At 39.7% G+C, this 67,189-nt stretch overlaps 3 protein-coding genes across 4 annotated transcripts in view; 1 reads left to right on the top strand and 2 right to left on the bottom strand.

Annotated features, from left to right (window-relative positions):
- Positions 1-7,529: 7,529 nt before the first annotated feature.
- LOC101848413 (eukaryotic translation initiation factor 3 subunit J) lies at positions 7,530-23,233 on the bottom strand. The gene is made up of 9 exons (XM_005091733.3): positions 23,029-23,233; positions 22,832-22,917; positions 20,617-20,683; positions 19,878-19,963; positions 18,954-19,056; positions 14,411-14,508; positions 13,692-13,749; positions 11,644-11,717; positions 7,530-8,502 (listed from the first exon to the last, which is right to left on the bottom strand). Exons 1-9 carry the CDS (start codon positions 23,039-23,041, stop codon positions 8,377-8,379), a joined length of 711 nt encoding a protein of 236 aa, XP_005091790.1. The 5' UTR covers positions 23,042-23,233; the 3' UTR covers positions 7,530-8,376.
- Positions 23,234-24,915: 1,682 nt separating this feature from the next.
- LOC101847860 (dnaJ homolog subfamily C member 28) lies at positions 24,916-44,564 on the top strand. Of its 2 annotated transcripts, none has more exons than XM_005091730.3 (7): positions 24,916-25,052; positions 32,133-32,449; positions 33,591-33,677; positions 37,523-37,630; positions 39,756-39,919; positions 40,801-41,001; positions 43,906-44,564. In XM_005091730.3, the coding sequence occupies exons 2-7, from the start codon at positions 32,213-32,215 to the stop codon at positions 44,279-44,281; spliced, it is 1,173 nt and encodes a 390-aa protein (XP_005091787.1). In that variant the 5' UTR covers positions 24,916-25,052; positions 32,133-32,212; the 3' UTR covers positions 44,282-44,564. The 2 variants fall into 2 exon arrangements, with proteins under 2 accessions (XP_005091787.1, XP_005091789.1); XM_005091732.3 differs by having other exon boundaries at positions 24,916-25,056.
- Positions 44,565-49,330: 4,766 nt separating this feature from the next.
- LOC101847636 (WD repeat-containing protein 75) overlaps positions 49,331-67,189 on the bottom strand; it is a 28,561-nt gene continuing 10,702 nt past the window's right edge. Inside the window, exons 6-18 of the mRNA XM_005091729.3 lie at positions 66,306-66,376; positions 64,396-64,511; positions 62,024-62,215; positions 61,356-61,555; positions 60,574-60,761; positions 58,579-58,733; positions 57,363-57,552; positions 56,796-56,887; positions 56,415-56,504; positions 55,058-55,272; positions 52,909-53,046; positions 51,328-51,395; positions 49,331-49,654 (exon numbers count right to left, since the gene is read on the bottom strand). Of these exons, the coding sequence (XP_005091786.2) occupies positions 49,429-49,654; positions 51,328-51,395; positions 52,909-53,046; positions 55,058-55,272; positions 56,415-56,504; positions 56,796-56,887; positions 57,363-57,552; positions 58,579-58,733; positions 60,574-60,761; positions 61,356-61,555; positions 62,024-62,215; positions 64,396-64,511; positions 66,306-66,376 (1,941 nt within the window). The 3' untranslated portion in view covers positions 49,331-49,428. The remainder of the gene's footprint in view (positions 49,655-51,327; positions 51,396-52,908; positions 53,047-55,057; positions 55,273-56,414; positions 56,505-56,795; positions 56,888-57,362; positions 57,553-58,578; positions 58,734-60,573; positions 60,762-61,355; positions 61,556-62,023; positions 62,216-64,395; positions 64,512-66,305; positions 66,377-67,189) is intronic.

Raw genomic sequence — 67,189 nt, 5'->3', positions numbered from 1 at the left:
CCCATCATTTTGAAAGCGTTAGTCGCAAGTCAAGACAGCAGGCGTAATCCACACCCAATGACGCCAAAGCCGTATTCCAGAGTTTGTGTACAATAGGGACAGCAACGAACATGCCGGACGAGTCACTACCGTCAGTTATTAATGCCATAACATTAGAACACCACATCTACAACTCCATGTGTGACATGTAGCACAAACAGGCGTCCTTGCCTCAGCCTCAGCCTACAATTAACGTTACCATTCAGGCTATCCCATCTGATGCCACAGCTCTGGACATACGCCGGATGCTTTGCAAAGCAACAAACGCCATCAAGTCCGCCGCCGCAGTGGCCGACACAGGTTGTTAATCATACTTGGCTGGAATCTCTATAGTGGCCCCCCTCGGCAAGACCAAGGACCATCATAATAATATACCAACCACGATGAAAATGAAAGCAGCAAATCAGAAGTCAATTGCAATACTTGGTGACTTGGTACTCCGCATCACTGGACTCACCCAGTCTGGCAGATCAGTCACAACACGACAAATTGTTTACCTCACTGACTCCATCGATAAACTGTTCCTGTCAAGAGAAGCTTGTGTAGCCCTTGGCCTCTTACGTGCCAGCTTCCCATTATTTGACTCAACATTTGCCCTTAACGATGGACCTCATCTCGAATGGAATGATGACAATGAATGTCATTGCCCATCACGCCAAGCACCACCACCGATTCCCACACCACTTCCATTTCCCGCCACTGAGGAGAATATAGAGAGCAAATGAAAAAAATGGCTTCCAGTACATTTAACGTTTGTCCTCATCAACCTCTGCCTATGATGTCGGGCCAACCTATGGGTCTCATGATCCCACCTGATGCGAAGCTAGTGGCACATCATACTCCTATCTCAGTCCCGGTGCACTGACAGGAACAAGTCAGAACATGCTTACACCAAGACGTTAGCCTGGGAGTCATAGAACTTGTCCACATAGGTACTACAGTTACCTGGTACCACCGTATGGTTGTATGTGCCAAGAATCAGGAAAGCAGCGGAGAACCATTGACTTTCAGGCACTCAATCAATCTGCAACCAGAGAAACCCATCACACACAGTCGCCTTCCATCAGGCTCGTTCTGTGCCACCCAACAAGTGGAAAACCACTTTTGATGCCTGGAATGGTTATCATGGCATTCCCCTGGATGAGAAAGATCAACACCTCACCACTTTCATCACACCATGGGGTCGATACATATATCGAGTCTGCCCTCAGGGGTATGTCGCCCCAGGAGATACATACACACACGCGGGATTTGATGAAATAGTCAACGATTTCAAAAACAAAAAAAGTCATAGACGACACCATTATGTGGTCAGACCCCATTGAAGAATGTTTCTTCAAGGCCGCAGAATGGCTTGACCTACGTGGACGGAACGGAATCATCCTCAACCCCAGCAAGTTCCAATTTGCGGAGAAACCGTTACATCTGTAGGTTTCGAGATCGGTCGAGATCTCATCAAACCGTGTGACACCATGCACACAAACTCTGGGGAGGCTATAGAGAAATTTCCCTCTTCACAAAACATTGCTGACATACGCAGTTGGTTCGGCCTTATTAACCAGGTTTCATACTCATTCGCATCTGAGGATGCAATCCTTCCCTTCTTTGTTGAAACCAAACTCACGCTTCACATGGACGCCTCGCCTGAATGATCTATTCTCCGAAACCAGATAGTTGATCGTCGATGAAATCAGAAAAGATGTTGAGATTTTTTATGGGAACCTGCCCACCTGCCTTGCTACTGACTTCAGCAAGGATGGCCTGGGTTACTGGCTATTTCAGGAGCACTGTCTTTGCGAGTCTCAGCGACCATTTTGTTGCAGGACTGGATGGCGAATAGCATTGGTTGGCAGCCGCTTCACCTCGTCGGCCGAATCCAGATACGCTCAATTGAGGGCGAAGCACTAGCAGTGGTAGACGTCCCCCCAGAAAATACGCCACGTTGTCCTTGGTTGCCCCAATCTCATAGTCGCACAAGACCACAAACCCCTTCTGAAGGTATTAGGAGACAGAAGCCTAGACGTCATACCGAACCTTCGCCTTCGAGACACCCCGTCGGCCTCCCAGCACACTTGCCACTATCCGACGATGCCATGCCTGTGCTAGACGAGGCACAACCGACGCCAACAATGCCACACGACTTCCTCATGGCCATTAGGACACATCAACAGTATGCTCTGGCGAGGATGCTTGCCTAGGCCTCAGTTCTCTGACATGGGACGACGTGCGCCTTGCTACGAACACCGACAGTTCTAAGAACAATCTACTCAATCTTGTCGAGAACGGATTCCCACAGATACAGAAGAAAAGTGACCTACCGGACGAACTCAGAGTTTATTACCAATATTGAGACAACCTGAACACTTTTGACGGTGTGGTCCTTTATAACCACTGCATTGGGATCCCCCCTAATCTTCGTGACAAAGTTCTGCGATCACTACACTCTACCCACCAGGGTGCGTCTCAAATGTGCTCCCGCGGGAATGCTTCATTCTTTCGGCCAGGCATGACTTCTGCCATTAACGAAATGCGTCTCCATTGTTCATCCTGCAACCGAATGCCCCACCAACTCCGCCAATACAGCTTCAGTATCCGTTTCAATGTATTTGTGCCGACTTCTTTTATCATGCAAGCCACAACTACCGGGTTATAGTCGACAGATATAGCAACTGGCCAATTGTAGAAAAGGTTGCTAATAGATCACAAGGACGCATATCCAACTTGCGTCGCACTTTTGCTACCTATGTTATCAGCGATGAACTTTCGTCTGATGGATGCCCTGAGTTCACTTCGCTGGCCACCAGAACCTTCCTCAGGGATTGGGGAGTAAACCACCGACTGTCATCAGTGGCGTTTCCACACAGCAACAGTCGGGCTGAAATCGGAGTAAAAACTGTGAAAAGGATGACTGTCGACAATACAGACCCTGATGGTAGCATCAACATCACCCTCTTCCAGCGTGCGATACTACAATACCGGAATACACCAGAGAGGGATCCCCGACTATCCCCTGTCATGTGCATATTATATTTTGGCCGACCCATTCGTGATTTCCTTCCCATTCATTCACCCTGGAAAGTAGGCTACTAAGTACCTTCCCCATCCGACGTGGCAAGAGACCCTATCCTCTAGAGAGGAAGCCCTCAGGAATCGTCACATGAGGGATGCCGAAAGACTCTGCACATGGGGTGCTACCTCCATTGGTAGTCGGTGATTGCGTCCCTTCCCCACTAAATGGGACAAAACAGGCATCGTGATAGAGTTTCGACAGTTTGACCAGTATGTCATTAGAGTGGATGGATCGGGCAGAGTGACAATACGAAACAGGAAATTCCTCCTCAAGTACCTGCCCGTAATAACCAGACCACCCCTTGCCATGATTCCAACGCCCCATGCTCACACCTTTGTGCATTTGTGCAGGCTAGGAACCAGACCAACGTGTCTCCTTATCCCCAAGACACGCCTTGTCAATCACCGACACCTGTGCAACCGCCCACACCTGCTGACACCAACGTTGAAGTTGAAGGGATGCCCATAACATAAACGGTGATAGTCCATCGCAACAAGCAGTTGTACCATGGCGAATGAGCCCCCGGCAGCTATAAAATATAACCACATGCATCGGCAGAACCAACATCAAAAAAGTTGCGGCAGAGCGTACTACTGCACCGACCACACCCATGTGGCGTGAACCACAAGCCCTGAGAGCCCTACGACCATTCAACAAACCTGGCTTAAAAGTATTAACAGAAGATACTTTATCTATCACGAAACGTGCAAACTAGATCAGAAACCCTATTATACAAGTGACATCATGATTCACGCAAGCCCATGGACATGAAGCAAGAATTGACTCTATGTTCAGTTGTCAGTCCATGACTACGTATACACGACTGGTGTTTCACCTTGTTGGTTCACCATACCCCGTTGATATGTCCGTCCCGATTATGTTAGCCTGTTTTTGTGCTCAGCACAGCCGTTGGTTTCATCTTGTTGACTTTTTTTTTAGTAGAGGGTTTTACGACGCTCGCAACTGCATATTAAGGTCATAAGAGCGCCAGAAGTAGAGGTGTTACAAGAGAGTAATGAACATAAAAAAGAAGAAGGGGAGATAAGGACGATAGATGTTTGATAGGAAAGAAGAAGCAAACCACAACTGAGCACCCGCCAACCACCCACTTGTTGACTTTTATTTGTTTGCTTGTCAACAAGTTACGTTACAGGTTCAAATTCTTCCACTTCATTTGTCAAACCTGACACCAGGAATTATTCTTTTGTTTACGACTGTCCAGTTTAACTTTCTTTCCCAGTCTTTGCCTCTCACACTTGTGGCCTGAAATCACATCTGTATCACAAAGACTTAGGAGGGGGGAGGGCATAGATGACCACATCGTGATGCTTGTTCGTGTATGTGTGAGTTTACCTATCGTTCATCTTATCCGTTTCAGAATTATGAACATTGCTGATCGATTAAATAAACTCTATCGTTGAAAGAAAATACCTCAGTTATTTAGTCCCCATCTTGCCTTTCATGACCAGGACCCGATACCATTCCATTCATAATCCTGCCATGACTTGATTACTTAATATACGGCGGTAAAATGTTGATGAACATTCACAAATATTGATCCATTTCGTTCTCTTCTTTCTTACATTTTGCTTTGTTCTTGGAAGCCATAAAATGAAGTGAACGGTCACAACCGTAATTTTGAGAACCTGGATGAAAACAAAGTACATACGCCCCCCCCCCCCCCCCACACACATTTAATATGTCTTAAACTTTAACATAATATATATGTATGTACAAGAGCTGCTAGAAACGAACAGGGTCACAGCTTTGGTCACAGTCAGTATGCTAGTAGTAGTAGTAGTAGTATGCACGATACACCCCGAGCGGTAGACATAAAAATTATAGAGGAAGTAGATTGCCCAAGTACATTTGTAACCCCCCCCCCCCCCTTTTTCACATCTTGATTTTCATTTCCATGACACGCTCTAAAGAAGGACGTAAGTCAATACCTTTGGAAGCAGGAAAAGTGAAAGGAGTAGGAGTGCGCCATACTAATTTAGAGGTGTGATTTGCGAATATGGATATTCTTATTGTAGGGAGTTTTTTTTTTAATTTGAATTTTAGGCAGGTGGCTGCCTACAGATACATTTTGTACTGTAGAAAGACATAGATACCCAATATCTTCCCGTTCTGTGACCTGACCTCACGTCATTTGTGTACGGAGGTCAAAACCCCAAGCATTAATAGGACTTCGGGGCAACAAACTGAAGCATGGTAATCATAGGACAACATTTGTCTTCAAATAATGAAATATGGACACCCCATGCCATGTGCATGCAGAACCTAGGCAGCATAATTAAAACTAACGGGGGCACGAAGGAGGACATCAAGAACAGACTCGGCAAGGCAAGATCTGTATGCAGAAGCATGATCAACATCTGGAAGTCAGGACAGTTCAGTACACAGACCAAGTTAAAGCTGTATAACAGCTGTGTACTATCCACACTCCTATATGGATCTGAACGTTGGAGGATGACTAATCATGATCGTGCTCTACACAGCAACACAACTTGTTCTGCAAATAGGTCACAGATGACATAGGCCTACATTTGAACGAATCAGCCCTTTTGCACAGTGTGTGCTTGGTAGAATTCATTTGACTTTCCAGCATGTCTTCCGTATGGCATCAAAGAAACGAAAATGCCTCATTTGGTACCAAACAACGCTTACTTTTGACTGAGGAAGTCGAAAAGAAGTAAAAAAGGATATTAACATGTTCCTATGCACAGTCGAATTGTAAATGAAAATGGGCTGATTTATCAATGTCATGCTCATACTGTGACGGAACAATATGGGGGAACTGCTGCTTTTTCTTTCCTCATCCTGACCTTACCATAGCTGCCACTCAGGAATTTCAAAAAAGGAGGAAATTCATGCGAAGGTGGATGCGCGCTCCCCGAAGGCTGGAGTAAAACCAGTGAGATCCAGAGGAAATATATACTGGAAAATCTAGTCTATGGTTTCGGAAGGGAAAACTGTCATATTTGTTAACCATAGGCAACTGAATTAAAATGTATTTGAAAAAAAAACAACAACAACATAACAAAAAAAACCCAACAAAGGCAGTAAGTTAAGTAGACTAACAAGCATTTGAGTCAATTTGACACAGTTTAGACTTGGTGACTAAAAATCCAATGTTTGTTGCAAGCTGGTGTCTTATAAAAAGATTTCTTTCAACTTAAAACTTGTACATCGATGTAGAATGCGCGCAGTATTGGATCAAGGAGGCAACACCTCTGCCGCTGTACTGAGCACTCCTGTACAACTGCAGTCCCGTTTGCACTTAACTTAGTAGTCCCTCTGTAGAGTGTAGATCTAACCTGAATTAAAATTATAGCCTAGGCTATCTAATCTAGATCTAGAATCTAGATATCTAAATATGTGTAAATCTAGATTATATCTAGAGATAGATTATCTAGATCTAGATTCAGTGTTCACTTCAGTGTTCCACAGCCACAATATAGATCTAGAATCTAGCCGTCATGTAAACAAACGGGACCGCAATTGTACAGGAGTGCCGCGGGCCGCGATTTCTTTATCGCACCAAACGCAAAGTGCAGCAAGCGGTTTGTTCAATTTTCTCATGAACTTTTCAAGTCGCACCGGCAGCTTCTTTCTCATTTAAGCTCCTTTTATTTTTGCATTCAGCATCAATTTCTCTCGAATTTCCGCCATTTTCATTGACAACTCGGTGCGCTAACGTCCTGATGCCCAATCGACACTTCGTTGCTCCACAATAAACAAAGTGAAACTAACGCTAGGCCTAGAAGAACGGAAGTAGAAAGCTACGGGCAGACATGCGTCATGCACAAGCTGCGTTTTCCTCTCTCTCCCGGTTCGGTGTTTTCCGCGTGTAAAAAAAGTATCGCAATTTGCGACCGAGAGCGGTCCATCGGAGGAAGGAGGAAAGTAGCGGGAAAAGCTAGATGAAGCGGAGTTTCCGCTATTTAGCGGGAAAGTGGCAGCTATGCCTTACTACAGTGGAACTCGGATTCAACGAGGTCGCCAGGCCTGACCTAAAATCTCGTTGAATCCGAGCGTTCTTTATAGCAAACACAAGGTTTTGTGTAGATAATAACAGGCACTGAGCAAGTAATGTGTATAAAGAGAAGTCACAAGTAATGCCTGAAATGCCTGCATATTAGGAGCTGTGCAAAAAAAAAAAGACCAATTCGTTCAAATGCACACGCCTGGGCCATCTCGATTGTTTACCAAAAAGTTGTGTTGCTGTGTAGAGCCTAGCATACGGCAACTTTTTATTCCATAGACCAGCGCACAATTCATTACGTAGCTTATCATTGCAATAATGATCAGTTGCGGATGGGGGGGGAAAAAGGACTTGTGTAATAACCACTCCCAAATCCAAAAAATTAATCCCATCACAAAAAAAACAATTGAAAAAAGATCCACAAGACAACAATAATTGATTATTCCACCTTTAATTACTTGCTCCAAGTAAAACAGTATTACGTGAAACGCATGCATAAGACACATCAGCTTGTGATGCACATTGCAATATTTAGTCATCAGATGCTGTACACATTGCTAGTGGGGCAGGGGGAGGCGAAAGAAGCCATTCACCAAGAGTTTAGAGAGGTGAACATGAACAGGAATACGAAAAACAATCGCACAAGACCACTGTCACCATGTACATCCCACCCATAATTTATAACATTACTTTCGCCCAGAGTTCAATTTACACATACAAAAAAATAAAATAAAATAAAAATAACCTAACCTTCATATCCTGAAGTCAGACAAACTAAGGAGAAAAATTAAATGCCTGCAAGTTTTTCTTCATCAGTTCCTCACGTAAAAGATGTAAAAATTTAAAAAAGACACAAGTTAATTTTGAAAAACAATCATACCAAGATTCCCCTTTAAAAAGTCCTACAAGAACAGTACGATCCTTCATAAGGTTTTCCCACAGAACAATTTCAGCACTTTTTACACACAGGAACGGCACCATCAGCTACCTCACCAGAGTGCATAGGTACAGTATTCAGTGGGGAATAATTCTTTTAAAAGCTTTAACCAAATTGTTTTTACAAGCCAACTTTTTAAAAACAAAACTCAGGTATGGAAAAATTTAGAAAATACCAAACCCAACAAAACTTGGAAGTATAGAGAGATGAGATAGAAGACCCAAGGGCGATAAATTAGGCACAGTGGAAAGACTTAGTAGGAACTGACAATAATTCATAAACCAATCTTAAAAATAAAAAAGAAAAGAAAAAAATATATAATTTCAAAACTAGTTATAAGTGCTATATGAAATCATCATCGTCATCAAAATAGCCACCACCTGACGTCGCATCAGCCAAGCCAAGGTCATCAGCTTTGTCCAGGCGGATAGAGGCCTTCTGCTTCTTCTTTTTGCTCTTTGCTTGCTCCTGGGGGGAGTAGGTAAAAAAAAGCGCATTTTAAAATTTCTATGCACATCCAGAACATCGGAGCAACAGAAAACCCTTTCAACCCACCCAATCGTCAGCAGTTTGGTTTGAGATAAGAGATTTGCTTTTTGTTGATGTTAATGCGAACATACATGTAAGACAAACCAAAACTATGGCTAACGCTGAGAAACAAACTGATGGCACAGTTAATCATCACCTAAGTGCATATGGTGAAAAAGCACTCCATTGAAAAGGAGGTGTTAGCATAATAGACTCTCAACTATAACTGGCCTGTGCAGCCACTCTCAATCACACACTTCAATTTGAAAAGGCCAAGACAGAGAGTACGGCAGGACAATGGGGAAAACTTTGCAATGATATTTTTACTTCTGCACTATCCCAAAAGGGGAAGTCACAACAGCCAGGTACTTGACAGCAAAGATCTGCATGAAGCAGTTTCCTTCACTGCCACATCTTTTGCAAACACAGATCCATTAAATTTCTTTATGCACCAGTAAATGTCAACCACCACAAATGACTCGACTTGAGTTCGCTTGTGCATAATGAGAACTACAGGGTGAAAAAAAAACAACAACTACAATTTTTTTCCTGAATATCTCGCACAAAAATTGTTCTAGAAGGACGTAATTTGGAACACACATGATTCATTCAAAAGAAATTTGTTTGATATAAAACCTGTAGAGAAGAAACTTATTTTGAAAACAGAAATGGCTTAAAGAAAAAAAGTAACCAAAAATGTGAAATTCACCAATTTAAAAAAAATCTTGTTAAGAAAGTCGTGAAAAGATTGGTTGACTTTTTTTCTTTATTTTCTCTTTGACATTTAATTTTCCATCCCAGTAACATTTAAACAATATTTAATTTCTTTTACAGGGTTAAAAAACAAACAAATTCATTCTAGAATTCCTAAAAGCAGTGCTCTACGTGCCCGTCTTCGGACTCGACACATTTTTAACGCGTCGTTTGAAATGTTCAATGGTGCCCAAACACAAGGACCTGCTAACCCTTGAGTGTTTAAAGCCACATACACTGATATTCTGAATTAAGTGGCTTCTAGAGACAATAGGGAGTGGGGTGCCCAATAGACAGCATTTCTGGAGTCAACGTTTCCTGCAGGTTGAAAAACAGGCTTTGCACTAAACAATGTCATCGAGGAAATGAAACCGCTTTTCAAGACCATTGAGGAATCATAAATACATTGCCATGATCTGATTCATGTCATCTCAGCCTAGCGAAGATGAACATGGTACAGTCGTAGAATACAGACTGTTGAGGTGTGGGGAAGTCCTAGCTGCAGATTGTCCACGAACAGACATCTCATGGGAATCGACTACAGAAATCTGCACCCTGGTGACATTTAAAGGGCTGCGTATGGTGCGTGTTCGATCTGAAGTGGTCATTTTTGGGGGAAATTTTTAGTTTTGATTAGCTATTTATTCAAACTGACGGAACTTCTCTACTCACGACACCCAAAGGTCTTGAGGGCACGTATGAAAAGTAAGGGATGGTGAGTTTGTGCAGAGGCAATGTTCAATACAAAAAGCTCTCTGCTCTTTACTTAACTTAACTCACTCACTGCCATGCCCTAACCCTGTCGGGTGATCCGCGTAGACGCTGCCTGCCAAACCCAAAACCCGCCGGGTGCGTTTTTACTACTATTTTTCAAACATTCCCCGACGCGTTTCGGGCTTGGCAGTCGGAAGTAGGCGACATAAGCCAGTTTAGTTTCGATTCCGCATTGTTGCAGTAGCTTCCCTTGAATAAGCTACTTAAAAATCGGACTTTTCGAACTCGCCCGAAACGAACTACCAACGTTCAGTTACGATAGCGACGGCGTCTCAACGAGGTCGGAACATTTGAATTGATGGACCCATTTGTCAATAAAGGGTCAGATGATAGTGATGATGAACCATCATACAGAGTTGATAATGAGTATAGGAAAGGAAATAGGAGAGGTGCGGACTCAAGTGAAGATGAAAATTGTGTTACATTTAGGCCTAGATCTAGAATCGGGTGTTCCCCATGCTCGCTCAGACCTATGATCCGATGCTTCTCGGTCCCGTCACGCAAACGTCAAAGATCACACAACGTAGCTTTAGACCCCAAATGATAGGAATACAGCTGACATAGACCCTCCTATGTCTACATAACAAACTTCAAATAGTGGCACCCCTCGCCCAGCGGCCATGCCCCGTCCTGCAACCACACACCCAGATGTGTTGATGCTCAGGATGGGTGGACTGATGACTTAAATGATACAAAATTTGTCAGATATCTTTTCAAAGTGACTCTTCAACATTTGTCGGTTGATACAACATCCATTTCTTGCAGAGATAAAGATATAAAGGCATGCATATCGACTGAATGTACCAAGCACCTAAATGTTATGTAAAAGTTTTTTTTCTCGATTTTGCCACATATTGACAAACTCATAAAATTTCACAGTAAAGGTATCACAAAATTTTTTTGGGATTTGTTGAGTATGTTTCAATGTCATTGTTTGTGGAAAAGTTCAATGCTGTACACAAAATAATAAGCTCACGGTGAGGTTTGGAAAATGGTCCCGAAAGCCTGGCATTCCTCAGTTATCCTGCCGAGACATGCCTGGCAGTGAGTGAGTTAACCATGATCTCAGCAGGCAAATGAAATTTGGAAAATTAATATCTGCAGACTTCTGTAGACTTGTTAAGACTGCTGAAGCTTGCAATGTGGCGTGATTGTTGCAACTTTTAGTGGTATGCTTTTAATGCGAACTGGTGCGTCAGGTTACGAAGATGGGGACAGGGTTGAAAATGGGTTGCTTTTTTAAAATGTGCCATACAGAGCAAAACCATTCCATGGATTTATCTGAAATGAATATCAGATAATTCCTTTTGGCTTCCAAATATTATGTTCAAAATTGAAACGCAAAACTGCAGTATGGAGGAAGATATCTACAAAACAAGTTGTACAGTTTTTTCTTGGATCGCCATGTATTTCTCATTAGACCACTAACAAAAAAACCAACAACCCCCCCCCCCCCCAAATTATAACAAAAATCCCTTATGTAGTGCCAAAAACTTTTAGAAAGGTCCACAACCAAAACAAATCAAAAAGATTAGACAAGATTTCTTCACTTACCTTCCTTTGCCTATCCTTCTCGTGGAATAAGGAATTCAATGCAATGCCAACTTTCTTGATGTTATCTGGGGGTACTGAAAATGTATGAAAAGATTTTTAACTTGTTGCCTCATTAAGTGGGTAATGTGCATAAATAACAACCAAATGATGTTCACTGCATTACTTGATATTCTGTTTTGCCAATTTGGTAGGTCGAGGCTTCAGTACGTTTGAGAAAGGAACCACAGAGTGACTCATTTACGTTAACGGACATTAAGTTTTCAACGTCGCTACTTTAAAATTCTAATTCAGTTTTGGGTCCATATCCAAAGTAACTCTTTGGCATTCAGTAAGCACTCACTCAAATCATCTAACAGAAAGGAAACCTGAAATCCAATCCAAACCTCCAAGGAACCAAAACAGCAATATGTGAAATGAAAACTGTCACCAGTGACTGTGAGCAGTTCAAGCACAAGATGTTTTTTTGTGTGCAAGAATAGGCCTTATTGCCTTACACTTACAAGTAATGCATTGCTCTAATCACCAGTGGTTTCTGCCAAAGATCACACTAAGAACACAGCCTGCCAAAGAGCCCGCTTTTAGCATGTTAAAGAATTTATATGCCTTAGACCCTTTAAAAAATCCACTAAAGAGCCCGGTTTTAGTCAACAATGGCAACACTCAACACACTTTTCAAGCAAGTCTCTTCATGCCCTAACCAGTGCATGAACTATGTGACAATATAAAGTAAAATGCAGTTGGGATGTGCGGAGGAGGGAAAAAGGGAATGGAGTGAATTCACAACACCCCACACTTGTTTGAAACGGCACTACTGACTTTCACACGCATTGTCTCCTTCATACAAATATTAAAAAAACAAAACAAACAAAAAACATGTAATGTAAATATGCAGCAATTTTCATGAAGAAGGAAATAAGTGTGGCATGGAGCTGCAGACAGCAAAATTTATAAACAGTATATGTATGTGTACACTTACTAAAGATAGGTTTTTAGTTAAGCATTTGAGGTGTGTGCAAGCAAGTCCATCAGTTGATGGTTTCTGATCGATTCAATCTTTTCATTTCTCATGTTGTCAAAAACCTAGACCACTGTATCTTGGAAAGAAGGTACATATATTCCACCATGTCCTGGTGAAATCTTTGCTACACTGAGCCCCATATCGAGAAGGTACTATTTGTGAGGCATCTTGGTGAAATCAGGCGCTCGTGATAATAATGAAATCGAAGAAAACAGCAGTTTTCTCCCCCGCTAAGCAATTTTTATTAAATTTTTGTTTTTTTGGCACAACACCTTATATGTCCATTTACAAACAAAGTCCTTAGAGAATTTCACTGAAAAATGTGTATTAAAGGCACAAAAATATAATTTTAGTTTCCATGGAATTTACCAAGCTTTGGCGGCCACTTTCTCGTAAATTTTACCTCTTAAACCAGGTGACCCTCACCTCCTTCAATCCGAAAGATCTCCACTTCTATTGATGATGGATGGGTGATTTTTTAATTGAAAGCAAGACAAATGAACAAGCTTTTTAAGATGATACCAATAACTCAATATGCTCAAAACTGATTCCACCACGCTGCCTCACATTTGTCTTTAGAATTGAAATTATGGTCACTCCACACTGCTTGCAATGTTGAGGAATTCATCACAACAAATCTCCCTTTTTAAGCTACTGAAGCATTATTTCAAGTCCGTGTAACACATCCATCTATGAATAGATTTTTAATATAGCAAAGACAACAATAGCATAGTGGCAAACATATATACGTCACCACACAAAAATATCTGAATAAGTACACCCAAACCATTGCTGCACAGGAAAACGACAACAGTATTGAATACAGCATAACAAGGATGTCCTGAACCCCACTCACACCAGACTTTAAAATTAAGTGACTGTGATGTAAAAACATGAAAACTCCATAACTTAAATAACAAAGACCAAAGAGCACTATGGTGCAGATGTTATGACTTTACTTCGGTTGAGTATTTACTGCACTGTTACTGTTTGCAGACACAAATAACATTAACAAAGAAAACATACTCACACGTCACGGAAATATCGTTTATGAGTTTTTCCAAAAACTCTCCATAAAGTTTACTGCTCTGTGGGTAAAAAAATAATCATACACAACATTACAAATAAAAACCAGGTGAAGCTAAACCAATAGAATTAAAACAAAAGTACAAAGAATTTTTTTTTAGCATATATATATATATATATATAATGTGTTCAACACAATAAGGCAACATTTTGATTCACAAAAACTGCCAGCCTTAAAGCTGGTGGCTGGGAGCTCCCAGACATAAACTTTGCAATTACGCAAAGTAAACATGTAAATTCAATGCCCATGGGGGACTATTTCCCCCCTTCCTATTGATTGTAATGACATAGGATTGAAATGAAAAAAAAAAAAAAGCATGTTAACACAATGCTTCGATGTTTAAAATCTCTCCAGACAGATAATATCTGACACACAGCAAGAGTCTTTTGCTTGTCCAACAGAAACTACTGCTGATTTTGGAACTGGCTGGAGAGACAAAAACTTGTGTACTGGGTACTTGATAAGTGATTTAGAAATCTGAAGTGCAACTTGAAACAGTCAAAATGTCATTAGCACCATGTTTTTATTACTGCAAAGCAAATTATATTGTCCCTAAAATAGTTACGAAGAACACGCCCCAAAATCTCAGCATCTATAAATTTCAGAATTTAAAGCTTTATTCATTAAATTCATTAATGATGTTGACAACATGGCTGTCTCACCTCGAAAAAAGTAATTTTCGTTTTCAAAGCTTCTGCAAACTCATCAAACTCTTCTTTGGTTTCCGGAAACATTGAATCAATTCCTTTAGACTGGACACCTGGTGAAAAGAAATTATAATATCATCAAAACAACTGAGGGGGTGGTATGATTCACCAAAAAAGGGTGCTTGTTTCACATGCATAACTCTAATCAGCCAGAAAGAATGCTATGGACTTTTCTGAACATCCAGAAATAAATCTGCTTTGTCATTTAAACATCCTATAAGCATTTGTACCACAATTATGGATCTAGATGTACCTCGCTCAAAATGAAAAAACAAACTTGCCCAACTGCCTGCAACATCAGGAGAGCTGATAAAGAGACCGAATGCAGAAAACACAACAGGTGTACTGTGAAAGAATTTGATAATAAATCTTGTTTCGGAAAGTGACATGGACTCTAGATCCAAAACTGTTGGTGATGCAACAAGCTGCCACTCCAAAAATATGCCTTCCAAGTGTCTAATTTAAAAAAAAAAAAGGGTAACATGTCTATTTCTAACTTCACCAATATTATACATTCAGATCTGGAAAACTGGCCGGTAGCATCTGCGTTTGTTGCCATTTTTTTGTCCAAAAGTTGCAACAAAAACGGCAAAAGTTGCCATTAATTTTCAAGCTTTCAACTAGCTGTGACGACGCAATACATTGATAGAAGTAACTTAATCTAAAGCACCAGAATTTCTTATGCTCTGTTTTAAGCATCCAGAATATAATTTGTAGACACATAGAGTGTAAAAACGTGAAAAATAAAGGTTTCGCAACAGAATGAAATTAAAATTAAAACAGCACACAAACAACCGCAAAAAGTAACAAATAAGGGCGTGTGTCCACCTATCCTAAACGTGCTTAATTCAAGAAAAAGTACAGGATATTACATGTAAATTATGGAATCACACACAAGGGGCCTGCCAGTGTCAGTATTTGGTTTTGGTGGAGACACGCTCTAATATAACACACACATATATATATATTATTTTTAAATATAAAAAAAAAAAAATATAGGAACATCAAATTAAATGACATTAGGCTATATAAAGACACACAAATAGAAGGAAAATTAACACAACAACAAAGAGGGAAAAATAAAAGACAAACAGCAATATAAGATTCGTAAATAGTATGTAATGTACTTATTATTCTTCGTGTGAAAATAACTTTACAGGGACACCTTAAAATGATCAAAATACACGTTTATGTAATGAAGCAGCCTTTTCTTTTTGAAAAATGCAAAAATCGTGGCAAAAAAAAAATGCCGAAAATCGCGGCCGCGACAAACGCAGATGCTAGATTAGGGGAGTGAAAATGACATGCTTTCTGTTATTCTGGCAAAAGGAAGTACATAGAAACGACACTGAGCGTGTTGATATGAGTTAAATATCTGAATCGATTTATAGTACTTGCAACCAGTCTGTTGACCGTATAAAAAAAAAGGCCAAAGCCATACTGATTTTTCTGAAAATATTTGGATGCAAAAAACAAAAACAAAAAAAATTACTGTCAGCAGGAACTTTGACATTTCCATGAAGAACAAGCAGGTGAAAACTATACGTTGAAACCTTACAGTTTCTTTACAGTATAACCTTTGAAAAAGAAATCTTCAAATTAATGGAACATTAAAACAGCGTACAATAAAAAGCAAACTGACCCAGACATTAGAGTAAGATCATAGAAGTGCATAAATTCAGTTTCACATTATACAAAGGAACAGATGCTCTCATGAGGAACCAATACAGTATATTCCACTTATATCGACATGGTCTGGGAAGGGGATTTGATGTCGATACATGAAATATAAAGCCAAAGAGGGAAAAAATAAGGAAAGGTCAGCGTAAAAAGACAACACTACTTTTTAACTCTTATCCTGCGTCTGTGCCCAGATGTGTATCTTATCAGCAACCGATTACGTCGGACGTGCCGGGCAGGCCGCCGGGGTAACTCAGTGTGTACTGTTGGTGAACAGTGCGCGCGCCGGGAAATGTGTGTTTTCGCCATTAATACCGCGGGAGTGTGTTAACCGATGATGAAAATAACGCTTTATCTTTCATAGCTTTCTATTTATTAAGTGTAACAAACACATGAATAACCCCCTCTCACAAGCTAATAAGACATTACGAGTAGTTACGCCCATTCGAATAACCTTTCTGGACGCTCTTTGTTGTTATGAATGACCTGAGGATCGAAAGGGGATAATTTAGGTCAATTTCCGAATGTTTTACATTCAAATTGTTCTTTGTACCTGCACAATGGTATTCAAAACTATCAAACAAGCTTATTTTTTATCAGGTAGTATCATTTCATACAAAAATCAAGCACATTTGAAATATTTTGTATAGAAAAATGGAAGTCTTGTTTCCTGACTATCCTTTCGCGCTCCTCATGTCTAAGTGGGTCAATTTCTTCTATAATTTCATTGGACGAACATCTAGAGCTACCAACTTGGCATGTTTTGAATGATACGTATGCCTCGATTATGAACCAACGCAGACTGTTCTAGAAGAAGGCCACAAACGCACACAAACTCAAGCAGACTGACGCACACACACTTGACCTGCGTGAATGGGGATCCGACTTGGGACCCGAATGACACGTAAGATGATGCGCGCTGCGCGTGCGCTGAGCAAGGGGCTACACTGATTCGGGACCAGAACGTAGGCGAGGTGCCGAAATAGGCTTATCGGGCGACATAAACCCGGCTCCCGCAGGATGAGGGTTAAAGCTGGTTGCTTCCCTTTATTCTTACACAACTACACAGTGAAACTAACAAGAGGCAGAGGGGAGGGTAGGTTGCAGTTACGGTACCAAAGACCGTCCAACGCGAGGCGCACACTACACACAAGCGCAAACTTTGTTGTAGCATCCTTGTATGGCCTGTTTACCGCCACGTGCTGGGGAAAATGGAAAGGTGAGGCACTGACTCATGTGGCATTTGCCAGCGACAAACTGAGAATGGGATGGGGAAGGGGGGTGAGCGATCGAGAATGGGGGTAGGGAGGTGATGCCACTCACGTGCGAGAGGCATTGTACTGTGTTGGACGTTGGAGACTACACTGTGTAGGCCCTACATGACCTACTGAAGCCTGGTGTGTCGGAATAGGCTACTTTTCGGGTATGCAGAATGTTAACTCACTTGCGACTGGGCCCTTTCACCAGTCACAAGCGTTGAAGACTGGCGTTTTTGGGGGTATTTCAATAAATCACCACAACTCTCAGAATTACCCTATTGTAATTATTTTTGACACAGTAAAGTAACATTCAAGCTTAATCTACTACAAAAAACCAAAGTTGTCTAAGTTTAATACTTTAATTTGTATGATTTTTTAAAAATTGGCATGAATTTGATTTTCCAAAAAATTTCCAGAGACGTGACAAGTGGAATGAAATTCACTACAACAACAAAAATAAAAGTTCAAAGTGTTCTGGTTTGATTTGTATACATGTGCGAGTGTTTGGTGAAAATATAAAAGCTGGTCTGTGCATTGATTCAGACCCATACACTGAAAATACATAGACAGATGTACGGCACGGCGTTGTGATTTCGTTGCGCGAAAAACAACACCGGTACTAGTGCTAGATCTAGCCCTAAAACTACGACTCGGGCCGTGTTCAGGTACATATCCAGGATCCTAACTATTAGACACATCATATTCTGAGACACTAAAACTAGTAAAACATACAGAAGTATAGAAAACGGCGAAATTATGTGATTCTGGTTCATGCGACTTCTTCGACCGTTACTACGACGCGACTGTCGGATTACTATCAGCTGTATAGAAAAAAACAAAGCGCGAGTTCCGGTCTGTTCAACCCCAGTTGGGGTCACTGTCCTTCACCTTCAATAACTTAAAAACTACCGGCCCCAGAGATACGAAACGAAGTCTAAGTAGCTCAGGCTTGGCCAAACAAGGGTACGAGGCGGGTCTCGCGATCCGTGCGTGATTTGTAGAGCGAAAAAAAAATTCCAAAGTGGGTCACGCAACTGTTGTGTGACCCGTCTGAAGTGAGTTAATGAAAAACTAATGTGTTGACCGTTAGTGTGGCTTTTTCTGCCATTTATGTTCGTGGGCATCACCAGTTACCCAGGACGCATGCCGATAAAGCAGAATGGGCAGAAAAAAGTCTATATAAGAGGAATTGTTTAGTGAAGATATTAAAGGAAAAATTTCGTAATTGGAAAATATGTTGATATGTCAAAATGTCGATACAAGTGGATTATACTTAGTAATTATTAGATCAATAGAGAACATGCATAAGATACTGGAAAGGAAACAATAACTTTACTTCCTCATCCAAGGACAACTGTATCATTTAATTTTCATTTTAAAGTGATAACATTAGGATAGTGTGATACTCTATAACAAAAGTGCCAGTCATAAGAAATGACAGTTCTTGCCTTGACAAGTTCACCATCGTAGCAGAAAAACTCAAGTGTCTTTAGACAGCTAGTACTAACAGCACCCACAGGAAACAGGAAAACATTGAGGAACATGGAAGTAAGATTTACCAAATAATCCTTTGGCGAGCTTCAAATCAGCCTCTTCTTGAATTTTCTGTAGGCGTATTTTTTCTGCAAGTTTTTCCTCCGCAGTCAACTCTTTCTTTTCAGCCTGAAAACACAAGAAAGGACAACCGTGACAATTTAAATCACAACATGGGATCTTTAAGAAAATGTTGGCAGCATGCCGTACAATCAAAAACTTTTTTCCCCGTTGGGGCACGAACACCTGAAGGTGAGATAAGCTCACCTCAGAATACCACCATTACAATGTTACAGGGGAACAGAGAGAAAAACAACCAGATGCACGTGCCCGCCATTGCCCTATTTCAAATGACCAATGAATGGGCTCCGAATAGTCATGCAGGGATTTGCAGGTCCCATATATTTGCCGAGGGAGTGCAGAGAAAATGGCCAGCCTCTGTGTTAAGCCGTTCTGGACAGGGGGGGGGTGGTAGCGGTACATTTATGATAAATTCTAAACACCTACTTGACATAGAACTTTCAAATTTGAGGAAAGATAGATCCTTTACCTTCTCCACATTGAAAATCAAGCTCCTTGTAGTTGAAGGAATACCTATACGAAAGTGTTTCCGCCACCAAAAATATAGGTTAATTTATGTGTGCAACCTTCAACGTCCATATAATCATTAATTTGCCCTAAATTCTGATTGGTTGCCAAGTTTCATTCACATTGATCTAGAAATAGAGTCAACTGATTTTGAGAAAGTTAGTCAACTACGTTCTCATCCGGTCCAAAAATACACCCGCAAACGGGGACAAAAATTTGTTTGCAACGATAGCCCGATAGGCATTGTTAACTTCCATTACTTTCCGAGTAACAAGCATAAAGTAGGTATGTTATTAGATAATTGAATCATAAAACACAAACAGCTTAAATACGAAAAATAACATGTTTGAGAAATAACTTACAGATACCAATTCTGCTGCCTCTTGTTTGGCACGATTTTTCTCTGCTATTCTCTCAGCCAGAGGTTTTTTCTTAGGCCGCTGGTAAGCTAAAAAGGAACAAAAAATGGCATCAAATTAGTTTCACAAAATAATTGATGAGCAATCCTGCGTTTAATTGTCTTATTAGAAAAATATTTGTAAAATTACAGTAATGTCCACAACAAACTTTACTATCAGTACCACCTAGGTACATAATCATGCTAAATCATTATATAAATCACACTGTCAACTGTAAAAGTCAATGATAAGACGGACCGAGACTAAATAATAACTCCCCCACACACACACATACTGACACTGCTGAAACTGGATACACAAAATCATTAATTATCCCTCTGTTAACAAAAATTCTAATTTCAGTTATAAAATTCATTCATAATTTTAGTCTTTCCATTTAACCATATCCATACGCCCTGGTGTCATTTTGTGCCCCCAGGGTTGTATTCTTCATATTTTAGAATACTTCTAGTACGAAGATCTCTTTGAAAATTTAAGTATTTCTCAAAAAATTATTTTGACAGACTGTTATGCAAAGCGCACAGATTGGATTAACGAACAATTTCCTCTTTGAAAAAAGTGGTGGCACAGAGTTCCCCATGTTGTATGGATACGATAGTAAAACACGATGTACGAATAGGATTAACAATGAGTACAATCACACAGGAAAAAATATTACAAAACAGAATGTAGAATATCATACCTGTTGACGTACTGTCTTCACTTGCATCGGCTGGCTTTTTCTCATCGTCGTCATCTTCCCAGCTCTCCTATACAACACAAATAGAAAATATTTTTACTACTTATCATCACTATAAAATTTTCAAATGACAGCATATAAAAGCATGAGTGAAAACAAATACCAAAAAATACATTGAAATTGTGGGGAAAGGCGGGATACAAATGCTCTTATTATTAATATTATTATACATCAATAACTCAAAAAGTAATGGTTTGCAGTGGAAACGAAGTTGATATTCATTTTCAGCTGACAAAACAAAACTAGAAAAGAGCTACTAAATCTAGTAATGCTTTGTAACTTGTGGACCCGTGTCGTGTATGCAGTTGCACTGTTCTGGGTGCTAATCTACCATTTCTTACTGTAGAACTCACATATATATATGGGAAGGCCACTAAAACTGTCGAAAATCAATATTTGTAAAAATATCAAATCTAATTGTAAAACATCAAATTATGGTGAAATTAAGGGGGAGGGGCGCACTCCCCCTGATACCCCCTAGCCCCATAATTTTTTTTTTTAAGTTTTAGTTTTAGGAAGGTTTTACGGCACTCGCAACTGCATAAGGTCATATATGAGCGCCAGAAGATTGGAGGTGTTACAAGAGAGTAACAAACATAAAAAAGAAGAAGGGGAGATAAGGACGATAGATGTTTCATAGGAAAGAAGGAGCAAACCACACCAGAGCACCGCCAACCACCCACATTTTTTAAAAAGTCAACCCTCCTCCCTCCTAAATACAGGGACAAGTCCACCATGAGTAAAATAATCGCTTTTAGTAGGCTACAGTTGTAATGGAACGTTTGTTCACAGCACAGAATTCTACAATTTTTCTGTTATCACAGTGTAGAATTCTGTGGTTTAGGGTGAACGCAAAATTTGTTGGCCTAGATCTAGGCTATAACAGTGAACGCGCACCAGGTGAGAATAGCCAAAAGACTAGCCTGCACTGTTCTCATCCCGGGTGAGAATAGAGGTAGCCTTCTTGGACTGCTTTTGCTAAGGGAAGTGGCTATTCTCATCCGGGGTGAGAATAGAAAAACGATCTACCTCTCACCCCGGGTGAGACTTGCCAGCGTAGGCTATTCACTATTCTCACCCGGTGCGAAACAAGACCTGCTTTTCCTCATTTTGGAATACTGTCTATCGGTGTGGATGATCAAATTGATAAAAGCCAAGAAAAAATTATGTTATAGCACAAAAGTAAGCTAATTTGATCGTCCTTTAAGATGCTATGGCCATTTCACTGTTCGAATCGAGCCAAACTACGCGGGTCGCCATTTTGTTTTGCCCGGAAGTTCTCGCAAGATCTACTCCTCCCCTTTCTCTCTCTCTCTCTGTCTCTTTCTGAATACTGTCTATCGGTGTGGACGATCAAATTGACCAAAACAAAGTTAAAAAATGATGTTAAAACACAAAAGTATATTTATTTGGTTGTCTACAAAGATGCTACAGCTATTTAACTTTTCGAATCGAGCCGAACTACGCGGGTCGCCATTTTGTTTTGACCGGAAGTTCTCGCGCTACTCCTCTCTCTGTCTCTTTCTCTCTCTCTCCACTGCCCACATACAAAATTGTACGCTTTTAGTAGGCTACAGTTGTAATGGAACGTTTGTTCATGGCACAGAATTCTACAATTTTTCTGTTATCACAGTGTAGAATTCTGTGGTTAAGGGTGAACGCAAAATTTGTTGGCCTAGATCTAGGCTATAACGGTGAACGCGCACCGGGTGAGAATAGCCAAAAGACTAGCCTGCACTATTCTCATCCCGGGTGAGAATAGAGGTGGCCTTTGCTAAGTTACAAGCCTTAGAAGAACAATTAAATCTACTACTAGATCTAGATCTAGTTTTACTTCCTTCTAGTCATGCCATGAATCATGAAATGATGACACATTGAATTGATAATTGATGAGTCACCATGTCCATGCCATGGATGTCTTGTACCATAACAATGGACTAAGAGAAGGTGAAACAGACAAATAAATGAGACAAACACCCAGGACATTTTGATTTAAGCTAACGAAATTTGCTAAAAGCAGGTCTTATGGGAGAGTTTTTAGAATTAAATCTAGATCTAGATAGATTCTAGATCTAGATCTAGAGATAGATTAGTAACATAACGTTCAACTCCAAACTTCTTTCTTAGCCGTAATCGAGGCCAATCGAAAATAGGTTACCTTCACATCCTCGTCTTCGTCTTCCCCTTCCCACTTGTCTGTGGCAGCATTTCCACCTGGAACAGCAGGCTCAAAATCTTCGTTTTCTGGAAAACAAATGAATTCAACATTGTGAAGCTAATAAGAACACTTTGAAAGGACAAACCAAGACAAAATATTCAATTTTTATGACCAATATGTCCCACATGTTCCCTTACCCCAATCATCCATCTTGGTGTGTATAAACTCTACGGTACGAAGAATGGCAGCCTTTGTCAATCATCCTCTCTTCATCCGCACTTTAGCCTATCGCCAGAATCGCCGGGTGTAGGTCTAGTATCGATAATGTTTTCCTGGGCGTCTTTCCGATTCCAATCTTGAAATTGGAAGTTAGGGCGTTATTAGGGCCTGCAACAATGAAATCACTATTTATCAGAATCACGAGCCAAAAGTAAGAATTGATAAGCGAATGAAACTGATATACGTTCGATTAAAGTCTTTCAGTACTCCTATTTTGACTTTATGTCAACTGTTTTTCCAACTGCTGAATTATTTTTTTTGACATTGCAAGTATCAAACAATGATAATACATAACAAGATGGGCCACTCAGCCAAAAAAGTGTCCGCAGGAAGTATGCTCTTTGCTTCAGATGGCGCTGCAGTCTGTTTTGAAGCTCTCTTTCGTTTTTCCAGAAGAAGAATAGGAATAGCACCTCCTTGCGTGCGCAGATCGACTGCTGTTCATCAGCAGTTCGGGTACGTTCAGTGCGGAGTTTTAGTTTTTTTTATATTTTAATGACCTCTCGCCTTTCATTCTAAAGTCAAATTAAACAAAGAAAACCATCACCCTTTCCTCCGGAAGAGATTTTTTGTCAGCGTAACCATTTTAAAAAAGCGTTCTTCCGAAATTTATCCAAAAAACTTGCTAGTTTCACTTTGATTTTGTAAAACTCAAGTAGGGTAACTCTGTTCGCAAAGAGTGCGCTTTTGTGAAGAGGGCGCCACCAAATTTGGAGGACACTTTTTTAATTGGCTCAAAGAGAGAAGTGGCCCATCTTGTTATGTACTATCATTGTATCAAAGCAAGTATTCAAAAAGGTATCGACTGGATTTTTCGGTTTCACCCATAGGCCTAGAGTTATCTCTTTTTATATCTTTGATATAGTGTACATCTATGGTTTCACCAGAGAGGGTTCATCAAAGATATAAACTCTCTGGTTTCACAATGCTTCAATCACATGAAGCAGTCAGACTTGTTCTCTCTGTTTGTCATGGTGTTATCAGGACTGTATACCTTTATCAACTTTCCCTCTCCCTGCCTTAAATTTCTCAAATGTTTCCCTCGTCATCAAGTTCGTCGTATGGGAAAAGGAAAAAAAAAAGGGGGGGGGGATGCACAGTTCAATGTACTCTGTTGGGGTGTTGTTGATGTTGTTGTTTTTTTTGGGGTTTTTTTAGGGGGGGGGGGGGGTACCTGAGGATACGTCCTTTCCTTTCCAACTACTTTCAAGAATTTGCATTATTTCAGAGTACTAGAGTCTATATTAAAATTTTTTCGAAAAACGTTACTTAGATAAGTTACCTTCTTATCAAGGCCCAGAATTCTGTGCCCATCACCTATCTAAAAGGAAACCTTTAGATCTATTCTATTTTTCAAGGTGTATAATTGACAGACAACGCGCTCTTCATATAAAAAGCCAGGCACATGTTTATAGTATATAAAAAAGCAAAAGAGTGAAAAAATAAAAGGTAGGCCTAGAAAACATACATGTACAATATGGTTCCCCCAAAGATTGTAAACATAACAAGATTGTTCACACGATCTTTGCCCATCTTTGCCCGCAGTCTTAGCCCAAGGAGGTATACAGCAGTCTAATGGAAAAGAGGTTCGAATACAAGCAAAAATTCATGAATGGTCTACAAGCCATATTCACGAGCCCCTTGTAGTGTGCATGGTCTAGGAATATGAAATATTGGAAATAACAGCAAGCAACGATCACAAATTACAACAACTCGCCGCTCATTTTCCTAAAAGAATCCATACACATTTCAATATAGGCTAGGATGCCCAGTATTTATTCATTGTGTACGGAGTCGATGCTACGTTATGAAACGAAACTCCAGGCTATGAAGATCGTATCCTTTTATCCAAATCAAAACAACAGACTTGAACAGAGACTGTGATCTGTTTAGGCCTAGGCTACTCTGAGAAACGGGAGGCGCAGCGTCTGCTTCAGCTTCGGTATGTAAGTTTGTATAATCGTGTTTGCTTTTGAATACTTCCTTAATCTTTTGGTGTTCAGTAATATACCTCTGCCTGTTCCTTTCAAAAAATCAAAAGATCTAGATCTAGATTCTAGATATAGATCTAGGACTAGAGTGATTGGACCCCATACGAACCATTACCCAATATGAACCACCCGTCGCTTGTTTCGTTTATGCGGTGAAAGGGAAGACCAATTTCGTGGTCTAACCTATTCGCGAAGGCGTGGCTTTCATCCTTCTTCAATTTTATGTCGGTTGGCTTGCTGTTTACGTCTTTGTTTGATCACAGTGCTTCATCAAAGTTGCGAACCGAGGTAAGTTATTGATTTTTCCCCGCCATCTAGATCTAGATCTAGATCTATCTAGATCTAGATATTCTAGATCTAGATTCTAGATCTATAGATCTATAGATCTATATCTACATCTAGATATAGATATAGATCTAGATAGATCTAGATGTCTAGATGTTACTACTGTTGTAATTTGTCAAAGTAAGAGAGAGTCTGTGGCGTCGGTTAGGCTACCGGACTCGTAATCGTGAGATTGTGAGTTCGGGGGTTCGAGCCTCAGCTCAGTCCGACGTTGTGTCCTTGGGAAAGGCACTTTACACGAACTTCCCACTTGGCTCGGTCCTATAAGAGACGGACGTTAAAACTAGGAGGTCCCGCCCCTTAAACCTAATAGTGTTGATAGGGGCGTTAAACCTACCATTTCACCATTTCACCAGAGAGAGTCTTAGTCTTAGTTAAGAGTAAGACAGCCACCCATTTCATCAGTATGATCTGTCATCTGGGAAGGAGTTCCGCAGAGGGCCAACCGACCAACAACGCACAAAAGAGGGATATAACTGGTAAATTTAAAGAAACAGTCCCGTCTCATAAAGTAGGGTATTATTTTGTAGCTTTATTAATTTCTTTACTTTATAGGGTAGGTTGGGGCAAACCCGACCATGGGCCTCCAATCATGGGGCAACTTCGACAGCCTCAACCTAGAGACTTGGCTTTTGAGAATCATTTGACCCCTGTGTCGTGGAATTATCAAAGCCCACTTTTATATTCGTATCGTTGCACATTTGATTCTATCTAAAAATAAAAATTGGGCTTCCTAGGCTTCCATATTGTGTGTTTCTTTTTTTAGTCAGAAAGCTCCAGAAAACACCCATCCAAGTCCTGCACTCCGTTGCCGCGTTCTTTTCGCTCTTGAAGAAAAAAAAATCGATGTTTCCCGTCATTTACTTAACACGCTTGTTTTCTTGCTTCAAAGTATTCATCAGTAATGTATTTAACCAAACTTTGGTATCCTTAGTTCATAAATCCAACAAGAAATGTTGATTTTATATGAATTTACATGATATAATATTTAAAATGATAGGGTGAGATTTTGATGGTTGGTGCAAATTCGACAGGGCGAAACAGGCCAACTGCGACATGGGGGTGGGCCAATTTCGACCTACCAGCTTCATAAGCAGATCACCTTTAACAAACTATCACTATCACATTTCATTAATCTTGTTTGTTTTTTTATCGTTTTCATCATGGGTCGAAATTCCTTGACCGGTCAAATACAAAACAGCAGAAATTTAGTTAGACTCTAGATCTAGACTGCTCAACTATCATTTTTCAGAGCCAAGTGTGTGTGTGGGGGGTGGGGGTTGGGAGGGTGTGAGGAGTGAGAAAGAGGGAGAAAGTGTGTGTGCGTGTGTGCACGTTGGCCTATGATGTGAGTGCGTGTCTTCGTGTGTGCGCGTGCTTGGAGAATGAGGGAGGGGGGGGGGAAGGACTGGGGGAGAGAGAGAGATATAGACAGAGAATTCAGCATTCTTGAGGAGTTGAGAGAGAGGGGGGCACAATAAGTTGAATAAGAACCCAGTGGCCTACTGTTGAAGATATCCACCCCCTGTCGAAGTTGCCCTCAGCCCCTGTCAGTCAGTATTCTTGCTCTTTCAGGCTATATCGAAGTTGCCCCATACGGTGGATCAAATTCAAATTTGCACCACCCCCTGTCGAAGGTGCCCCAAGCGAGGGTATGCCACAAAATCGTGATTGGTTGAAAATTCAGAATGCAAATAGAGTGAAGAACTATAATAATCGAGAAATAGAATGGCTGTTTGACACAACGATACCTAGATAGTCTGTGTTCTTTCATAAAGGTGGCTGCAATCGTTTACTTTTGCGGCACTACACAAACCTGTTGAAGTTGCCCCAACCTACCCTAGGCGCTTTTTCGGTAGTTCTCTCCCACTTATTTGGGCCTAGGTCTAAATCTAGTAGTAATATGTTTGATACGCGGCGAGCGAGAGATATCAAAGCTAACAACTGCTATTATATATCAAATTATTGTAACATTCAGGGGGGGCAAGCCCCCCTGAACCCCGCCCCACCTTATATTTATTAAGGGGGCCCTAATCCTGCTTAACACCTAACCTTTAAGCCTACTATCCCTAACCCAAACCCTAACTCAGACTTCTCAGTCAACTCAGTGGACCTTTTCTTAAAACGCTAAGTCTAGGTTTTGTCTGCAAGGTGACAGAATTTAACAGGGTTGACTTCTTGTAATTGGGTTTTTATTAAGAATAATTTCTAGCTTTCTAGTGACGCTCAATCAACACTCAGACCTTTACAGCTTTTATTTTCATTTCAATGAGCATTTGCAATAACTGACAATGTTCTGATTTTCATTTATAAGTGTCCGCACATAATTGCAACTCAAAAACTAAGAATGAATGTGTTATCTGTCTTTATTTTTATACCATACAAGAAGCTCTCTCTACCCATGTATTTACACAGTTTTGTGATTTTTAAAAATTGCATATCTTTTTCAGTTGTATGCAGGCTGCCACAGACACTGCATGATTCATGAACAAACACAGAGTAACTTTCTCTTGTACAATGGTAAAATAAAAGCTAATGCTGAGTGTCTTTTGCTAAAAAAGGCAGATTTGCATCTTTCTTCTCTTACATAGATTGACAATTTTACTAATTGTGCAGATTTTAGATTTCTTTCATGATAAAAGACATGATATTTGTAGTCAGTTTAATACATATTTTGGAGAGATCTTTTTTAAAATAAACAATCATTTAAGTATGTCACTGAAATAGGACAAATTGGGTACTCTACAAACACTTGTCTAAAACAAAAACTAAGGCACAGAAATTAACAGTTCTAACGCAGAATAATCTCAAGACATTGAGCTTTTTTATTCTTCAGTGTAATGGGTTGCTGCTGTGTGGGATGAGGAAGAAGTTGTATCGTTTCAAAAGTAGACAAAAATGCGAACTTCTTAAGCGACACCAGCAATTCACTTCAGGGCCCTCCATTAGCCCCATGACCCCGAGCCAGGGAGCTCCGGCGGGCTGCTGAGTCACACGAGCCAAAGTAACAGAATCGGGCTAAAAGTGACACCTTTTGTCGCACACAGCAAACGCTTGCTGCCAGCTCTCTGTGACGTCACGGCTGAGTAAATCGTAGCAGCTGATAGGACAATTACTTTATTTTTATCGACCGGAATATCAGGGGAAACACCGTACTCATGGACTAGGATGTAATGAAGGTTCCCTACAATTTGCCACCACAGGTAATTGGGTTTGATTTCAGTTTTAGTTTTTCTCAAGTTTGGTGCTGATATGGATGGACTTCAAGATACTGCATATTATATCTTTCGAGTATTTATAATGTTTTTTGCAGAATCAGAATGAAAACACTTAGAGATAGATTTCCATAGATTTATGCTTAGGCCTACATTGTAGATAGCTATGTAATTGAGCATTTGGTTAATTAGTTATGCGCATAAACAGTGTTAATTTATAGTATAATCAAACATTTAAAACCTTTTTTCCCCTTTGCAAACATAGATTTGTATACATCCACATGTTACTGTTATAACAGAATGGACATGTGTATACATATATTAACAAACCATGACCATGTTCATTTAAAAAGAATGAAATTTGCATAATTAATTTGCTATTTGCATATACAGTCAAACACGGCTAACTCATGTTCGTCGGGGATTGGAATGTGTTTGAGATTTCCGTAATTCGTCATGTCAGTGAAAGCCCCAGCCAAATATTTAGAAATAGAGAGAAAATCAAGAGAGGTAACAAGATCATTAAACCAATTAACATGGTTATCTTCTTTGATGAATGTGTTGACAGTGTGAAAGCAAGAAGATGCATGAAAGTAGAAAGCAGAAAATCTCATGTGTGCACAGCTGACTCCCACGTCATTCCTTTCCTCTCATTTCATTGGCTTACAAAAAGTTACGCCTCTTGCCATCCGCACCACGAGCGTCCCACAGCATGATTGCACGTGTAGCAAGCCAGCCATGCAGTGCAGTCAGCATCACTCCCCAACCCTTGTTCCCCACCCGCCTTTCCTCCAGCCTCTCGTGGTCAGACAAGGACCACGTTTTGGCTGTAACAATAACAAAGAAACACCTACCCGCGGCCTGAAAGGCTGTAAAGCTGGGTCTTTAGTTGAGAATGCGAAATGGATTTGTTTCAGATTTGAGGGTTGCGTGTTCCCAGTGTTCGGGAACCCTGTGAAGTCAAAAACGAAGAAAACATAGGGACTGAAATGGGACAGAGCATTATGTTCGAGATACCCGAGAATTCGTGACTTTTGTGTTTGAGATTCGTGGACTCTGTAGTTATGTGGGTACAAAGATTACATCTTTAATTCTTTTAATTTCAAATTAGTTGCCCCCAAAAATACAAAACCTTTAATTTTCAGCTCATTCCGTCCATAAATCTAGTAATATGTGAGGTAGCGTGGTGAAATCAGGCGCTCGTCAAAATAATGAAATCCGAGAAATCAGCATTTTTCGGCCAGGTTGCACATTTTTTCAGAATTTTTGTTTTTTGGCTCACATCGTATATGTCATTCAAGACACTTACATGTGTAGATTTTATGGAAAAACGTTGATAAAAGGCTCACAAAAAGTAAATTTGCAGTTTCCAAGGGCTCTCAAGCTATGGCAGTCCCCAAACTTTGGAGGCCATTTTCTCGCTAATTTTACTTTTGAAACCAGGCGACCCCATCCCTTCAATTGCAAATACAGTGGAATCCTGTTATAACGAGAGGGAGGGGACCGGAGCAAAATGTCCGTTATAGCAGGATTCTCGCTATAAGGGATCCAGTAATAAATTCAAGGGAAACTGTAAAGTAGGCTCAATCTATGAGTTTGGTGTTCTGTTTATTTCCTTTTGCTATATCCCCTGATGATGATTTTGTTTCAATGTGACCTCTAGGTCTTACTTGATCAAAAATAGAATCAGGTTTCTTTCTCTAGGGCTAGAACTAGCGATATGGACTGACAGCTCGGCATTGGCGATCAGAAAGAAAGGGCTCTGGGCTAACTCACCCGCTTTGTTTTCCCCCACCCCACCACACCCTGTGGTGCTTTCTGTCTGCTTGCGCACGTCACACATTGGCTCCATCCATCACATTGCTGTGACCTCTCCATCCCCGCATCGGAGAAGTGAGAGGCATGGTAGGCCTTGATAATCTAAACTAGGCTTAAGCTGGCCTATCACGCGATGCGTTTTGCTTGTCTGCGCATGCCACACCCTCCCCACTCATTCGCTACGGCCTTCATTGTTGACACACGTGGGCTCTCCTATTCTTTGTTTCGCAAGATCACCAACAAGTTTCTCAACTGGCGGGGTTTTGCGTTATGTATAATTGGCATATGCGCTGTGCACAGCAGCAGCAATATTCCGCTATAACCGACTCACATGTTTGTCTCATAGCGCTATAGCAGTATTTTATTTACAAAGGTAAAGAAGGGAAAAAAACGGGGTTTTAGAATTGTGTCTTAATAACAGACTTCTAGTTTTTTCCGGACTCGTTATAAGTGGACTCCACTGTGTTTCGACTTCCATTCAAGATAAATGGATATTTTTTCCCTCAAAAGCAAGGCAAATGAATACCCTTTAAGATGGTATCAATAACTCCATATGCCCAAAAATTGACAAGCGCCTGATTCCACCACGTCGTGACACATATGTTCACTAGCATTACACCATCACAATAACTACCCTTGAATGTTTTCAATATCTCTATGATTTTTCTTTTCATCGGTTTACTCTGATGTGTTTGAGTTACAGTCGAACCTGCCCTGACAGCCACCTCTATAAGACGGCCACCTGTACAAACGGCCACTTTCCATTTCCCCCATTGCGTTTTTTCTACATCATTTAACTCTGTAAAATGGGCACCTGTCCAACACGTCCGCGGCCACCATATTTTAACATACAACCCCTCTCACACTAAGCAATAACACCTGTCTTAGACGGCCACCTTAGTGACTCCATTACGTTTTGTCATAAAATTGTGCATTGGGACATGGCGTTGTGGGCGAGCCATCATAATCCAATCACCTGTCGTTATTGTTGGGTAGTCCCTCCAACTCCAACCGATCATGTTGCATAGGCCCTTCCCACTGTTAACCAATAGATAACAAATTTTCAGCTGCTGGTGAGGTAAGCATGTGATCCCTCATAACCCATAAGCCCCGCCCAGAACTCATTCACACATCGTAAGTGAGATGAACGGTCACCGTTTACCCACTTTGTAACAAGAAACAATGGACGTCAACATGAACTTGTGACAGAAGCGTTGCTCGTTCGCCGTGTGGTGGCGCCCCATGTTTTTGTTTTACCTTAGCACTCAGTCTCCTTGTCTGACACATTTCATTTTATTGTCACCCTTGCACAAAAGCAGCAACAAAAGGAAAGAAAACCCAGCGAAAACAACAACAACATCAACAATAACAACAAAAATAATAATAACAACAACAATTTGGCTACCTTCGGTAGGGACATCAGAAAGGAATGGTTTGTTTTCTTCATCTTGACCAGTCCTGCCTAAGACGGCCACCTATCTTATACGGTCACTTTTCTCCTTGACAATGGGTGGCCGTCTTACACAGGTTCGACTGTACTTGTGCCTGACTGTATATTGAGTTTAAATTTTCAATCAAAAATGAAAATTATTGCTTTTGTTGAGTTTTGCTAATTTGCCTAAAAAAGTAAAATGTTCCATTTCTACTTTTCAGTGTCAAGCATAGTATTTGACCGACAAGATCAAGAGGAGCTAAAACAAACGTGTTCTGTGTTTCTCATTCAATGAGAGAACATGAAGCCTTTCAGACTGTGTCTGTCTGTTCCACCTGTGCCTTACTGTGCTGAAAGAACATACACTTTTGTCAGACTTTGCCTTGCGAGAGCAAAATCGGGAAATCATTGTTTTTTTCGTTATGCTTCTCATCAAGCTGAACACAAGCACCAAATGCCCATCTCTCAGTGTTACAAATTGCTCGGGGTTCATGCTGACTGCACAGAAGAAGAGCTGCGTATTGCATACTTAGACAAGGTAAAATAAACTTTTTAAAATTGCTATCTGAGATCACATTCATTTTATGCCAGTCCCACATACTGCCATCATTTCACTTTGATGAAAAAGGAACATATTAATTCATTGCTTTTGTGCTATTATTTTTTGCATTACTTGGCGGAAGTGACGGATTACATCAATAGACATATATATATGAATGAAACAGTACACTAAATTGGTCAACAGCCTAGCATATAGTAAAAGAATGTCCAGCTGTACTTGACATGTTTAACTTTCAATTTGGTCCTTTCAAAAGAATTATTCAGTAAAAAGGGTTATGGTTGAATTTGTGACAGTAACATTGGTTCATCAGATTTGTCGTAGCAACTGCCAGCTCTAAGTGCTTCATGATGTTGAACTTGTAGTCACCATTGAGTTAAAAAGTGTTGTTGGTAGTTACTCTTCTTGACAGTAATCTTTTCCACCATCTCTTTGGATACCTCTTTATTTTTCCTTTGTAAACATGAATAGCCTTGTTACAGATCAAGACAGTCAGCTTAAACGATGTTTTGTTCTCTAAGGAAGCTTATACAATATTATATATATATATGTATACATATATGTAGGTCCTATTTGCCTGCATGCAATGACAATATTCTGTGCCAAAGTATGCCACTGAGAATTTTGATACTGGTGTAGGCATCATAATCAACTCTTAACTTTGTTAGGGTTGAAAAGTTGGCAGCCTAAGGAGGTGTTACTGTAATCTCGAGTGTTTGTTTTGTATGTGTTTGTCCACAAAGAATGATAAAGCTGATAAAGCAAGAATCTGAAGTGTTTATATTAATATTTGCAGGTGTAGGACTTTTGAAAAGAGTCACACAGAGACAAGGCCTTACATAAGTGAATGAAATGAGTAAAAAAACCATTCAGAATTGAAATAGATGATGGCAACATTTTAAAAATCTTAAGCCCGGTGACTGAATGTTTTCATATTCGCACAATTGTATTTTCCTACGATATTTTTAAATTAATTGTCCTTTCCAAGTGATCAAAATTCCAATATATTTTGTCTCTGTAATTATTTTCTGATCAGGATGGTTGTGTTGTTTAGGGACAAAGGTAAAGATTGTTGTGTCACCTTTATGATTGCAGTCCTCTTTTTTTCTGTATTTTCAAGGTAAAGCACTACCATCCAGATCAATCAACTCCGTCAGCTGATTCTGCTAAGTTCATACAAGTGCAGCAAGCATATAAAGCTGCTTTGGTAAGATTAATCAGGATATGTATTGCCAAGTGGCTGTTCTATATGTTGAATTTATATATTGGTGATTATGATTTTGGGTATAATACAGTGAAACTCGGATTTTTAAAAAGCCGTTGGGCCTGACCTTCGATTTTGTTGAATCCGAGTATTCGTTAAAGCAAGATTGATGATTTTGTGTAGATAATTGCAGGCACCAAGCAAGTAATGTATAATGTATTCAACTTCCTCAATCAAAAGTGGTTTGGTTTCAAATGAGAGGCATTTTCGTTTCTTTAATACCAGACCGAAGAAATGCTGGAAAATTCTAGGATTCATTGAAATGCACGCCTGTGTCATATGTAATCTATGACTATGATGTATTGTTTCCCGAACAATTTTTGTTGCTGTGTTAAGCCTAGCATTCCACAGACCAATGTGCAATTCATTTCATAAATCTATATCATTATAATATTAATCAGTAGCCAAGGAAAAAAAATGTCTGTGATGCGTTTGTATCTCTACTAATACTAATGTTCCATGCCTGGACGGTTGTGCCACCTATCCCTAAACACAGGCAAACACTGTCATATGTGTACTGGCCACCAGTTGGACTCTGACACACTCATATGTTGGTATGAAAGAAGGCAGCTGATTGGTCACATAAAATGCAAACATTTGGCTAAGCGAATAATGGTTCACGGTGCAGGTGCCATGAGTGGTTTCCAGGAATAGATATGGTTTGTTGTGGGAGAAAAATGAGTGAAGCCACATCAACAGGGGACGTTCACCCTGCAAACGACTTGGTTGAATCCGAGCTTACTCATTTGCGTGTTTGTTGAATCCGAGTTATTTCTATTGATTTTAGTTAATTTTTAAAAACCCTGATAAATCCATCTCCTTTTGTTACATTCAAGTTCTACTGTAGTTTGAATATGTTTTCGCTAATTTATTTAAAGGAAATAATGTGCTGATCATGTAATGCACAAAGTCACACCTATTGGAGATGAGATCTGCAGTTACTTTGTTTCTTGTACAGTATAATCCACTTATATCGACATACGATTTATCAACATTTTGACATATCGACATATTTTCCCAATTACAAAATTTTTCCTTCAATATCTTCACTAAACAATTTCTGTTAGATCGATTTTTTTTCGGCCAACTCTGCTTTATCGACATGCTTCCTTAGTACCTGGCGATGCTCACGAACTTAAATGGGGGGAAAAGTCAAGTTTACGGTCAACGCATTATAAGTTCTTCATAAAGTCCACATACCCACCAAGTAGCCAATATCCACACAATAGACTTTAGTAGGTCATGGCCTACACTGTGTAGTCTCCAACACAGTACAGAGCCGTACGGACATGAGCGTCTCGTGTGCTGGGCATCACCTCCGTTTCCCCACTCCCGATCGCTCGCTCCCCTTCCCCATCCCATTCTCAGTCTGTCGCTCCCTAGCAAGCGGCCATAAACAGGTCTTACAAGGATGCTACAACAAAGTTTGCGCTGGTGTGTAGTGTGGGCCTCGCGTTACTCAGTCTTTGGTACCATAACTCCACCCCCACCCCTCTGCCTTTTGTTAGTTTCAAGAATCAAGGGAAGCAACCAAAAAGTATTTTTGTTTTTTCCCACTGACTTCCCCTTGTTATTCCCTCTTTGGCTTTATATTTTCATTTATCAACATTTGTATATATTGACAACAAATCCACTTCCCAAATCAAAGCATGCCGATATAAGCCGATTGCACTGTACTGGCCTGCGTACCCTTTCATATGAACAGAAAAATAAAGTTTTCTAGACAAAAATTCATGTTGCGATGTAAAAAAAAATGTCAATACTGCAGTAATGTAAACAGTTATTTGATTAAAACAGGATGGTTCTATTATATACCTGAAATAAAAAAAAAAAAAAAAAATGAAACTCACCTAAGACTGATGTATATCGTCCAAAACCTCTACAAACAGATTAGAATATCACGATGCTCAACTAGTTCATTTGGCATAAGAATAGCAACTTCTTTACAGGATGGTGCCTTGTAACGTCTCTCATGCTCAGCGAGTGGTCTAGCATTTTCATGAATTGATATGCTGAAATTTTGTAGTCCATTTTGAGTTGCGTTATATTAGTATGCTGCCTTTATTTCTTTGGTGCATTTGTTGTGTGTTTGTAGACTGTCTTGTAACATATTGATTACATTGCGTTTAAGACTGCAGTCATGTGTCATTGTCATTATTGATTTTATTTGGTCCTCTGAGTCTAAAAAATACACCTGCAAAAACTGTTCATTTTCATTTTCTGTTGGAAATAATGAGGCAACCAAGTGATAAACCTGCCCTTGCACACGGAATTTGGGTTCCAGCCTTGCAAATTGATCTTTTGACATCCAAAAGATGTCATTTGAAATGAACAATTATACTTTCTGATGTTGCTAAAAAAAAAAATGCTTAAGAGTCTGGAGAATTACCCATGAACAGATCTACAATTTCTGGTTGTAGAGGTGGGTATGGATCCAGTTTATGTTTCCCATACCCATAGCAAATACTTTTTGTTTCTCCTTGAAACTTTGTAGCATTACAATGATTGCACACATCTGTCATTTGTCCAATAGAACAAGTATTGTCAAGACTTAGATCTGCATCATTGTATGTTAACGCTTGTGGATTTCTAGTGATTGTATCAGTACCAGGTTGATCTTCTACTTCCTCTTCATTTACTTCATGTTCCTCTTCTCCCCCTGTATTTTCAGTGCCCACACCTGATCTAGATCTACTCTGCCTTTGTCTCTTAGCCACAGGTGTCATTCGTCCGATGGCTTGCCGTTTGGGTGGCATAGTGATAGCGATTTTATTCTCATCTAGATCTTGATCTAGGTAGATCTGACTAACACACACGCACACCTGATATACTGTCTTCGCCGCAGCACGCACAGCCTCTATATATGAAAGTCTATCACAGACTTAACCACAGCACAGGTGCCAATCACAATCAGACCTGCCGTTTGGTGGCATTGTATCTCTAGATCTATCACAAAGATACATCTTCCAAGTATAACTACCACAGAAAAGTAACTCTAAGCGATCCGCAACATCTCAACTGTAGGCGCCCAAAGAAGATTTGTTTATTTTTCCGGCGGAAAAGCAATTTTTATATCATGGAAAACGAAATAAGTCTTGAAAACTGCATTGAAATGACAAACGGTAAAATTTTAAATGGCCGATAGTGTTTTTTATTTTTCAAAATTTTGTAGGCAAACGCAAGCACTTACTGAATAGATAGAAACTTAGCTTGGTCTTTGAACTACCTTCAGTAATTTTTTCATTGCTCTATGTTTTTTCAGCAATAGAACACAACCATCCACATATGTACACAATTATATAATATATAAAGATTAATCATCTTTACTCTTGGTGTTGAAATAGAAGCCTTGTTCCAGAATTTTAACAGTTACTGGGGTTACTGGGGCACTCCATTGGTCTACGCTTGTTTGTTTGGGGGTTGTTGTTTTTGTGGGGGGGGTTACATTTTCAAGCCCCACTGGAGACAAATAGATGGGAGGGGGGTGGGGGGGGGGGGGGGGGGTTGTTAAGCAAAAGAGGTTTTTAAAAAATTGAAGGGAAGAGGACAGTAAGTGTGGATAAACCAAAGTAAATGTCACACATTTACATCCAGACATTGATTTCATTCCAGAGTAAGAGATTTGTCTCCTACTAGTGTAAAGTGAATCTCTGTGGTACTGCCCAGCCCTCAAGATGTAGATTAGGGATGAGAATGGAGGACATGCCGGCACTGCTGGTTTTGTTGTTTAAAACTTCATTGGTAGTATGTGATTCATGCTTTTTTTTCTCACATCTTCCTTTGGGCAGGATCACAGGAGAGGAAGAGAAATTTTAGAGGAACAAGAAGACAACAAAGTGGACATCCATGACATTCGGCACACTGTTCCCCAACACCGACGTTACTTAACGTTTGATGTAAGTGACAGGTCATTTTGGGGAGCAGAGATTTGAGTTGTGTGCGTCAGTTGTTTGCTCATTACTGTTTTATTTATCACAAAGCAGTAGCAATGAACCTACCAGTTTATAATCTTTCTTACTACTACTACTTCTTTTCTTCTCATGCAATTAAATATATTTATGCACACACACACACTCACACGAACTATTTTCATTCAGACGTAGGCACAGAACAACTATAAAAAAATAACGCTAAAAGCTTATGAAGGATAGGCCTGTAGGAACAGAAAATGCTTAAGATATCTTTTGAAGCTATCAAGTGTTCTTGTTTTTTTCTTAGTTCCTTGGGTAATCTGTTCCACATAAATGGACCAAGATATGAAAAAGATCTCTTTCCATATGATTTGCATGATTTAACAAAAGCGTAGATCAGCACAGTGTACTTTGTACTGCGCTTGGCTCGAGAAGTGAGAAAGCCCAGTGGCATTGACATCCTGAAATACAGCTCATGCCATCATGTGCTCAAGTGTAGGACCTATCTGAAAAGACTTCTGTAAGATAACAGGCCATGACCAGCCAAAGGTCACACGAAAAACATACATTTTCTGCATTCTCATGTTACTAGGCCTCCTGTACATAATGAGTAGTCATTATGATGCGTGTGATAAACATAGGCGAACAGTACACTGACGCTGCCTTTCTCTGGCCAGCAATTGACACACGTTCATTCTTAATTCTTGTATCTCTTTTTTCTGTTTCATTATCTTAAAGTTAGTTAAAGTACATAAGACTTGGTGTTTTGTAACATCTGAAGGCTGCTTGTGAAGATTTAGACGACATTACCCTCAAATTTTTTTGGGTCAGAAATACAGTAGTCTCCACCTAAACGCACGCCATACAAAGGCACGATCTGTTCAAACACATGATGTCATCATATGACAGGTTTATTAGGATATTATAATTTAAATGTACCGGTACAAATTCACGGTCGCTCCTTCTAAATGCATGCTTCGATCCTTGAAACATGCTGACAGATAAAGCTAGACAACAGGAAGTTTTCACTACAACCTGCACAGCTTGCGTAACAAGTCTAGACAACTGGATATTTGGTGAGACTGTCCCTCCCGCAGAACAGAGAGATTGATGGAGAGCGTTTTCAAACCCAATTGTCCACGGACACATGTCTAGGACTGATTGAGTGATTTGTTTGGGGGAGGGGGAGGGGGACTGAAATGTCTTTTGACTGGTCACTTGAAATGCGTCTTTGAGAGAAAGTTTCTGACTGGTGTTTGGGTGACTGCATATAATGTTTAATTAGGCCCATGATGTGCACCATGATGCTGTAGAACACCAGATAGTGCTCTATAAGATTAAAGATTAGTCCAGTGATCAGCTGTGCTCAAAGTACTAAAGTACTTGTTCAATGAATCACGGGAGAAAAATCTTTTGGAATTTCTGATTCTGATGTCCTCAGTTAACCCAGTTGCAGTAGATGACAGACAGTCAGGAGTGGTCCTTGAAAGCCTCATGGCTGAGCATTTTTCCCTCTATGACTATCGCCAACAGTTTCCTCTTATCGCTTGGCGATATTTTATAGTTCAGTTTAGTGAGTTCTTCTGTCTGCTTTTCCCCCCACCCATTCAACGCCTTTGTATTTATAATTCATCTCTGCAGTTGGGGAACCCTTCATAATACAGTTACGTTTGGCCACATTGTCGGCCAAAGTGACCTTCAATCCTCCAAGGGAGGTCACTAAATTATCAAGGAAATGAGATGATTGCACATCTTCCTCCCATCGCACAGGTTCAAGTAAATGCATGCTCGATGTAAACGCAGGCTAAGGGGCCCTCCTGAACACCATGCGCTTAGATGGAGACTACTGTAGCAGCATCTCAGGTTATCAATAATTTAAATTCCTTACGAAGGCAAAGAAAAAAATCAGGGATTCTGTTTTCTTTTAGTTCACCACTGGTTTTTTTAGATCACATTCACATGCACTTTACTACATTGTAAATTTTTAATTTTCATGGAGTATTGAGGAAGGTATTCTCTTCTGGTTACTTCAAAATGTATAAATTTGTTTATGTTTGGTCTTCAGTTTCTTTCAAGTGGGAAATAAACAACCACCATTGTCTGTTTTCAGGGTATTGGCTTTGGTTCTCCCACAGACAGACAACGTCAGCATAAACAATTTCGTATTTCCCAAGCAACGGAATCAGTGTATGAACACCGCAAGATGCAGTTTGGCTCGGAAGAATCTGCTGTTGCTCTGAAAGATAAGGCAGAAGCTAGGAAAATAAAAATTAGGTAGGTGTGGATCTGAGATGCTCAGCCTGGTACATCAAGTGAGAAAGAATTAGGAATCTATTACATTTTAATACTAAACTTTATGCCATTATTTCGTTGACCTTTTCTCATGAATTGATAAACCTTTAAGGGTTCTAATAGGCTGTCCATTATTCATTCCTTTTTCAATAATGCAGGTGGTACTTTTTTTTCCCCAAGAGCCAAAAATTGAACAAGCATGGTAACCAATGTCAAAGAAAAACATTTTGAAAGGTCTGCAATTTAATTGAATTAATACAGTATAAAACGGACAGCTCGAATTCGTCGGAACCGGCTTAGGTAGTTTGAGGGATCCGTAGTTCAAGGGATATCTTACAAAAATAAAGAAGAAATATAAAACTAGGACCGCAGGCACAGTTCGATGGATGTATGATTTCGAGTCTTCTGTGTTCGACCTATCTGTGTTGTACTGTAATTAGTTTGTTACTTGCAAAAAAACCTTAAGTGAAATACAAACTGTACATTTCATTAAACTGAGTTTCTAATTATTCTTTCTGAAAGAGAGAGACACTTAATGGTAAATCATTGACCTTCTTGATCCCAGAGGAATCTATATTTTTAAAATTTCGAGCACACTAAATAGAATTCTTTAAGAGTACTGCAAATTATGAATACGTCTTATAACAAAACTTCAGTGTTCTGTTGTCTTTGCTCTGTAGTAGCCTTTAGTTTTACGGATTAGAGATGCTTAAAGTCTGCCACGTGGATTTATTCTAAGTTTCTAAGCATATTAGTATTAGAAAGATCACTTTGTTTTTCTTTCAGTTTGAGAATAGATGTTTTAAACAAATCTTTTTTTATTCCTATTAAATGATAAAACGTTTTCCTTGATCTATTCACAGCAATCTAATCGACCGTGTGGTTGATGACTTGATCCGAGAGTCCATGCAAAAAGGCGAGTTTGACAACTTATCTGGTCAGGGAAAACCACTGGACCACTCGGACCACAACCCTTTGGTAGACCCGACCACACACAACTTGAACAAGATCATGGTCAATAATGGGTTCAAACCAGAATGGATCATGCTGTCTAAGGAAATCAGGTAAACTGGTTGTTTTTGATCTTTTGTCTTGGATCATTTGATAGTTCACCACATTCGACATTCAGTAGGCTGGGCCGAGATTTAGAAACTGCATCTTTCTGATTAAGTTTAGTTTTTGTCTCTGACTGTGCTTAACATCAGTATACCAATACATAAATAATAAACTGCAATAAGTACTCTGAAAAACAGACCTAAGAACCCCTGAGAATTTCTGTTAATACTGATAGGACCTACATAATTCTAGATCTGTGTGATTCATTGGATCTGTTGAGACTTTCTGTTGAGGATTTTGTTCAATTCACTTTGCAGCATTTGGCATTCTGTAGATCTAAAATCTAGAGTCTGCTCAGCAACAGTGTCGCTGAGATGCTAAGATAAGGCAAACTACAGCTAAATAACAAACACAGAGTTGCCTTCTATAAGCTTTGCTATTTGCAGGTTCAGAGGGGAAGGATGTTTGCACTGTGCACCGGAAATGGAATTTTAGTTGCAGTGGGGAGTTCTCCTCCGAAGGCCTTATCACATCGGAGTCACGGGGGTCAGCTTCCTGTCGCTGCTCTATCAGGGCTGACTTGATTTTTTGTACCTTTCAACGTAAAGTTTAAGGTGTATCCCTGTATTTACGGTAATTATCATTTACGACTTACAGTGCCAGCCTATTCTGAGACATGTATATGATGGAAAAAAATTAATTAAAAAAAAAAGTATTTGAGGTAGGACTCTGAAACTTTAGGATGTTGGTGGATAGTGAATGGACTACATCAGGTTCTAAAACATTCCATTCCCACTCAGTATTATCTGTCTAGTTTGCACCTGTAGGACCACGCCCTCTTTTACGAGGTGGTTCTCGTCCGTCACCCGCACCCCTATCACCAACATCGTCACACCTTCTAGATCCAGGTCTACCGTTGTCGTCATTCGACTCAGAAAAATTCTCTGGTTCTCTTTCAGAATCACTGCTGTCATTATCTGATTGTGCGAAGTCAGAATCAGAGTCATTTTGGGTCGTAGCAATGTCTGGTTCTTCATCCATTCCGAACAATTTTGCAATGTTGTGAAGAAAAACAAAAAATTCACTTTCAAAGACGAAATCTCACTCAAAACAGCTTCGACTGGGCTGAAAATAGCAAGAAAGCTTCTTTCATTTCCCCTCGAGTTCCGATTGCTACTAAATTTTAACTTAACCGGCGTAAAGGCATCAAAAATGGTCCATGAAATTATGCCCCTATGTCGTCAACTCAGGTCGACCATGGCAGCGTAAGTGTTAATGCACCCAAAGCAGGCATTTCTGCTCTCAAGACTAAAAAAATAACGATTATTGTTACTTGTCCGGTTATTTCGTCAGACACGCTGAAGTCGGCAATGCTAAATTGGAAAAAAAATTTGGCCAAGTGTGAATGAAAAAAAATCAATAAAAAATAAACAGCACGACAAAAACTGTCGAACTTTTGGAACTTGAACTACATAACATTGGTGTTGATACTCCGAAAAGATGGTATCTGCGCATATATAATAGTTGCGAGCGCCGTAAAACCTTATACTATATATATATATATATATAGAAAGCTGTAATTTTGCAACTTTATCCATCTGGCACACAATTTGCTGTGAAGTAAATCCTCCAAATACAACTTTATGTGTCTAATATAATCGTGAATATTCGCATATTTTCTTGAAAGTTCATAAAAATTACCCTGAAGCCTCTCTATGAAAAAGTACAAAACATCTACAATGCAATACACGAACAGTATCTGTTACACTCCAGAAATTCCTTACTTTTCTTAAAACGCTAAGTTTAGATTTTGGAAGTTGACTGAATAACAGGGATGACTTCTCATAATTGGGTTATAAGAATAATTTCTACTTTCCAGTGACACTCAGTCAGCACCAGACTTTTCCAGCTTTTCTTTTCTTTTTTCTGACCGTTTGCAATACTTAATGTTCTGATTTTTTTACATTCATAAGTGTCCACACACATTTCGGACACAAAAAACTAAGAACCAATGTGTTAGCTGCCATTATTTTTATTCCATATAAGAAGTTTATCTCTACCCATGTATTTACACAGTTGTATGCTTTTTTAAAAGCACATAATATATCTTTCTTAGTTGTATGCAGGCTGCCACAGACACAGCATGATTCATGAACAAATGCAGAGTAACTTTCTCTTGTTTAATGGTAAAACAGGAGCTAACGCTGAATGTCTTTTGTATGCAGATGTGCATCTTTCTTCTCTAATATTACTATTACTACTTGCGCAGATTTAAGATTTCTCATTATAAAAGACCATAATATTCGTAGTCAGTTTAACACAGTTTTTGGAGAGATCTGTCGTGCCGTTTTAAAGTAAACTATCATTTATTCACAAGTTTGTGATTAAAATAGGACATATTGGGTACTCTACAAACACTAGTCTAGAACAAAAACTAAGGCTCAGAAATTAACCGTTCTAATGCAGGATAAATCTCAAAGCATTGAGCTTTTAGTACATCAGTGTAATGGATTGCTCTGTGGGATGGAGAAGAAGCTATATCGTTTCAAATGTAGGCAAAAACGTGAAGTTCTTAACCGACACCGACAAAGTCGCTTCAGGACCCATTAACCCCGTGATTCCAAGCCGGGGAGCTCCTGTGGGCTGGTGAGTCACACTTACTCAAAGTAACAGAATCGGGCGAAAAGTGACGCTGTGTTAGGTATGTAGGTGAGGGTAGCCCAAATAAGGTTACTCAGGGATGGTGACCGTATTTGGGCTACAAATAGCCAGAATAAGGGGGGTACTTATTTGGACCACAATATTCAAAAGATATTTTTACTTTATCATTATGAGACTAGATGAGATTGTTTTCAGAATTAGACAGGTAAAAACTACAACTTCATGGTCTTTTATTTTCTCTTTTTCTCTAGGGATGACATCTCACTGGCAAGAAAGAGAATAGCACTTACCAGAGAAAAGTTGGGCCCTCCTCCGTATACCGACCAGAATGAAATGAGGTGGAATCATCACACTCATAAATTCAAGGAAAGCCTCCAAGAGATAAACAGTAAAATCAACAAGTACAATATGATAGTGCCTTTCATGGATAAACAGATGGTTCATTATGACTATGAGAAAATTTTACAGAAAGTTCTGTACAATCATGATCAGTTTCTGCCAAGCGAAGATGAGAGGAGTGCAATGGACATATCATTTGAAGGGTCTTTATCTCATGTGAGTGCTGAAGACAAGATAAAATGGGATCACGTTTGGTCTAATATTAAGGATGTATTCAAGTCAAGATAATGTTCAAAATTATCCCTGTATACAGTCAGGCACAGATAACATGTACACTCTAAGCTTGAAGTCATAGACAGCTCCTATAATAATACGGTGGAACTCGGATTCAGCAAGCTCGGATTCAACAGGAGGAGATAGACTCCCCGTTTTTTTCTTCTTTAAAATCAATAAAAATAACCCGAATTCAACAAACACTTCAATCAGCAAGTTCGGATTCAATGAGGTCGCTTCCAGGATGAACATCCCTTGCAGACGTGGCTTCGCTCATTTTTCTCCCACAGCGAACTTTATCTATTCTCGAAAACCAACCATTGCACCTGCATCATGAATCAGTACAGTCCAAGCCGGCTTTAAGCACGGTCATCGGGAGAAAGCTTAAGCGTGCTTAAAGCCGAAGCGTGCTTAAGTGCGAAGTAGACATAATCCAGAGATTTTCATGTAGAAAATTCCCCGTGCTATTACCCTTTGTTTGTAAGTAGGCCTATAGCGGTCCCGCAAAAGTGTGCACTGTTATTTAGACACCCGCCATGGTAGTTTTTGTTCGCTTGTTTGTTTTTGTTTTGTGGTCGAATGGGAAAATAAAACTTAATTTAGACGGCCAGTCACGATACAGCACACTAGGCCTACTGTAACACACTGCCTGTGCGTACCACTGCCCGCTGTGCCACTCATACATGTACCACCGCCTTCATGCCACCTCGCGCGTGATACACAATCAGGATTAATGGATAGCGAGGGTCAAAGGTGAAATCGCAGCCAGCCTCCTTTCTCGTCTCCCCGACTCTCTTTGTATTTTTTGGGGGGTGGTGTGTAGCTTTGCTCTAGGCCTGGGCTAGATCCTATGTCCGCGTGCACGGCTGTGTGCTTCCCTCTGCTTCCTCTCCGCCCGTGTGAGTGTGTGTGTGCATCACTTGCGTTCTTTGTGTTTCTCTTGACACACTCCACTGCTGCGGTGTAAACTGTGTTCGAACTTCGATGGGTCATCATGAAAATATTGACTGTCTTGTAAATGAAGCGTGCTTGAAGCCGAAGTTACCGTGCTTATAGGCGTGTAATTTATATAGCAAAAATTTGGTAAGAGCCGTTTAGCGTGCTTGAGTCCGAAACGTGCTTACGGCCGGCGTGCTTAAAGCCGGCACGGACTGTATTCACTTAGCTGATTGCATGCGACCAATCAGTGGCCTTCTTTCATACAAATGTACCAACACATGCATTGTTGGCACACACACATGTCTACTCTAGCATGTCTCTGGGTCGGATGGGCGACCTGCACACGTGTGACTGTGTGCGTGTGTCGGGGGGGTGCATTTGAACGAATTTGTCTTTTTTTTTCTTTGCACAGCTCATAAAATGCAGGCATTTCAGGCACCACTTGTTACTTCTCTTTATACATTATTTGCTCAGTGCCTGTAATTATCTACACAAAAACCTCATGTTTGCTATAACTTAACGAACGCTCGGATTCAACGAGATTTTAGGTCAGGCCCGGCGACCTCATTGAATCTGAGTTCCACTGTATTATGTAATTCCCCCACTGAACTGCTATATATTCTTTGTATTGGCCACACAGTTTTTTTCAAAGACCGGTACACATTTATCGAATGACTTGTCTCGAAAAGTCTTTTAAAGATAAAGATTTTCCTTCCAACTGTCTGAAATCAAATATCCCTGCGTACAAGATGGAAAACAATACACCTCTATTGTCACTGAGATTATTGGGTATAAGAGCCCTCCGGGCTTACCCCCACTCAGTGAGATACACACACGCTGCTTGTATTGAGATGCATTATCACACATTATCTCCTGTAGTTTGCATAAAACACTAGAACTACCTTGGATCTTGTCATGTGAGGGTGGATACTGGATGGTTGGGTGTGGTCGAAGACAAGAGTTTCATGCTGCATTGGACTGTATGGGGTATGAATTATGTTTGTTTATGTGCATGTGCATGTTGTTTGAAGCTGAAAGTATGGAAGGGGAAGTGATTGCACTGATTATACAAGAGGGGTGGGTGGTGTGCTTTGACCAGTGTTGGTTACATCGTCCAGATTGTGATCAGATGTAAGAGCAATTATATTTTAGTCAAAAGGCTTATAAGCAACACTCTCATTTCTCTTGCTTCCACACCGAACAAGATGCATGCACTATCCGTCCTTCTATCGTATTGTTGACAATGGATACTTTTCATGATGGCAGAGAAGAGAAAACTTACTTGTCTGACAGTAGCAACCAAGTGACAGAGGTTAGAGCTGGTTGACCAAATGTCTTGCGCTTAGATGGAAATTTGTAAGAGATTTGGAATCCCCAAAACAAAGCTTCCCATCATGTTTAAAAAAAAAAATATATAAAATTAAAAAGCTGACATCTGATCATTTTTGTCAACTGGAGAGAAAGCAAGGGGACTTTGTCAAATTTCAAAACATCAAGCTGGCATTGTTTCAATTTCAATGGTTTTTGCGAGCATGTGCCATGTCTCTTGCTATATCAGGTCCCATTCTGATGATAAAAGTAAAACCTTTGTTTTATTTTTATTGGTTTCCAGAATTATGGATATGTCTAACACTTGTCAATACCCCGATGTCTTTGGGGTATCCGTGCCTGACTGTGTATATAGTATGTTAACAGTGGAGTCCACTTAAAACTGAACACCGTTAGTCCAAAAACAGCAAGAAACTGAAAGAAAAAGAAGCTCCCCTTTTCAAAATATTTTGTACAACCTGTCTCTTCCTAAATTTAAAAAAATCTGGCGGTCCCGTTGGGATTTTGGTTTAAGCGGACCCAACTGTAGCTGTTGGTCTTTCAATTTGAAAATTTGCTTCGATTCTTATAAACAGTTTTACTTATTTAAAGTGAACATTTTAATCAACCAGCGATCCAGATACTGAGGTGTCTGGTCTTGTGGCTTCTGATTAACCAAAGAATACAGAATGGTATATTTTTACAATTTTAATAAGAGGAGAAAGCTACTTGTTAGTTTGCTTGTGATATTAGTCATAACCAGTAGTATGAACTTGTAAAAGTACACAGTGCAAATTGTGTATCCAAATTAAATTTTGTCGATTAGCAGGTTGTGATTTTGAGGAATATAAAAATGCAGGCCTGTGTGTGTTTTTTTGCAGTTGTTGTTGGATGGGGAGGATGTCTGTCTGAAATTAATTTCAAATGCCCTTGAGAGGAAGAGCGGGGGAAGTTTTTGCTTGGTTCTCGTACAGAAGAATATGAGTGTAGAGAGAGAAAGCAAATGCACTATGCAATGAGCTCATGGAAATCCCAAATAAATTATCCAGATTCTTGAGTATAGATAAATGTGCCTATCCAGTATGGCATGTTACACATTAATTTTCATTTCGTTTGATCTGTTGTTAATTCTCAGATATAGTATGGGATATACAAAATGTTCAGTTGTAATTTCCGTCTTATGGTCATTCCGCCACTCCTCTCTCAAATATGGAAAGCAGAGGTTTGCTATTTCTTATCCGACTTTAAGTCAAATTAAAATGTTGAAAGTACTGTTTTCAGTTGTCTTTTGAGTTGTGAATTGCTTGAATGTTGACTTTTAATGATTACAACTATTGCTGTTGAAAACTGTTACAACAATCCAGCCACTCTGGCAGTGCCCGTGTGCTATGTACATGAATTTTAGTCTCTACTTTCTGGTAAAAGAATTTTTTTTGTAATGCAGTCAGCTGTTGCTAGGATGAAGTCGGGCTTAAAAGTCCATAATAATACATACAAAAGTAGAATTACCCATTTGCAGTTGTTACCCATGTGATATGTATAGAAATGTACTGAGATTTGCACGTTATGTCTGTACAGATGAATTATTAAACAAGATGAAAAAAAAAATGTATTATATTGATTGATATTCACAATACTGCCAAACCTTGTTGTTCTGCCAACCTTGGGACGACATGAAGTTGGCGGGGCTAGTGGTTAGAATGGGGTTCTAATTGTCCCTTTAAATGGCCTTGGCTGCCCAGCACCAAGGGACATGATTCTGTTGTGTAAACTGTGTTTGAAAGTGTAATTTTGTTGGTTAAATTAAAACTGACAGTCATTCGCTTTTCTCTCTTTCTCTGTGAATTGTGCATAAATTGAAAATAACATGAATTGCCTGTTCTGAGGCTACTTGTCAAGCATATGCTGCCAGAAATCTACAAGGTGGCGAGGTGGAATAGGTAGGGGGGGGAGCAAATCAGCGATGAGCTGGCTCGCAGTCATGAGAAGGGAGAAATGGAGATAACCGCTGCACACATAGCTACCAAGTGGGTGCTGTGCTCCCTGTGTACCTATCTCTAGCAGCCAATTTGCTGGCAGTGTTGCAGGGCAAATTTTGTTTGTTTGTTTGTTTTTGTAAAGTGTTTTACAGCGTTCGCAACTGCATAAGGTCATATGAGCACGCGGGACACACCTAATATTTTTCAGTTGGTAGGAAATTTTGAATTATGCCCGGGTGGCGTCCGAAGCCTACTCTTATCGATTTTAGACCACCAAGGGATCTTTAACGTGCGCAACTTGCACACGGGCCCTCCGAGATTTTTCGCCCTTGTTCGAGAAGGCTAGGTGTAGATCTTTCCTACCAGAAGATCAGGGGTGTGGCTGAAAGACAGCAGTAAGAAGAAGTGAAGGAGTAGCAGTAGAAAGGCTGCAGAAAGAATCAGGAGCCCAGAGGAAGGGGCAAAGGAGGTGAGGGGGTGGGGGCAGAAAGAGGAGACGAAAGCAGACGACAGAACATTGCGAGAGAGCAGGAAATGAGGTGAAAGGAGACAAGTTTAGAGAAGAAAATTTTTCGGTCGCTACCCGGATTCGAACCCAGGACTTTTTGAATGAGAAGCCAACACCTTAACCTCTAGGCCACGAGAGCCCCCAGGGCAAATTTACATTAGTAAAGATTTTACAACTCGGCTATTTACCGCTGGGGGTTTAAAGGGGCAAATAGTATGTTTATACTGGTGTTCATTTTCGTGTGTTGACAAAACCTAGAGGTAAGTGGGACTGACTGTACTGGTTTGGTAAACAATAAAAAAGCAAAAGCATCTCAAAACAACAAAGAAATTATCTGACTTAATCATTTATTTCATGTAGTCAAAACATTCCACCCACAACAAGTATCCAGGCAGTGACGACTATAAAAAGGAATAAAATACTTTACATCACTTAAGTTTTAACTTTGCACACCACTGTATCCAATCTAAAGACGGAGAAAGCAACTTGTTCATGTCCTCCTCTTCCTGAATCTGATCACCATCTGTAGTGTCCAAGGCAGGAAGAGCACTTCCTTTTTCATCGGTTTCCATCTCCGATTCAGAGGAATCGTCTCTGTCATCTTCATCAATGTCATCATCACCAGTATCTATAGTACTTGAAGACATCGCTGAGCTAAAAATAAGGAACAAAAAGGCGGAAAATGTAGACAAGTCTAAGCATTTTTCAAGACGGTGAGCGTTATTTTTTTATTCACACTATTCACAGCATTGGCTCCACTCACTGTCTTAACCAAAGGAGGTGTATCCAGAAGGTCACCTGAGTACATGAAGGGAGAGAGAGAAAAAAGTAGGATATGAAGAGGCATTTAGACATCATGTTCAAGGCCTATCACAAAAATGAGGCTGGACAAAAAAATGTCAGCATGTACATGGTATTTTTTCCATGGAGACCATAATTTTGCAATTTGTGCAAACTGAAGCTGATTCATTAAAGTAGAGTCTGGGATTTTGAGTTGTGCTGAGGATATGTATTAGGAATTAGGCCAGCGCAGAGGAGAAAGAATGTTATGAAACTGTGACCCAGCAATGGTAGCTGTAGCATGTGAGGCTGTGTGTTACAAAGACAACAGGAAAAAGAGACTACATTTTATCTATTCTTCATCCCTTTCTAGTATTAGCTTTGTTTCATTTTTATTTCTGTGCCAAGCACCTGCTAGTTTTTTAGGTACTCTCTAATCTTGTTAGTCCTTTTTCTAGAATCCTGAAGATTATTTGTTCTCCTCATAAGAAAATTCTCATGAACAATCAGACTCAAATCCACAATCTCTACGTCACATTTAGACTAAATTGCTCTGACAAGTTTCTTTATCCTATTCTTAGGGAGCAGTTGGGTTCTGAGGAGTACAACAGACAGGCCAACTAGTACCAAGGGGGGATTTTTTTTTTTTACCCCAAGTAGGAAGAAATAGGTAGCTATAAAAAAATAAATAATCATCTACATTTTAACCAATAAAAGGAAGAAACATGAGTGAAATCCTTATTTTAAATTAACACATTACACCCCAACTCGCCCGAGAATTTCCATACGCGCTCCCCCCTAACTCGCCTGCTCCAACTACACATCTTTAGCAATGTAGTCTCGCTTTGACAAGACTCTGGGGCTGAGATTTCGGTTTACATAGTTATTGAAAAACATTTCTTCTTCCGTTTGATACTGAAACTTTTCGGACCAGTAGTTTTAGTGTTAGAGCCGATCAAAGTGCGATCGCATTTCCAACACTTCGAAGGTGTCTCAACTTGTTTAAAAGCAACACAGTTGAGTTTGAAAAAGAAAATGATGGAATTGAGCAAGAACAAGGCAATGACACATCAGATGGGTCAGACAGTGATGAAAATGTTGTAGCAAGAGTTTGGGGGGGTTCCGTTTCATTAGATGTTATTTTTTCAGGATTTTTGCAATTTGTTTAGTACAAAGTATTTTTTAAATGCTTGTAATCACGGGAGGTGGGTTCCTTCCCCTTGCTTAGGATTTAAGAAAAGACCTCCCGTCCAAACCCTGAAGGTGTAATGTGTTAATAATGCTCTTCCTCAAAATGGCATCCTTTATTTTTATGAGGATATCTTTCTTGATTTTTAGGTACACTAAAAAGATACTTTCTACTTGAATTTTTAACAATACTTCTTGATACACAGAAACAAAACTGTCAGCTCTGTAAAAAAACACCCAACAACATGAGGGCCATCAGTCTTACAATCTATAAACAAATTGTAAAAGTAATAGTAGCTCTAAACTGTTTAACAAGCAGACATATTAAATATTAAAAAGAGTACTGAAAAATTACAAACCTTTTCACCAACAGATTTTTCAAATATTGGTCACAATGCAAAGACACCGGCTCATTTGAATGCAGCAGCTGAAATTTTGAAAAGAGGAAAAAAAATCAACAGTCCGGAGTTAACAAACCTAGAAGTAGAAAAGAAAGCCCAAAGATTAATAAAAAAGAGGAATTATTATTTCCTGAGACTTCACGTAAAATCACTCATAACTCTTAATTAGTTATAAAATTACGCACGCGTTTTCTCTCCTGTATATTATGGGCACATTTCAGTGCGGCACACACTACAACAGTTGGTGAAAAATTCCTTAACTTGTAAGGTCCACTGCTGAAATTGGGACAGTACAGTAGGGGGCATTTTGTATTAACTCAGGCTGATATGAAAGAGGGCAGGAGTGGACAATTTTTCCCCGAATGCCAGACAGCAGGTACCCAGAGTCAAACCAAGCCCACAGATATATTCAAAACTAAAAATTTCAGATTTTGTTCCATCTTTCAGATAAAAAAAGTTACTAACATAACATCATCTATTGCGGTTATAGTAAGAAGACTGACGCACACTAGGAAAAATTAAACTCGTCATCCAGTTGTGAGTATGCAATTTTTGCCCATTTGTCTCTCTTCACTGCAAAGTGACATCATACTTAGCATCCATGCAACGGCGAGTGGAAATTTTCATAGTATGTCCATGAACACACTATTTCGGCTTCCCCGTGTGAGCGAGTCGTAGATCCTTGTACGTGTATCATTGAACATAAATGTGACTTGTATCGATACATTATACCCACTCAAATTTTCCCTCATAGATCAATAAAGTTTATCTCATTTTATCTCATCCATAAAAAGAATGCTTGTTAAATTTTACAGGTAATTAATTTGATAATAAAGAATTCTCTAAAAGCAGGACGTAGCAGTACTGTATCATTTATCCTTTATTATCAAATTGGAGCAGGAGCAAGAAATACTTTTTTTCATACAAAAGACTTAAAACATTAGGTTAATTATAAAATATTAAAAAAGTAAAAAAAAATCCTTAAAACCTGGACAGCTAAATTTTCATGAAAATAATATTGAACATACAGGCTACTCATTTGCAAGCTCTCCCCAATAATAATAATAATAAAATAATAAATGAATTTATAACGCGCCAGAATCCACAAAAAGTGCTCGGTGGCACTTACAAAACAAACACACACACCCACAAAAGCTCTAAAGCCCAGTACCACTACGACATGCATTTAAAAAAAAACAAAAAAACTGACAGATATTTCAGATATACAGTTCCAGCATTATAAATATACTTTCCTGAAAAAGACTGTCCTCAACTTTGATTTAAATTAAATTGATCAATTGAAAGACATTTTTATATCTAAATCCAAACTGTTCCAAAGTTTTAGGGCACAGATGGAAAAGGCCCTTTCACCTAACCTTGTTCTGGACCTAGGCATGCAGAGCTCACGGTCATTTGAAGATCTTAAATTACGAGATGGTGCGTACATTTCCATAAGTACTGACAGGTAATCTGGTGAGCACTGATGTAAAGATCTATAATAATACATTACGATTTTAGAAACCCAGGCTGATCACTCACCACTGATATGAAAGAATCATCCACTTGGTTGCGACTGCTGAGTGGAATCTTGTCCCGACTGTCGCCTGTTTCTCTCACCATCTTCTCCGCCAGGAAGGCACTCACAGCAGACTGAGGCAGATTCTGAGAGATTTTCACCTGCAACAGAGTATCACCGAAAAAACAATGTAGCCTACAAAATGACTTGACATACACAGTGCTATATATATGCCTCTTGACCCATAAATATCTCCTGCAGGGAGAGGAGAAACGTTTTTGTGACGGATGAAATACAGATTTTACCATTACACACAAACATACTGATAGAATTTCCAGACTTTCGAGAGACCCGAAGGAAATATTTTAAATGTACTAATTTCAAAGATTTGTTCTCTGTCCTTGAACCCACCAAATTTCTTGATTTTTATAAAGGCCAATAATTATGAATATTGTTATGTTAATCAAACGTAGCCGAAATAATTGTTTTTTAAATCAGAATTATAATAGAATTTCTAACTTGACATTGAATAAAATCAAGGCATGCCGTAAATTGTCATGAATGCAACCAACTAGTATTTAGCGAGCTCATATGTCCTTATGTAGTAGTCATCTTGCTAAACTAAACTAAGTTTAGTTTTAGTAGAGGTTTTACGGCGCATGCAGCTGCATAAAGTCATATGAGCGCCAGAAGATTAGAGTTGTTACAAGAGAGTAACAAACATAAAAAAGAAAAAGGGGAGATAAGGACGATAGATGTTTGATAGAAGCAAACCACACCAGAGCACCCGCCAACCACTAGGTCCACGCTGCACATGATGATAATTTCAGAATAGATGGGACATGCCTTATCATTCTACCAAGGGACAGCGGATAGAAAACATCTAAAATAAAAGAATCAGCTCATGTTGCAAGAAGAACCAGGGAGAGTAAGCGTCAGTAGAGAACCACTGAATGTTTTGGCCATGTCCATGCTTCTACAGTTACACTAGGTCACCATATAATATGCAAAAATGTGTCCCTCAACTCATCTAATCCAATCTAATCAATTCCAAGCATAACAATTCACACAGAGAAAGTTAAAGCACATGATCAGCTTTGCAACCCAAGAGACCATAGGACTCATACAATGATGGGTATTTATGCTTAGACTGCCACATTCAGCATCAGCATACAAGTTTGTAGTTCTCTATTCAACTCAACAAATTGAATGTATCATAAACTTCACTTCAACCTTATGCAAACCTTTAAATTTCATTTTTTGATAAATCAATAATCTCCCCCCCCCATTTTCGTAATCCTATACTTCCCAACGCTTAGACTTTGAATGAATTTTGGTGACCCCAACAATCGCCGGTACTCACACGATGCTGTATCTTTTTCAACAAGTGACAGCACAGTGACCAATTCGAGTATTGATTAAATTTCATTTGCACATCGATACAGCGTTTATACTGCACAACCAGCATGTAACAAATGTTGCGTATCATACTATCGCCAGCAAATTTCTGGGTGGTAGACTTAACGAAAGCAGATCTTCATTTTCTCGATCGAGCCTTGATGCCACATAAACTTCTGCCTGTCGCCATAGCCGCCTGTTCACATCAAACGTACTCTGAGATCAGGAAAAGCTAAACAAATATCACATTCGTGACTGGCGAAAATGAACTTACTGACCTTATCGGATTTGCTTTTCAAATATTCTAGAACTTTCCGGGTCAATTTACAGATTTCCTCAAATTCCCTTGGCATTCCTGGGTCTAAGTGATACGCAGGTTTAATTTACGACAGTTTACTTCCACCACATCACATTTACTACCATGGCACTGAATTTTCGACTTTTTAAAATGACTTTACAACCTTGCTTTGCTGGACACCCTGTATACATCTGCGCCTGACTGACGTAGACTGTGTAGGGGTAGCCTAAATTTTTAAAAACCGGACTCGGGGGTATTTATCGTATGTTCATAAAATTGAATTAAAATCGTGACAATTCCGACAAATTCGTAATGACGGGCAGCCCTGTTATAATGACACTGTCCAAGACGTTCACCCGTCTAAGAGGACCATTTTTCTCCTAGCCATCTTGGACAATTTTGACTCTATCTAAAATTCAAAGTACAAGAACACAGACGTAGCATCTCAAACAGCCAACAACATTACAAACACATGCCTGTGTTTCGCTGCTCTTCTGCTGCTTTGGGTAATCAAGAGTGAGTAGTTCCTCATCTGCATTGAAAATGTAGATCTGAGAAGTCCCAGGCCAACCGACGCCTGCAATCCCTCTGTGACGTCCATCAGGGATGAATAGAGCATCAAGAACACAACTTCTGCTCACATTCTCATGTTGGTAAATCATTGTAGAGTTGCGGGGGCTGAAAACGTTCACTGAAAATATTCCAAACAAACAAGGAAATTAAGCTTTTCCAAGCTCCATATCTTTAAAAATGCCAGTCTAAAATCATTTGGAATCAAGTATGCTACGGTACTACTACTATCGCCAGCTAAAGAGTAGAAGCCATTTCATCTCATTATCCAGAAGGGTGAATCAGATCATGTATCAGTTGCATCACTATTTCAGCCTTAGTATTTATCCAGCAAATGCTATTCTTAACTCTTGTGGAGTCAGGAACGAAACACAATACTAACACAAAAAACAAGACTTCCAGTGTGTCTAATTTCCTTCAAACATGGGAGCACTATTAATAAAACATAAACCTTTGAAAGAGTCACCAACATCAAAGATGATTGAGGGAAACAATCCATCTCATTTATTAACCTTCTTAGCACCATGAATAGGTCAGCAGGTCAGCGCAACAGAACCAAATGGCGATCAGCGGATGGCTTCCCAAAACCGAAGTACTACAGTGTTTTTCAGAGGTTCAGGGGGTGTAGCAAAGAAATTGCTTAAATAGATTATGATATCAGCGACATATTTCAATGAAATTCCACATATAAAGACCTAGGACGTCAGCATTTCAATTGAGAGTGGAATGTTCTTAATATTAAATCTACACTGAAGGCGGGTGTGTCAGGCCGGGAAAAGCCAGTATGGCTCTACAGCGGGTAAACCCATATATGGCAACACGACATGAAGACCGGTTCAGGCTAGTATTGGCTTAAAAAGGGTTAATCAAAAGTTGGAGAAACAGGAACATCAGAGCGGTCCCCGATGAACACCTCAGTCAAAAATTATAAGACACTCAGCCAAAAACTATTAGACAGAAAGAAACAGTTGAATATGTTTTCATGCTCAACATTCAAGGCCATTCAAGAGACAGGCCCTCTGATTTAATATCAAACTCTAATTGGACTGAGCAAAGGCAATGCCATGAAAAATCCAGAAAGAACCCAAATCTTAGAATGCACAAATAAGAAGGCAAAGCACTACAGTCTAGCATGACACATAATATACTAAACCAACAGTGCCCTAATGCAAAAGAGAATGCACACTTCCATTTCCTCAAGGAAAAAGAAAAAAACAAAAAACAAATGATCAACCAGTTATGAGAAGCACCATCAATACTCACATGATGCACCGGCTGAAACAAATGCCATCAGATCAGATGCTGGGTCGCGGAAAAGCGAAGTGATGTTAGCAGATGGCAGTTTCCATTGCACTGAAATGAATCAGTTTGTAAAAAATTTTTCAAACAACCATCAAGTATCTTTTAACAAACATGTGACAACATTTTTTGTTTCAAATATGTTAAAGGCCAACACTCTTATTTTATGAGAAGAAGAATTTCACTCACTCTTCAGGAATCCCCTCAACACATCTGAAGTGTCAAATACTCCAAGCCAATAGAAAATGTTCTTAAACAATCTTTTTCTTATAAAGTAAGTTCAATCAAAATAAAAAACCATGTTTTAGGATTCAGACATTATGAAAATGAAAACAAACATCTTACCAGTAAGAGTCAGCAGATCCCAGACAAGTAAAGTTTTTGTCGTAGCAACAACCAGGAGATGGGAACATTGCTTGTTACCAAACAGAATGTGACTAAAAAAGAAAAGACATGAAGAAAACAAATAATGATGACTTTGCCATTACATGACAGAAGATTTTAAAACAGTAGGTTTAAATCTTTGAATAGAACGGCAAGGTGCCATAAGTTATATCTGCAGTCAGTCAAGAATCCTAAGTGTCTTATAATGGAAATTAAATTGAATAAAAATGCTTGCTATACTCAGCAACAGATATTGAAAAGAGCAAAAGCCTACACCATTCATTCTTGGGCTATTATACCAACACACTAGGTGAAGTGACGATTAAAAAAATCTGAGCCACTAGACATTGCACATTACTAATGTCAAAAACAAGTTCAACAAAGGACAATGTTGTGCACATGAGGTAATCTTTTTTCCCCCCCCCCCCACAATTAATTCTAGGATTCTCTTCCAACCATACTGGTATCCTATCAATTGTTTGATAATGATTATTTTCAATAAAATTCAACCACACAAACTTGTGCTACCTGATTGGTTCTCTCTCTGGAAGAGAGTTTGAGACGGTTGCCTGCACGATGTTGTTGTCGGGATCCCACAGGGTGACCAGGTGTTCAAACCCCACAGCAAGTGCAGTGGCATCCTGAGAGAAATCTGCACAAGACACTTCCATGCCACGGTAAAAACCGACAGACTCACAGTCCCACCTCACATTGCTTCCTGGGAAAGGATACATCAGAATTTTATGAACATAAACTCAATAGTCAGCACATATTCATAGCCACACTCAAACATTTCAAAACATCCTAGTACACAACCAAGTTATACCTAAATGAGGTTGGGAACAATATGGAGCAACAACCTGAAAAATGCTTAACTTATGTCATGGAATGAAATTATTTAGAAGGTTATTTGAGGGCAATATTGTATTTTTAAAGAGGCTTTCAACAAAGTACAAAACTAGTAAAGCTCACCTTTTAACCAAGTACACTTATTATCAGAAAGTATTAACATCTACTGCTGTAGAGAAAACAAGCTTCTAAACTTGACGAAACATATTGTGTCCACTTCTTTCCATTTAATACATGGAAACTAACATTCAATAATTTCTTTTGATACAAAGACGTATTTCATTTGTAAGGAAAGTCAAAGGGTACCTAACAACTTTAAAAAGCACCTGATCCCTAGAAGGCTCTAAGCACTGTACGCTGCAGAATTATCATCAACTTAACTGACAAAGCTAAAGACAGAAAGTGAACATTATAAGACCATTATTTTAACCACACATCCAAACTACTGCGGTTCACACATTATCATTATAATTTTTTTTTTTTTTATCAAAGAAATGAAAACAATAGAATTTGAAAACGACAAGAAACCAATATTCTATGATTTGCTGCAGGCTGTTTTTCCGCTAACAGCCATGCGCTTTCCACCTGACTTCCCAGGCCATCACAAAATAAGATCATTCTAAAAGCACTTTGCGCGCCTCACACACATAATAATGTCTTGAATCACACCAACAAAGCAAGACAAAATCTTTGCCCAAATATGTATAATTGGAGCTTCAATTCTTATTTCAAGATTTATACTGTAAAATATTCCAAACCCGATACTATACTTTCACAGTGGATAGTTTATTGGCCGCATCACCTTCTTTACAAATCTGTATCAGGGCCCACACAGATCCACTAAAGGAACGCCAAAATATAGCAAGAAGTGGACACAATTGTGGAGCTCACTCACTGTAAATATCTGTGTCATCCACCAATGTCCATAGTTTGAAGCAGCAGTCCGAGCCAATTGTGACTAGAGACAGGTTGAGCTCAGACTGAGGGCGGAAAATCATCCTCTTCACTTTGCCATCATGAGGACCCTCCACTGTAGTGTTCAGAGAGTACCTGAAATTCAAAGAAAATGCAAACTGAAAAGTACAAAAGTCACTAAAAAATAATAATATTCAAGCATGAACTAATTTTTGCAATTTTGGGATCATTTTTGAGCTCTTAACCTTGCCCAATTTTGAAACTTAACGTAACTTTTATTTGTTCAAGTTTTTTAAAAGTAGTACAGTAGTCTCCGCCTAAGATCCCACCGCTTACGGTCCCGGTTCGCTTAAGATCCCGCTGTTTTAAGAAAACAAAATTTTTACTATACAAAAGTCACCCCTAAGATCCCGCTCTGATTCACTCTGAAGGTCTACATTCGGCTAAGATCCCGCATTTCAGATCATAATTTGCGGAACAAAAACCCGGGCGGGACAGCCGATCAACCAAGAGTGAAAAGTTGAGATCAATAAACTGTCCGTTGCGTCAAAGATCAGCCACTATCGTGAATGTGATCACATACACGTTGTAAAACTCGATGAAGCGATACAATGTTTGCCCCAGACCGGATCACACCGGGGTGTGAACTGACCGACACTGTTTTCCCCACGCATCGCACTCACACCTGAGCTCTCCCCCTAAACTTACATCACTCGCTGGGTGGGCATGGCCTACACGTTCGCTCCAGGCGGGATCACATTGAACTGTAAACTCTTCCCTGACCATTGCAGAAGTTGTCTCTACTCCCGAATTTGCGAGACAGACTGAATTTTAATTGGTGTGTTCATAACGTAATGGTGTGTAACGACAAAGGCGGTTGGGGGGGGGGGGGGGGATCTTGAGACTCATGATAGGATAAAAAGTGAAAATGGCACGCCTCATCCCACTATGCACTGTGATAGTTCACCAAGGTTAACCACTCTTTGCTCGTCATACGTCATAAACCCACCAAGCGGTCAAGTCAGTTCATGTTAGAATGGAGGGAGACTATTGTACCTATTGTGAGCCTTAGCATGGGTCACCATAGATTCTTCCCTGCGTTCATCGGTTAAGATCCCGGTTCGCCTAAGATCCCGCATTTCCTTGCTCCCGAGCACCGGGATCTTAGGCGGAGACTACTGTACAAATTTTCCAATAGAATTTTTTTCTCTTAAAGAGTTGAGGCTCTGTTTTTTTAAAGGGCAAAGTGGCACTAAGCGACTACAAGGGCTTTGTACACAGATGGTGTTAAAGTTGGACGACTACACATGACAGAGTGACAGACCGTCAAGGTCTGATTGTTTTTCTTCCTTATACACTGAGCAGGTAAGGATGGGTTGGTGAGGCCAAGTGGCCACTAAATTTATAAAAAATCAGAATCAAGGTGTAACAATCGTATTTTCATAAAATTGAAAAAACCCCAAAAAACCATGGGCAACAATTCTGCCAAATTTGTACTGATGGACAGCCCTTTGATTCCCCTGCTTTCTTCCATTCAGTTCCCTTTTCATCCATTTTTCATGGTGTTTTCTCAACAGGGAAATCTAAAAATGTAATTCACAGCTTTTCTTCAACATATGGCTGGTCACTTTTGAGTGGAAACCCTGTTTTAAGCCGGGGCATCAATGACAGAGAAAGGATGAGAAGGCTACACGTCCAAACTGCCAAACTCACTCCTCATATCCTAATCCGTTCTCTGAACATGCCGTAACAATTTTTGATTTAACAGTCTTCCCCTGCCTTGAAGAGAACATTCACATTTGTTAACTATGTAGTGGGGCATTGAGAAAATAATACTTCTCTCTCAGATCAAACTAAGGTTTTATGTGTGCTTTTATTTTGAACAGGTTCTTTGGAAGAATATTACAGAAACCAGGAAAGATTAACTGCGAAAGTCAGCATAATCTGAGAGGTTTATAAACTTCCAAACACTTACGTCTGTGCCTCTGTGCTCCAAGACCAGAACTTGAGTCTCAGCTCCGGGGTGAAAAGTCCATCGTCCCATGACTCAAAAGTGGCCAGCCATTCACCGGACCCACTGACAGCCGCTGCTATCACTTCTGTGACCACCTTGGGTCTCTCAATATTCTCAGGAGATATGTAATTCTGACCCACAATGTCCAGCTGAAAAAAAACCAAAATGGAAATTCTTACAGAAATGAAAGTTTCTACATTGCTTTGGTTTATATTGCATAAGGAACCCAACAGATTTCTGGTTTTACTTGTTTTAGTTTTAATGGCACTTGCAACACAATAAGGCCATATTAGTGCCGAAGATTAGAGGTGTTACAAGAGAGTAACAAACATAAAAAAGAAGGAAGAGAGATAAAGATGATACTTGTTTGAAAGGAAAGAAGGAACAAACCACACCAGTGCACCCGCCAACCACCCATCTGGTTATACTCAAATGAAAAAAGACTTGCAAAAAGATTTTTATTCAATCCGCAAAAGATGATTACTTTGAAGGCTGGAGACTTATTTGAAGCAATATAATATAAAAAAATCACTTCTGAGGAACATGAAATGAACATATAACTGCAAAAATCTGACACCGTACAAGAAACAGAATTTCATAACACACTGGCACACCAAACCTCAACTCAATTTCTCAACATAAAAGATCCCACAAGTGTTTACATAAGAAAAAAAAAAAAAGAAAAAAAATTCATATATAGAAGAGTCCAGCACTGAGAGGGAACAAACATTCAACAAACTTACATTGAAAAGCTGCCTGTTGAGAGCCAGAGAGTAAAACTGCAGGTGACCTGGAAGACCATTAGTGACCAATGCTTGGGACCTATGGTCAAACTTCAGTCCACAAGGAATTGGGTTTTTGTCCGAGGAGAGACCCATGTTCCCCCGTGTCAGGCCGCGGTACACTTGGAGAACCTTCATGCTGATGTTCGACAGTTGTACCGCTGAGAAATACCAAAATATCAATACGTATAAGAGCAAACCAAAAGAGTGAGCTCAATTCATCCAACAGGATGAGAACAAGTTTTCAAAGGACCACCAGTCAGAAACTTTAAAAAAAAGAGAAAAAAAAGGAGAACGCAAAAATAAGACAATTATCGTATTGAGCATTGTAACCTGGCATTCACAACCAATCTGATCCATTTCTCTTAGTCTTACTCAGCCATTATACTTCTTAGTCCCCTTCCACCATCCTCCAATTTCCACAAGATCATTGTTTCTCCAATCGGACCATACATCACAATAAATCAAATATTTCCCATGCACCAGTCCATGATGACACTAGTTTGACTGAGCAGCAAGCTGGCCTCTTTCCCTTGTTCAATTGTCAAATACTATGAATTTACCTCTTTATCAATTCTGCAAGTCCAATCCCAAACTGAATGCATTTTAAAAAAGCACTGAAAACTTACCATTATCAGAGTGTTCTGTGGCATAGAATGTTCCGTCTGGAGAACAAAGTATTTTGGTGAGGGGTGCTCCCATCCGAGGCTTGAAGTCCTTCAGATTTGTGTTTGACATTTGCCACTTGACCAACACACACTCGTGGCCTCCGCTTAGAAGATTTGAACCTACAATGCCAGAGAAAAAGTAGTAAGGAGTTTAACTAACACAGTGAGCCCAACTTATAAGTCTCAGTTATAATAGAATTTCGGCCATAGCAGGCTCATAAATCCCAAGTCCAATTTGTCATAATGTATGGTTAAAAAAAAGTACTTTTATAGCAGGTATTTGGAGAGGCATGCTCGGCTTGAACAGCGGTCCATTGACAAAAATCCTTAACCAAATTAACAAAAATAATTTATTTTTAAGTGAAGTGAAACAACATCCAGCAGGCCAATAGCACCTGTGTGACCCACTGTATGGCATGAGCTGATTGTGTATCTACAAGTTTAATGATTTGTCATACTGTGTACCCAGGGGAGGAGGGGGAAAACTGGCTGTACGTTGGTGTCCATACAAATAATAGTGTCACTGATTTGACATGATCTTGATATGGCGCCACATCGTCCTATTGACTCCCAGTGGGGTGGCAAGACTTGTGACAGGAATAAATCAAAGACTGAATGAAAAGCAGGCACTGGGCTCTAGATCTACTCCAGATCTATGTGTGTTCCTTTTCCAAACTGTGGTAACTATTCAATTAAGAATAGTTGTAAAGTGCAGATAATATATTACTGTACCTGTGCAGTTCAAATGATTCCTATTTAACATCCATGAGATTAAGACTCTAAGGTATATTAGAAAAAGAAAGATAAAGAGAACAAAATATAAGTGGAAAAGAAAGGAGCAATAACAGATAAATTCCTATTGAACATCAATGAGATTAAAACTCTAACGTATATTAGAAAAAGAAAGATAAAGAGAACAAAATATAAGTGGAAAAGAAAGGAGCAATAACAGATAAATTGAAGTGAGTAATTTATGTAATGAAAAAGATCCCATTAGTTAATCATTAGTTACAGTATTAGTTAACCTGATCCCTGTCTAATACTAGGATTAAGCTATAAAAGGGAAATCACTGCAGTCTCTGCAGTCCTGTTATAGCCTGGACCCATTGTGCCATTATTCATTAGGCCACAAATAAATTACTCAATCATAAACACAAATCTCTGCTCATCAGTTCTCAGAAATCTCAAGGCACTGAGGGGAGATACGCAAAATCAACTCCCCCACCTGGGCAGATCCAGTTGCTTTCCACAAGCAATCTAGTCTTGGTCTGCCCACAGGGAAAATTGACATTTCAGCTGCCCTTACAAAACCACTTTCATATGAAGAACTTTAGTTTATTTTTATCTTTTTTAAAGACCCAATGACCCAATATGAGGGGGGGGGGGGGGGGGGGGAATCCTCCAAAATGATCATGAAACAAGAAATGTGAAATCTCCAAGGTTCGTCTAAATTGTATTTTTATAACCTATTCTCTACCAAGTTGGAGGAATCGTATTAATGTATTGATTACCCCCCAACCATTCTCTTATTCCACTCAAACAAGACCAATTGAAGATCAAGAATAAACCAAAGTTCAAGCACCTCTGCTATTTCTGCAGCTTTTCTACTGCTACTCCTTGGCTCCTTCTCACTTCAGTCTTTCAGCCACACCCTTGATCTTCTAGTAGGAAAGATCTACACCTAGCCGTCCCAGATAAGGGCGAAAAATCTAGATGGTCCCCTGTGCAAGATGCGTACGTTAAAGATGCCTTGGTAGTCTAAAATCGATAAGAGTAGCCTTCGGTCACCACAAATGCAAAATTCAAAATTTCCTACCAACTGAAAATGTTTAATGTGTCCTGCCCCCCCAAAAACCCAACCATATGACCCGAACACAATCTTAAATCTCATCACTTGTAACCATTGGCTGTTATGGGCTTTGCAGGGTATGAATAGCATTTTGGCACATAGTTTAGTTTTTCATATGTTGCTTTTTTAAATTAAGAGTTCTACAGCACTTACAACGCAATAAAGTCATTTAAGTGCCAAAGATTAACGGTATTACAAGAGAGCAATAAAAACACACAAAAAAAAGAGAAATAAGGACAACAGACGTTTGATAGAAAAAGAAGGAGCAAACCACACTAGAACACCTGCCAAATACCCACTAAGACTTTACTTGCAAAAAATATAGTTCATATGTGTGCTGAAAACTAGAAAGTATTATACAAAGAAAATAGCGCATAGAAATAAGAATGATGTTTGATGGGGAAAAAAGGAGCACATTTTGTACTCTGCTGTCATATAGTACCCCCCAAAAAAGTGATATCAAAAGGATAAGACAAAGCAGAACTTATCGGTGACTTTTCTTTCTCCAGTGCTTCCACCAGCTGAAGCTGAAAGGTAAGGAAAACCCTGATGGGGGTCTGGGGCCCAGCAGGGTCCGGGGACAGCGTCCCGTTGGGGGTTCTAGGGGCGAAGCCCCCGAAGAAATTGAAATTTAGTGCTTTTAAAGGGTTGAAAATGGCATTTGGGAGCCTGTTTGAAGAGATTGCCTGCAAACCATAACATTTATTTTTTTCACCAACATTTTGTCTTGTTTGATTTCCTCACCAACATATCTTTTCATTGCTGGCAATGTTTAAAAGCAGGTTCCCCTTTCATTGCTACTATAAATCAATTAATTTGTCGTCCCACAATTGACAGCACGCAAACCTGGAAATAAAGAATAGATGTACCTTCAAAATACAGTTGCGCGGCGTACACCAAATTTTTTCTCTCTCAGTTTTCACGTCTGAATGTCGCCTGTCACAACCCCGGAACATCGCTTCGAATTATTCTTTATTTTACCTACGGTTGGATCGGGCCGATCGCCCGACTCGATCGCCTGAAACTGAAAACAAACATGTTTGTTTTTCAGGCGACCAATTCAGTCGATCAGCGCGATCGGCCGATCCCATCCGTAGTGGGCACCCCCGTATCAGCATAAATTTCTTTCATCGCGGCCCTTATTGCGTTCACGTGCCGTAGAATCTTCGCATCGATAATTTTTATAGATCTAGACAAATTTGCAAAAAAAAGTTTCTTTCTGACAGTAATTTTCAGTCTAAGATCACAAGTCAATTTACTTGATCAACTCGCAGATTTTCCAGCAGTGGCAACAATCCGAAGATAGACAGAAGGAATGAGTGAATGATAGAAAGGAGGAAATTGGCACAAAAGGTTCGCCAGATTTTGATCCATCTGCAGGTAAAAAATGTACTGACGACCAACCCGCAATGAATGCATGGGACATAGCGAAAAAAATGGCCGATTTCAGGAAATGCGCAACCCGGCAAGTTTCTACAACTTTAACTTGTTGCCGAGAGAATTACTGTAAATGTCAGTAACTTATTTTATAGAAGATGATACTAAGGCGAGTACGGAATTTCGACAGTCATGCGCTGTCGCAGTTTTTATTACGGAGAGAGTTGATAATGATGGAGGAACGAGTACGGAACTGGCAGAAAGTACGGATTTCCGTAAAAATACGGAAGAGTGCAAGCACTGTTTCTCCTCTGACCAACTTGAGCAGCTGATGTTTTAACCTTCAACATCCTAAGTTATGGATTATGTTGGAAATAAAGAGAAACCCAAGTTACGCATTGATGCTTAGTCAATACCAAGTTAAAAAATTTTTTGAATACTAAAACAGGAGGGAAAGTGTGAACAAGAGAAGGTGGACAAGAACAGCATAATGACCATCAAGAGGAACTATGCTCACCAGGGGGAACCTAAAGATATTTTGTTTAGTCAAAAAAAAAAAAAAAAGAGAGAGAGAGAGAGAGAGAGAGAGAGAGAGAGAGAGAGAGAGAGAGAGAGAGAGAGAGAGAGAGAGAGAGAGAGAGAGAGAGAGAGAGAGAGAGAGAGAGAGAGAGAGATGATAAATATATTACCTCCAGGTTTTTTGCGCTCTTTTGTGGAAAACCATCTTAATCAAAATGGTACTCCACCTCCCTTCAGAACCAAGCCTTTCAATTACTTTTGCAGCACAACCCTTAGGACGACCCCCCCCCCCCCTACTGCCTCCACCCACAGGACTGTGCACCTGAGCTCCTATGGGTCAACCGCTAGAATAACCCCACAATGCACTCAAGTATACATTTGGTACACTGGAAGGCTAAGTATTCACACTCAGGCATGTGCTATGGTGCTAAGGGTTACAAAGAATTAATCTGAAGTATAAAAAATCCCACATTGTCTTAGAAGCAAAAACAAACTTACATTCTCTTAGACTCCTTCTTCATTGAATAGATAGTCAACATATGTCCAGATGCTGATGCCACAAACTCTCTCTGGAATGAAGATTGAGAATAAGGAAAAATATGTCAAAGATAATGTAAGATGAACAATCATAACATGTGAGGCATCATGGTAAAATCAGCACTTGTCAAAATAATGAAATTGAAGACACAGGCATTTTGCCTCCAGTTTGACCATTTTTTAAAAATAGATATATATGAGAACTTTTTTGGGGGCGGTTCTCATATCAACCTTTTGCCTGTCTGTGTTTCATCATAAACATATTGTTTAACCCTTTGAACCTGTTAGGTCGGTCATATTTTGCTGTATACCGTAAGGCCGGTTCACCAAGGCACGGACTACCCTGAGTTGTGTAGTCTGTCAAAAGTACTCTCTTTGTTTCTTGTTCGTTGTCTTACAATATTTCCACCTTGGAAAAAAGTGAACAAGGGAGTGAACACACGTGTGTTTATTTCTCCATGTTTTTCCCCTCAGTCTTTTTATGTATGTGCCCCGTGAACTTTGATGAAATTTGCAAAAAATGTCCAGGTATAGAGATTTGAGAAATTTCAAGATTTAGGGTTCAAAGGGTTAAAATTTAGGCTCTAAATTACAGAGCATACCTACAAATGATCAAACTAGACCTTGCTGAAACCCAAACATTTCAGTAACCAGAAAAAAGTGAAAACTATCATCTGGATAATAAAATTGTTACAGTATGCATATTCATGAATTAAATTTTTTTTAAAAATGGTTCCTGCCTGCAAAAGAATCAAGACAGTGCAAATTTCAACCCCCCCCCCCCCTCCACTTCCGATTTTTTTCTTCTAACCCAACACACTGACTTCTATCTCAATAATTTCTTT

Source organism: Aplysia californica, unplaced genomic scaffold (genome assembly GCF_000002075.1).
Source record: "Aplysia californica isolate F4 #8 unplaced genomic scaffold, AplCal3.0 scaffold00035, whole genome shotgun sequence".
NCBI lineage: Eukaryota > Metazoa > Mollusca > Gastropoda > Aplysiida > Aplysiidae > Aplysia > Aplysia californica.
Note: the sequence above shows the minus strand (reverse complement) of the source record. Positions and strands in the feature narration are given on the sequence as shown.

Coding starts and splice junctions, on each gene's coding strand:
- LOC101848413 (XM_005091733.3), bottom strand. Junction 19,964..20,616: donor TGAAGACAGTACGTCAACAG/GTATGATATTCT, acceptor GTTCCTTTTTAG/CTTACCAGCGGCCTAAGAAA. Junction 13,750..14,410: donor CGAAAATTACTTTTTTCGAG/GTGAGACAGCCA, acceptor TTTTACCCACAG/AGCAGTAAACTTTATGGAGA.
- LOC101847860 (XM_005091730.3), top strand. CDS start 32,213: ATGAAGCCTTTCAGACTGTGTCTGTCTGTTCCACCTGTGCCTTACTGT. Junction 33,678..37,522: donor AAGCATATAAAGCTGCTTTG/GTAAGATTAATC, acceptor TCCTTTGGGCAG/GATCACAGGAGAGGAAGAGA. Junction 39,920..40,800: donor GCTAGGAAAATAAAAATTAG/GTAGGTGTGGAT, acceptor ATCTATTCACAG/CAATCTAATCGACCGTGTGG.